General features: G+C 39.1%; 2 protein-coding genes across 4 annotated transcripts in view; both read left to right on the top strand.

Moving 5' to 3' along the window:
* Positions 1 to 2,272: 2,272 nt before the first annotated feature.
* Positions 2,273 to 51,725, top strand: LOC138758719 (small glutamine-rich tetratricopeptide repeat-containing protein alpha-like). 3 transcript variants are annotated; one of them, XM_069928055.1, is made up of 12 exons: positions 2,273 to 2,338; positions 12,265 to 12,390; positions 14,825 to 14,928; positions 23,790 to 23,874; positions 24,667 to 24,766; positions 27,402 to 27,506; positions 33,038 to 33,176; positions 35,805 to 35,867; positions 36,254 to 36,291; positions 36,385 to 36,480; positions 48,633 to 48,754; positions 49,826 to 51,725. In XM_069928055.1, exons 2-11 carry the CDS (start codon positions 12,291 to 12,293, stop codon positions 48,742 to 48,744), a joined length of 942 nt encoding a protein of 313 aa, XP_069784156.1. In that variant the 5' UTR covers positions 2,273 to 2,338; positions 12,265 to 12,290; the 3' UTR covers positions 48,745 to 48,754; positions 49,826 to 51,725. The 3 variants fall into 3 exon arrangements, with proteins under 3 accessions (XP_069784156.1, XP_069784158.1, XP_069784157.1); XM_069928056.1 differs by having other exon boundaries at positions 2,288 to 2,358; XM_069928057.1 differs by lacking the exon at positions 48,633 to 48,754.
* Positions 51,726 to 57,055: 5,330 nt separating this feature from the next.
* The window catches only part of LOC138758718 (zinc transporter ZIP3-like), an 11,464-nt gene continuing 6,675 nt past the window's right edge, over positions 57,056 to 61,844 (top strand). The window contains exons 1-2 of the mRNA XM_069928054.1: positions 57,056 to 57,363; positions 58,873 to 59,263. Coding sequence (XP_069784155.1) covers positions 59,057 to 59,263 — 207 coding nt within the window. The 5' untranslated portion in view covers positions 57,056 to 57,363; positions 58,873 to 59,056. The remainder of the gene's footprint in view (positions 57,364 to 58,872; positions 59,264 to 61,844) is intronic.

Here is a 61,844-nt window from a genome sequence, read left to right as displayed (position 1 = left end):
TGTCAAACAGAAGGCTGAATACAGGGTTGGATACTTAAGAGGGTGGAGGAACAGAGGGTCCTTGGAGTCCAAACCCATACATTTCTCAAGGTTAATAGGATAGTTAAGAAGGCCTATGGGATGCTGGGTTTCATTAGTCAGGGGATTAAGTTCAATAAATCTTCGTCCGCGAAGCCAAGCCAAAGAAGAAGAAGGAGAGGTTGTGTTGCAACAATACAATCCCTGGTGAGACCACACTAAGAGTATTCTGTTCATTTCTGGTCACCTCATTAGAGGAAGGACGTGGAAGCTATTGGAGAGGGTGCAGAGGAGATTTACCAGGTTGTTGTCTGGATTGGAAAATAAGTCTTATGAAGCAAGGTTGAAATGAAGAAAGATGAGAGGTGACTTAATAGAAGTTTACAAGATTATGCAAGGAATTGGTAAGGTGGACAGCCAGCACCACTTTCCCAGGAATAGCAACACCAGAAGAGATCTGTACAAAGTGAAGGGAGGAAAGTTCAGGGAAGACATCAGGGCTAAGTTTTTTTACACAGAGATGTCGGGTACCTGTAATGCCTTACCAGGGGTGATGGTGGAGGCTGAAACATTAAGGACATTTAAGACACACTTAGACAGGCACATGAATAAAAGAAAAATAAAGGGTTATGAGGTAGGAAGGGTCTAATTTTTTTTGGTATGAATATATAGGTTGGCATAACATCAAGGGCCAAAGCCCTGTACTGTGCTGTACTGTTCATGTTCTATGTAGGATGCTGGCCACAGCATCAAAGTACTCACATCAGGTTGTGGACTGCTTGGAAATGGTTGGAGATTGGCTGAAGGTATCAGAACTGGGATGCCAGAGGATGCTGGAGGCTTCATGATAGTGTCAGAGATGTGCATCTGCAGTTCAGGATGCCAATGGTTCAGACTGAAATCTATGTGGCTGGGGAGGCTGCGGGAACGCTGGAGGTGAATCCATGGACACCCAGTGACTCGGTGGGGGTGGGGGGGGGGTGGGAGGGGGGAGAGTTCTCTTTTGTTTCTCTTTCTTTCTGTCTCTAAGGGGTGCTGGGCAATTTCTACTGAGAGTGAATCTTTGTCTGGAGAAACTTTGTGCTGTCACATTTTCTGTTTTATTACATGAAAAATAATCTTGAAGATTTAACCCTTTGTACTCCAGGTTCACCAAAAGATCTGTCTGAACTATTGAAACATTACTTTTATTTTCCACAAACTACAACTGAATATTTATTTATCTATACATAGTAACTCTTCTTCTGCCTAATGCACTATTATGGAACATTTACTTATCCTATTGTTGTTGCTAGGTCTTCTGTATCTGTGAAAGTGTTACTAAGCTAACTTTGGCACTAATTTGTCACCCAAGAGTGGCTAGAATGTGTACTTGCAATATTGCATGCAATCATTTGAGACAAATAACAGTTGGATTTATGAGGAAAAAGATGGAAGTCGAAGGCATGTTGATAATCAGTTGAACTAGTGTGCAAAATATCTCAATGGAACTGCGGACGTCTTGTACTGTAATATCTCTTTTGGAACTGCTCAGGCCATCTCTCAAACAAACCTCCCCTTCATTTATTCATCCTGTTGTCTCAGGAAAGCTGCTAATATATGAAAGGATTCATCCCACTCTCTTCTCCCCCTTCCATCAGGCAGTACATTGAGTTTGACGGGGTGAACCTCAAGATTGAAGGGCAGTTTCTTTACTATTGTTATCAAGCTCTTAAAAGAACCCCTCATTGATGAAAGTTTTTCTCTAACTGTACTTTTCTCTATAGCCTGCACGTTGCCTCTGTCACATTCCATAGCACTTTTTTATTGCACCACCTCCTACTGAAGGATGGATTGGCTTACCGCCTGAGTTATCTTATTTATAGGAGAGCAGCTTTCTGCCTTTCATTAATCACACGGGTGGTCACGAGCAACGCACAAGACTAAAGTTAGAAGGGGAAATAGAGAGAGAGAGAGAAAAATGGCCCTTTCCCAAAACCAGTGTAGGACTGGCACGTGTGCAGCGGCTGAAGCGAAGCAAGCAAGGTGCGCATGCGCCTCTCTGGCAGCCGAACATGAATCCGACGCATGCGCTTCCCTGGCAGCCGAGCGTGAATCCGACGCATGCGCCTCCCTGGCAGCCGAGCGTGAATCCGACGCATGCGCCTCCCTGGCAGCCGAGCGTGAATCCGACGCATGCGCCTCCCTGGCAGCCGAGCGTGAATCCGACGCATGCGCCTCCCTGGCAGCCGAGCGTGAACCCGACGCATGCGCTTGAGAATCTGGACGTGCGGCACTTGCGCAGAGAGGGGCTGTTTCGTTGAGAGAGGTGTCCGTGCTGGTAAGTGTCAGGAAGAAAAGGTGAGTTTAAGGGAGTAGGCTTATAATGGACGCTCGAGTCGAGTTGTGTGCCTCCAGGAAAGGCCCTACCGCATGCTGGTGTTACGGTTTGGATGTTATGAGGAGGGTTGTTTCCCTATGGCCATGTTGGTACTTGCAAGTGAGGAGGCTAAAGAGAGTACTAGGCCGAAACTGGAATGTTCTGCGCTGATGTTGCCTATTCCATACTGTTATAACTGGCACGTACTTTGCTGATGCCTGTGACAGCCGTAACCCTAACGGATCTTCAAAAAGTAGGGGTGAAATTTAATAATTCTGGAGTACATTGGGGTATTGGGTTTCATATTTAGCATCAATCTGTTGAATTATTGGTGTTTTAGTTTCACATCAGCATAAGGACTCTTCATTGGATGTTATAGATTATGCTCACTGGCTTTCCCCACTTATTACCATAGTTCCGTAGGCATGAAATCCAGGGAATTAAGAAAACGTTTCCTTTCAAGTGCATCCAGTTTTAAAAGGATTTTTGACATTTGAAAATAAATAGAAAGTGCTGGAAATATTTGCCACCTTTCAGAATTGAATGAAATGGCGACATGATTGCATATTTAGTTATTTGGCAAAATGAAAATCTTTGAACTTGAGACATGGTATTAAACATTTGCTGACAACTTGCATTACTAGTCTGGTTAACTTGCTAGATTGAGGTGATGTAACATTTTTTTTAAATGTTACATTATACAAGTCTGTTGTATACGAAAAAATTGAAAAGCAAAACCAAATGTTGCCTATTATTAAGAGAAAGCAGAACACTCCGTGGATTAGGCAGCATCTCTGGAGAGAGCAACTGGAAATTAGGAAAAGGTTTTTTTTATTTAAAAAAAAGCTTGATGTTTAGAAAATGTAGGAGGGATGGAGAGAACAAAAGGGACATTTTAAAAAGTCAGGAAATGAAATGAGTTGAATTACAAATGGTGGGAATACCAGCATAGAGCAGATGGTTATTTGCAGCTGATCATTGTGGAGAAAGAAATGAAAACCGGTGGAGGAGGAAGAATAAGAGTGCTGAAATAATGAGAAGACTAAGTGTACTGTTGCCTGAAATGTAAAACAAGATGTAATACTGATAAGACTGGGCATGTTAAGATGCATCTGTGGAGGAAGGAAAATGGAGTTAATGGTAGAGGTTGATCTTTCAACAGATCTGGTCCCTTGTGACACAAACTGGGGAACAAAAATTGAATCTGAAATTGTTAAATTCAGTATTGAGTTTGTGGGCTGCAACTGCTTTATGTAATATATTTGTTCAAAATAATTGTGTTACCAGTTATCTGACTCTTTAATTGTCTTTCTTCTTCCAGTCTGATCACTTGTCTAAGACCTCTTGCACTTTCAATAAAGTCCAATCTGTTCATTGGATAAATTGTGCAAACATTATGCTGCAATATCTTCATGCAGCACAAGAAAACGCTCTTCAGCCAATGAGTCTTTGTTAATCAGCTACCCATCTCTACTAATCTCCTTTTCCAGCATTTGGCCCATAGCCTTCTATGTCCTGACAATTCAATGACTCATCTAATTAGTTAAATATCAAAAGAGTCTGTCTTGACTACCCTGAGAGGCTTTTTTTTTTCCAGACAGCAATCACCCTTCATGTAAAAAAAAATTTCCTCTGATCCCCTTTGAGTCTACCCTGACATGCCAATAACCTTTGGTTCTGGATGCCTCTGCCACAGAGAAAGGTTCCTCATTATCAATCCAAGCTCCTCATAATTTTGTTTACCAGAATCCGGTTCCGCCTCTAGGCTCGAATGAAATAAACCTAGTTTTTCCACATAATTGAAATGCTCCATCCTTCACAATATCCTGGTGAACCTCCTCTGCATTCCCTCCAGTGCAACCACAGTGACAACCAGTACTGCAAACAATAATTTAAGTGGGATGTTACCAGTGTTTTGTAAATTTGGAATACAGTGTCATCATTTTTATATTCTATGCCCCAGTCTAGGAAGAAAAGCATATGCCTTCTTCATTACCCCATTTATCTATATTGCTACTTTTAAGAAATTATGAACCCCCAAAGTCCCACTGTTCATCAACATTTCTTGTTTCACAATCATTTACTGTATATATCCTGTTTGACTTTCTACAATGTATCACCTTGCATTTGTCAGAATTAAATTTCATCTGCCAATGTTTCACCCAACTTATTATTTGATCTATATCCTGCTGTAGCCTTAGACATTCCTCTTGACAACATTACTAACTTTCATGTTATCCACAAATGTACTAATTGTACCTGCTACATGTGCATCCAAGCCATTAACATGTATCACAAACAATAAAAATTCCAGCACTGATCTCCACAATACACACTGGTCCAATCAGAAAAAAAAATCCTTCTAGTGTGCTCCTCTGCCTCCAACTACAAGTCAATTTTGATCCAATTAGCTAGCTCGCCTTGGATCCCATTCGCCTTCACTTTTTGGATCAGCCTTTTCAGACAGGACCTTGCTGAATGCCTCACTAAAATCTATAAAGGCAACATGTACTGCTCTGGCTTCATTGTCTTCTTGGTTATTACTTCAAAAAATTTGTCAAAATTCTATCCTGAGGACTTGCTTCAATAATTTTTTTACCACTGACATTAGACTCAACAACCTGTAGAAGCCTGGCTTATATCTACTTATCCTTAAATAAGGGAACAATGTTAATTATTCTCAACTGGTGTTTCATCTGTGACTAACAAAATTGCAAAATTCTCCATCAGGCACTCACTATTTCCTCCCTTGCTTCCAGTAGCAATTTAGGATTGATCTCAAAGTTCTTTGTCCCTTGGGATTTATCAGCCTGTGACATCAACACCTCCTCAGTACTGACTTGCTCCAGATTATGTATATATCCCTCCCTGAATTAACTAGATTCCAAATCCTTCTCCTTAGTAAATAAAGATTAAAAATATTAATTTGTGACTTTGCCCATATACATGGATCACCATTTTGGCCCAAATGTTTGGGCAATGTTTCCTGACCACTCTTTTGTTTTTGATATACTTCTGAAATGTCTTTGCCTTCTCTTTAATCCTTTTTGCCGAGGACATTAAAATCTTCAGATTTCTTTGCGTACTCTCCTACACACTTTACAATCTTGGACAATCTTGATTCTAATTGCTTTAACTATGATTTCCCTGATTTAAAATCTTCAATATCCTTTGCCATCCATGGTTTCTTCAATGTGGACCTACCTGCAAATGGCTACAACCAGTCAACTTTTGCCAGGCCCTATCTAATGATATTTAAATCCTTATTCTACCAGTTCTCATCAACCTGAAACCACGTTGTTGCCTAGTCTGTCCAGTATTTCCAGAATTCCATTTTATTCCCATTGTTTATCAACAAGTTATGATATCTTGAAATCCTCTATCTCAGAGGAATCTGAATGCCATAATCTTGAATATATTAATGATTTGTTTTTGAAGGTTATTTGAAGGTTGAGATGAGGAAGGACAAAAAAAATCTCCAGATTGAGGATGATCTTATTGAATGCCTTGAGCAGCAGCATGACCTGTTCCTGCTATTCCAAAGATTTTTCTAGACTGTTATGCAACTCAATTTGGATCAGCCATGACCTTTTTGAATGGGGGACAAGCTCAAGAGGAGTTCTGTATTTCCAATAGTCTTATTTGGTAGTTCTATACTTGCATAGTGCATTTGAATACTTTTTGTAGTCACTACAATAATTTGAGCTTTTTATTGAATTTGCATGAACATTTCTTTATAATTCACCATACTTTTAATTGCTTGTCTTTGTTTTGCAAAGGCTCAGTGTATTTTGATTCCTACTTTGTCTAAATCAAAATGTATTGCAGTATTCATAAATATGGGATATCAGGATGGTGACTTATTTTTGTGTCCCTTTGCAATATCCACTTATTTTAATCTGTTTTTACTATTATAAAATTCTGGACATTTTAAGATGAAATGACAATCCCAAACAAATGAGATCATGCAGAATTCCTTTACCAAGAAACAAGTGGACTGAACTTTTTAAAAAAAAACCCAGAAAATGCTGGAAATACCAAACAGTTCAAGCAGCATTTGAGGAGAGCTGATGATATATTATGTCAAATGATTTCCCTGAGTTTCTATTGACCTAGCTCTTCTCAGGCAGCCCAAATAATAGCAGGTAAGGGCCTGTATGGCAGATCAGACCCATCATGATCCACTAAATGGTGTAGAAAACCCCTGATATAGAAATCTCATGTTACAATTATGAGTTTGTTGTCCTGTACTTCCTTGAAGGTAGTATCTCAAAAATAATGTGAGCTGGATCGTCGGGGTCCTCAATAATTCTCTGAGAGCTCTTTAAGTACCACTCCCTATAGATGTGGGGAGATCCCAGTGATCTTCTCAGCAGTTTTAATCACCCTCCGTAGTGACCTCTGATGCTTTGCAGCTACTGTGCCACGTTATGATGTTGCCACCCAGGGCACTCTTTATTGTATTGAGGTAGAATGTTGTTTGGATGATGGCTGGAAACCTTGCTCTCCTCAACGTCCTGAAGAAGTGTGGGTGCTCTGCCCCTTCCTGGCTAAGTGTGGGTGCTGTGAAGTGGATGGTAATGAACTTTGTGCTTCCCATTCTCTCTTTGACAGAGTCATTGATATATATAGTGAGGAGAAGTCCTTTTTCCGCAGTCATCTCGTTAATGTTGTCTATGTTGATACTCGGGGTCTTGCTCTTGTACCACTTTACAAGCCAATCAACTGCCCTGTAAGCTGAATCCACCCACTTGATGGTACTTTCGGAACTGAACCTGGCATTACGGTCATGAGTTAGCAGCATAAACAGTAGCGGGATGTGCAGACAGCCCTGAGGTATACCGGTGACTAGTATGGGAGGGCGAGAGGTTTTGCTGCCAGCCCAGACAGACTATGGTCTTTCAAACAGAAGACTTAGAAATAATTATTCTGTCATCATCATTAAGGTTAAATGGTGTAATATTTTGGATACATACAATATCCCTTTCTGGGGCAGAGTTGCAGATTTAGATATACATACAGCGTGGTAACCGGCCCTTTTGGTCCACAAGTCCGTGCTGTCCAATTAACCTACAACCCTGGCACATTTTGAATAATGGGAGGAAACCGGAGCACCTGGAGGAAACCTACGCAGACACGGGGAGAATGTAAAAGCTCCTTACAGGCAGTACTGGATTTGAACCTCCATTGCTGGCAATGTAATAGCACTGTACTAACCGGTATGCTAACCCTGTCGTCCCTTCTAACTTCATCTCCTGTTTTGCTGGGAACCATAGATCCCATGGATGCATACCTAAATGTATATAAAGCTGTTCCAAAGAAAAGTGCTGTGCTTTTTTGAATATTTTATTTTTGACTTTTTTCAAAAATGTACATAATAAAATTTTTGACTTTTTTCAAAAATGTACATAATAAAATCTTCAATATCACAATGTATTAAAAGTGCTGCGCTTTTTAAATAAAAAGAAATAGGAGTGCTTTGAACTTTAATGGCAAATATAGTATTTATTTCTTTGAAGGATGGGGTATATTTAAAAAAAAAGGGTGTCTTTATGACTGATTCAGAATAAACTTTAATTCATAATTGTACTGATTTGTAATGCGAGTTTGTCATGTACAGATGCACCAAAATTCTCAGTAACTGCAAGCCACACAAGTACATAAGATACACCAGCAAATTAACTAGCACCATTACACAAAAAATGATCAATATAAATGAATAGATAAACACATAATCAGAGTTGCAGTTAATGTTAATTTATTTTTTAAAAAAGTGATGTTTTAATAGTGCAGACTGGGAATAGTTTATGATTAGAATATTTTGGTGGAGGTTCGAGTCTGTTAGCTTGGGGTGGGTGGCGGGGGGGGGGGGGGGGTGAAGAAAGGAAGAAAGACTGCTTTTGAATCCAAAGGTGTTGGAACTCAGGCTTCTGTATCTTTTACCTGAAGGTAAAAGTGAGAAGAGATTGTGACTATGTCGTTATTTGTATCTCAGCTAAACTTTACATTCGGAGTTCAACATGGGAGAAATGTGGAATTCATCATCACAGGGTATTTCTGTATTTGAGGTAAAAGTTATTGATGCAGTTAATAAATTTTGGATAAAACAATAGTTCTGCTGTGATGGTTGGGTTAACAAGGAAGAAGCTGATGGAGCAGAAACATTGGTGTGGACCAGTGTGGGGGAGTTGCCTATTCCTGTGCAGTATATTCTGTGCTGCAGCAAGACACCTTGATTTAAGTTATTTTTAGGATTGTCCAGCACAGAAACAGGGCATTCAGCCCACTTCTGTTATGCAGAATGTTCACCCATCCTTTATTAATCTTTTATTATAGTCCCATTGGATTTTTATTTTTTTTTTAACCTTGGCTGTCAGCAATTCTGCTTTCACCACTCTCCTGGGCAATCCTCTCCAGGTACTCTCCACTCTCTGGGTCAAAATGGACCCTTTGACATCCCTCCATCTCTTGCCTCTCACACCCTAAATTTAGGTCTTTCACTTTTATCTACCTATTTTAGGACTGCAGTTCCTACAGTCTACCTTACCTATACCCATCAGACTTTTATCTCCCTCAATCATGTCCCTTTTGGCATCTGTATAAAATGAAGGGAAGAAAGTTTAGGGAAGACATCCAGGATTTTTTTTTTTTAAAAAGAGTTGTGGGTGCCTGGAATACCTTGCCAGGGATGGTGGTGGAGGCTGAAATATTAGGGGCATTTAAAAGACACTGAATCAGGCACAAGGATTTAAGGCAAATGAGGGTGACAAGATAGGAAGGGTTTTGAACCTTTTTTGGTAGGAATACAGGATGGCACAACATTAAGGTCTGAAGGGCCTTTACTATACTCTTATGTTCTATGTTTATTTTATGTTTAACCTTCTCAAATTGAATTGCTTGCCAAGCAACATCCTGCTGAACTTTCTCTGCATTGCCTCCAGTGTTATTACATTTCTCTTATAGTGTGATGAGGAGACTATTTGATTGTCTCCATTATATTCAATTATTCTCAAACCTAAAATTTAAACCTTCTTGATGATCAGGCTTTGCTTTGTATAAATGGAAGTGATAGAAATACTTGGACAAGGGAACCTAGAACATTATGGCACAGTACAGGTCCTTGACCCTGATGTTGAGCTGAACTATATATATCTACCCAAAAAAATAGCCCTTACTATTTCATAACCCTCTATTTGTCTTTTATCCATGTGCTTTTCTGAGTCTCTTAAATGCCTCTGGCAATGCATTCCACAATTCTGTGTATTTATTTTTTAAAACTTGCCGCTGATGTCTCCCCTAAACTTTCCACCCTTCATTTTGTACAGATGTCCTCTAGAGTTAGCTACTCCTGTCCTGGTGAATAAGGTGCTGGCTGTCTACCTCATAATCTTGTACATACTGTATCTATTAAGTAACCTCTCATCCTTCTTCACTCCAAAGAGAAAAACCCTAGCTCTTCTAACCACTCTCTGCAGCTCAAAATGCGGCAACCCTACCCATAATCACCCACAGCTGGAACTGTTCTGTGAAATACAGTGGTTCCAGCTGCTTGGGAGATTATGGGTAAGGAAGATGACCATTGATCTGCCATGCATTTATGACAGGTCGTGCTACGGCACCAGTTGCCCCACCTCCATCGGATCCAGAGGGCTCTATGAGGCATCGCTCGATATGAATGCAGAACAGGAGCAGCCTTTTAGGGCTGCTCCAAGAAAGATGAGTTTTATGTTTTCCTTCTGTGCTTGTAGCCGGCCTCCACTGGAGGCCTGGCATGAGAGGGCCTCAGGGCTTCCACATCTTTCCTGTAATGAGGTGACCAGAACTGAAGACAATATTCTAAGTCTGATCTCACCAGAGTTTTATAGAGCTGCAATATTGCCTTACGGCTCCTGAACACAATCCCCGATTAATGAAACCAAACATAAAATAAGCCTTCTTAACTATCCTATCAACCTGTGCGGCAACCTTGAGAGATGTATGAATTTGACTCCAAGGTCCCTATCTTCTTCCATACTGTTAAGTATCCAACCAGTAACTATGCACTCTTTCTTTAAGTTTGCCTTTACTAAAATGCATCACCTCACACTTGCCCAGATTGAACTCCATTTACCACTTTTCTGTTCAACTCCACTTCTTGTCTATATCTTGTTTTAACCTACAACAAATTTTAACACTATCCACAACACCCCCAACCTTTCTATCATTCTCAGACTTACTGAGCCATCCCTCTACTTAGTCCAGGTCATTTATAAAAAGCACAAGAGCATAGGCCCCAGAACAGATCCCTGTGGATCTCCACTGACCTTCAGACAGAATACTTTCTGTCCACCTCTACTTTCTGCTTTCTATAAGCAAGCCAATTCTGAATCCACATGGCCATGGTTCTGTAGGTCCCATGCCTCATGACTTTCTGAATGGGTACCTTGTTAAATGCCTTACTAAAATCCATGAACATTGCATCTACTGCCCTTCCTTCATTAATTTTTTTTTTCAGCCTCAAAATTTCATTTAGGCTCATGAGGCACAACCTTCCACTCAAAAAAACCATGCTAACTCTCCCTGAGCAGACTACTTTTCTAAATGCTCATAAATTCTGTCATTAAGAATACTTTCTAATAGTTTGCAACCATTGACGAAAGACTCCCCAGGTAATTCTCCCTATTACCTTTTTTTAAACAAGGGGACCACATTTGGCATTCTCCAATCCTCTGGCAACTCCCTGTGGCCAAGGAGGATGCAAAGATCATTGTCATTGCCTCAGCAATCTCTTCCCACCTTTTACACCCCCCTTTCCCATAGCAACCTTGGGTATATCTCATCTGGTCCTGGGAATTTATTAATCCTAACAGTTTGAAGAATATCCAAAACTTTCTCTTTCTTAATCTCAACATGGTCCAGCACAAAAGACTTGTTCTATTCTTATCTCGCCTTGATGATTGCTAAATGTTTTCTAGCCTAAGATAATAACTGTTTGTCTCAATAGATGCTGCTTTTCTACTGAATATTTATAACATTTTCTGTTTTATTTCAGTTTTTCAGCTTCTGCAATATTTTGTTTAGTACTCTATTCAAAATGGAATTGCTATGGTTTTCAACCAATCAATGGATTTTCTGATGGCAGAAAATAGTTTTTAATGATTGATATTCTTCGATCTAAAATGTCAGCAGGAATAATGGATTTTGTTGCCTGGTCTTTATTTGCTAATTTAGGGTGGAAGATGACAACATCTGGGGGCATTTGACCCATAACTTCCCTATTCTCTGTACATGTGTATCCAATTTATGCATTCAAATAAGTTGGAAATTGCATCTCCAGGGAAATACTCCACCATGAAACCAAACCATGCATAGAAAGTGCCTTGATCTTTCCAATTTCAGACAAAAATGAGGATGATGGATTTGAAGAAAAGGCCGAAAATATATTTCCTGTTATCATACTTGAAACACCTACCTGATGAACTATCTCCAAGTTGCAGAGATATTATAGTTCTGGTATCATCTATCTAATGTGATTCTTGGGAGCCTTCACATTTTTATGTGCAGAACATTAAACAAAGTGTGTGATATTTGGGAGGTATTTGCAAAATGAACAGAATAAAGTGAATTCTTATTGCATAACCTATATTGACTTGTTGAGTTCAGGTCATTCTAGCTTGGTACATTGAATGCTCAGAATAAATCGGAGATCAAAGCTGAAAGTATCCTGCTTAAACTGAAAAATTGCATTGAGTCACATTAAAATACAGAGACTGTGTATATGTAGTTGTAGGTCACACTCTCGGATACTTACGAATCTTGAATGTCATTCTAAGGTACAGCATGTTAGTACTGTATTTGAAACTGTTAATGAAATTTTTGAGTAATTTGACGAATTTTTTTTCTATCAGTGCATTGATCTGAAATCCTCAGCATAATGACGGACAATAAACGCCTTGCCTATTCCATCATTCAGTTTTTGCGTGATCAGCTTCAATCTGGGGATCTGTCTTCTGATGCTCAGGAAAGCTTAGAGGGTAAGTGATTATTTGGATAGACACATTTTTGGGGATAAATTGAGAAATCTCAATGAAACAGAAAGAGTTGATAGATTTTCTAAAGCCATTTGACAAGGTATCACATCAGAACCTGGTGTCTAAAAGCCCATGAAAATGGAGGAAGGTTTGTCTCGTTGGATTGAAAACTGGCTGTGTTGTAGAAAATAAAAAGTTGGAATAAAGGATTATTTTCAGACTAGAAGAGGGTTGCTCAAGAGTACTAAACGGATCCGCTCCTGGCCCACAGTTGTTCGATAATTTAATAATACGGAGCAAGGAATGGGATGCGATGTTTCCAGATTTGTTGATGATGCAAAAATTTGTGGAAGGACAGGTTATGACAAGGATACTATGATTCTGCAACAAAATATAGATCAACTGAACAAAAGATTGCCAAATAGAGTTTAATATGGGGGAATCATAAAGTCATGCACTTAGGTAACAGAAATCAAAAGGAAGATTGTCATCTAAATGGAGAGAGACTGTAAATAAGTGAAGCACAATGAGATCTTGGTGTATTAATCACAAAATGCTAGCAAACGGGTCCAACAGGATGTTAAGAAGGTAACTGGTATTTTGGCCTTTATTGGAGTAGGGTTGGAATGTAAAAGGTTTTGTGCAATTGTTGGTAAGGCTTCACCTAGAATAGTGTGGACAGTTTTGATCCCCTTACCTAAAAACAGATACAGCAACATTGAAAGAAATCTAGAGGAGATCCAGCAGGCTAATTAATGAGATCAGAGGGTTGTCCTACAAAAATTCAACATTTCCAACTGTATTGGGATCTCACCAGCAATCACATCTTCCCTCCCTTTATGCACGGACCACTTTATCCATGACTCCCCACAATGCACATCCTTCCTCATTAATCCTTCCCTATCCTCAGTTTGCGGATCTGCACTCTGCCCTCTTCCCATTAACATAACCAACCTGCCTGCTCTTGGCCTTCTCTGCAAACATAAAGTAGAAGAACAATACCTTGTATTCCACCTGGGTAGGCTGCAATTCAATGAGATAAATTAGTGAATATTTCAATATTAAGTAACCCCACCCCATGTTCCTTTTTCCCCTCATGCATACCCAGTCTGCTGAAATCCACTATCCCTTTTGTTCATCTTTTCCATCCATCCCCACTCCGCATCTGTTACAAGATTAATTCCCATCTCCCATCTTGTTTTATTTGCTTCTGTCCCTCCCATGTCTAATTCTGCCCATCACTTTCCAGGCAATGACTGTGCCTTTCTCCTTGCTTCATCTCACCTGCCTCATTTGCCATTTAAAAAAATTTCTTATCTATTCCGCCAGATCACATGGCTCCATCTGCCCATCATTCCCACCTCACTTGGTTCCACCTATCACCTCCCAGCCCCAATCTCCTTCCTTCCTCTCACCTATAGATTTGCTATCCTCCTCAGCAATCTCAGTCCTGATGCAGGATCCCGATCCAAATGTCACCAACCCTTGACTCCACAGAAGCTGCTTGACTCGCTGTGTTCCTCCAGCATTTCTTTTGGACAATGCTAAATGCCGTATATACTCGTATAATAGTCGAGTATTTGATCGGGTGGCAAATCTGTGTTTGGGGTATCTTGGATCTTGGATGGGAGGGTGGTCAGAACTTAGTAGAGAGTCTGTGGCCAGGGTGTCAGACAGCGGTCAGTGCAACAGGAGCTCGGATGGCAGGCAGATGGGGCATTGAGAGTTTGGATGGGCGGGTGGTTGGGGTGAGGATCTGTGGTCAGGGCGTTAGGACCTCGACTGGGCGGGCAGCTGAGACTAGGATTCACGGTCGGGGCGTCTGGAGATCGGATGGGTGGGAGGCTGAGGCAAATATCCGAGGTGGGGGTGGTCGGGACCCTTTATAGGGGGGTCGACTTTTACAAGGATCATATGGAAAATGTGCGATTTTTGAGCAAAAAAAGGCAGGTTGAATATTACACGAGTACATGGAGTATTAGTTTTGCATGACAGTCTTGAATTCTTGCTTTATCAGCTGAACAGATCTGCATCCAGTGAACTAATTTCATTGTGGTTCCTTGTGGTGAAGCATTTGTTGGTATATCCTTGGGACTGTTTACATGCAGTTCCTCAGTCAGTGGAAGTATTAACTGAAATTCTACATACAACTCCAAGGTGTGAAGGAGATAACAGCTGATGTGTGTTTGAATAGCCAAATAAGTTTTATTCTAAAGCAATTGGTGTGTTCTTATATAAAGTAATACCATTAGTTTTAATTTGATGGACCTGATACATTTGGAAAAATTGTTTTAAAAAGGGCAAATTTAAGAAAGTATGGAAATTGAAACATCAAATTTTTCAATGGAAATATTAAATGAAAGATGATTTGTGATTGAAATGCAAGGTTAATGTATCAAGTAATATCTTAATGATATATCATCGATCTTGACCACAGTTGCAGTTCAGTGTTTGGAGACGGCATTTGGCATCTCGGTGGAAAATGAGGACCTTGCTGTGTCTCGGACACTCCCAGAGATTTTCTCAGCTGCTGTTCTTGAGGTAAGAACTGAATTTAAATTTTTAAAATTTAAATTTAGACATACAGTATGGTAGCAGGCCATTTTGGCCCACGCCCAATTGGTATATTTCGAACAGCGGGAGAAAACTGGAGCCTGTGGGGAAAATCCACGCAGACAAGGGGAGAACAGTCAAACTCCTTACAGACAACCCAGTATTTGAACCTCAGACCGACTGATCACTCACGTTGTAAAGGCGTTGAGCTAACCGCTACACCAATTGGGAAGAAAAAGTAGTTGTTTACATTTAAATATGCAACAGTTTGATTCTGAAATTGGTTTCTTCTGGAAGGATTTAGTTTTTCCAGATCCATCCACGTCATGATTTTATACATCCTTACCTTGTGTAGCCTTCCAAGATCAATTCTGCTCTATTGCGGATTGTCTAAAAATTACCGACTAAAATCAATCACTCGAGTTGCAGATGGTTTTGGATTCAAGCAATTGTTATACATATCATACATACTCGTGTAATAGTTGTTCTTCTGACCCCCCCCTCCCCCTAATTTTTGGTCCAAAAATTGGATGTTTTCAATATGACCCTTGTAAAAGTTGGCCACCCACCCATACAATCTCCTGGCGCGATGCCCTGGCCGCACACTCACCAGGGCTCCTGACATCCCGAGTGCATACCCTTGCGCTAGCCTCCTCCCCAATGGTTCTGGTTATCCAAGCTACAGGTGCCTTGAACGACACAAGTACAAAGATAATATCTGTGTAAAAGTCAATTCCCCCCCCCCCCCAGCAAATTTACCCCAAAAAATCGGTCCCTAAATTCGACTATTACAATAATTTTTCAGATGTTCAGTTAGACCGCATCTTCCTAATTCAATGTGTACTGAAGTGATAACAGTAAGTATTTTCTGGTGGTCCTTAATATGCCTTTGAGCTAAACAGGAACAAAATAATAAATTTCAATTTTAGACATACAAGCCCCTTCGGCCTATGAGCCCAAGCTGCCTAATTACACCCAATTGACCTACAACCCCTGGTACGTTTTGGAGGGTGGGAGGAAACTGGAGCACCCAGAGGAAACCCATGCAGACACTGAGAGAACGAACATACTCGATTGCCAGTCCTAGTCACTGGCGCTGTAACAGTGTTACGCCGACCATGCTGCCTGATTGATAAGTTGATACAGTTGATGTATCAGGAAACCCTTTCACCGAAGATTAACGCATTGGGAACCGTGAAATGTTTGTTGTACGCAGCAACGCTAGATTTTAAGCTATTGGCACCACAATAGGATAAAGAGGGAGACAAGGAAATGTGCGCACTATCAAAGCTATTGAATCAACTTGTTTGATGATCGTGACCCGTTGCAGACCATCTATTTATTTATTTGTTTATTTTGTTTACTGTCAATACATACATGAGATCACATACAACCCTGAGTTTCTCTTTCCTGTGAGCGAGACAGAACCAGTGCATGGTTCTCAGCTGAAAGTACACTGGGTATGAAGAATCCAGAGTGATTGCTTTCCTATTTTCCTTCTCACCAGAAGCAGGAGACACACATGGGCATTTAGCAGACATGGCTGTAATGTCCTGGACTGTGCTCACTACCCTTTGGAGGGCTTTATGCTCAGGGGTATTGGTGTCCCCATACTAGACTGTGATGCAAGTGGTCAGCAAACTTTTCACCATGCATCTATAGAAATTTGCCAGGGTTTCTGATGTCATACCAAACTATTGCAAATTCCCGAGGAGGTAGAGACACTGACATGATTTCTTCGAGATGGCATTATTGTGAGGAACCGTAAGACTGAGGAGCAGAATTGTTCTAATTAGCTCGACAGTGTCATTGTTTTAGTTGCTACTTTGTGTAGCAGTTATCTTAAATAGGACTTTCATTTTAATGTGTTTGCACACATCGCTCAATTTCTCACTTCCAAAATGACCAGGCACAAGTTTTTCTTTGGTTCCTTTATCATTTTTCTTTGTTGTACTGATCTCATTAGCATGGTAGTTAGCGCAATGCTATTAATGTACCAGTGACCCTGGATTCAAATTTAGTGCTGTCTCTAAGGAGTTTGTACCTTCTTCCCGTGTCTGTGTGTATGTTTCTCCAGATTCCTCCCACCCTTCAAAAACATACAGGGTTAATTGGTGTGGCACAAGCTTGTGGCCAGAAGGGTTTTAAAAAATCAACTGATCACTGGAGTCACGCAATGGAGTAGTGGCCGGTCAGGGAATTCCAGCCCTCTCCGGAAAAGTTGAAAAAAAACGCATAAAACTCAAAGGTACAAGAGTAAAAATTAAAACAAAGTAAAAATAAAGGTGAGAAGAAAATGGCAGCGAAGAGAGAAAAGTCGAAAACAACGGGAAGAAGAGAAGATGAAAGAACGTCGGAAGAAGAAGGTGAAGGCCTTACCTGTCCAAGGAGGCCCGCCGCAGAGAGAGAAGCCCGCTCCCTCAGGTCAGTGGAAGTCCCGCGCTCGAGACTACATAAATGGCTCGCAGAGCCGAGTAAAAGTGCGCAACCGCGCATGCGCTATGCGCATGAAAAAAAACACACTGACGGGAGGGGGGAGCAGCTGCGGAGTCGATCTCCACAGCCGAGAGAGACACCTGCAACACAGCAACAGATGCAGAACAGAGAAAATAACGACAACAAGAAAGAAGAGGGTAAAAAGAAAACAAGGAAACAACAGATGGTCAACCCAGAAGAAGAAGAAGAACAGAAAGAAATGGAAGAAGAGAAAGGCAAGACAATGGATATATCTTTTTTTAAAGAATATATGGAATCAGTGAAAGAATGGCAATTACAAGAATTTAATGAGATAAAAAGAAGAATTAAGAATGCAGAAGAAAAAATAAATAAAATAGAAATAGTCATATCAGAGATAGGAAAAAGAGTGGAAAATATGGAAGAACGAGAAATAATCGTAGAAATGGAAGTAGAGGACTTAAAAGAGAAATTAGAAGAATCTAATAAAAAAAGTTAAAGAGGCACATGAGCTGTTAGCTCAGAAGATAGATATAATGGAAAACTATAATAGAAGAAATAATATAAAGATAGTGGGCCTTAAGGAAGATGAAGAAGGCAAGAATATGAGAGAATTTATAAAAGATTGGATCCCCAGGGTCCTAGGAAGACCAGAATTGCAGGAAGAAATAGAAATAGAGAGGGCACATAGAACATTAGCCCCGAAACCACAACCGCAGCAAAAACCAAGATCCATTCTAGTAAAATTTTTAAGATATACAACAAGAGAAAATATATTGGAGAAAGCAATGAAGAAAATAAGAGAAGACAAAAAGCCACTGGAATACAAAGGTCAAAAAATTTTTTTCGATTCAGACATAAGTTTTGAACTCCTGAAGAAAAGGAAGGAGTTCAATACAGCAAAAACGATCTTATGGAAAAAAGGATATAAATTTATGTTAAAGTGCCCAGCGGTACTTAAAATAGTTATTCCAGGGCAACAAAACAGACTATTCTCGGATCCAGAGGAAGCACAAAAATTTGCAGAACAACTACAAAACAAGCAGAGAGATGAAGACAAGTAATGAAAAAATGACCACGAACTATATGTATGTGTGTATATGGGTATATATATATATATATATTCTTCTTTGGCTTGGCTTCGCGGACGAAGATTTATGGAGGGGGTAAAAAGTCCACGTCAGCTGCAGGCTCGTTTGTGGCTGACCAGTCCGATGCGGGACAGGCAGACACGATTGCAGCGGTTGCAAGGGAAAATTGGTTGGTTGGGGTTGGGTGTTGGGTTTTTCCTCCTTTGCCTTTTGTCAGTGAGGTGGGCTCTGCGGTCTTCTTCAAAGGAGGCTGCTGCCCGCCAAACTGTGAGGCGTTATCAGCCCACTGGCGGTGGTCAATGTGGCAGGCACCAAGAGATTTCTTTAGGCAGTCCTTGTACCTTTTCTTTGGTGCACCTCTGTCACGGTGGCCAGTGGAGAGCTCGCCATATAATACGATCTTGGGAAGGCGATGGTCCTCCATTCTGGAGACGTGACCCATCCAGCGCAGCTGGATCTTCAGCAGCGTGGATATATATATAGGTGTGTAGGTATATATGTGTATACATGAGTGTATCCGTATTTAGAGGAAAATATATAGAGTATAGATAAGAATTAATAAGGGAATGAAAGGGAAAAGAGGGGATAAGGAGGGAATTAAAAGAGTGACCTTTGTTATATATGAAAATTGAAATCTTTTCCGGGGGGGGGGGCTGGGTGGGGAGGAGTTACGGTCACTGCAAAATCAGTTGACGCTTGTGAGTGAATTCACAAATCCAAATGAAAAGTGGAGATGTGGTTGCCCGGCAAGGGATAAAGGGCAACTCAGGAGGGGGAGGGGAGAATGGGGTTAAAGAAGTTTTAAGTAGGAAAATAAGGAAAATGTTTGATGTTTTAGAAATGTTGTCTTATAAAGTGTTCAAAACAAGAAAACAGAAATGGATAAGAAGGAAAGGTGATGATGGAGAAACGGAAAGGGAAGATAAACAAAGTATGAAATGGCTACGTTGAACTATATGACTTTAAATATTAATGGAATACATAACCAAATCAAAAGGAAGAAACTGCTAAATTTACTGAAAAAAGAAAAAATTGATATAGCATTTGTGCAAGAAACACATTTAACTGAATTGGAGCACAAGAAATTAAAGAGAGATTGGGTAGGACATGTAACAGCAGCGTCGTATAATTCAAAAGCAAGAGGAGTAGCTATATTAATCAGTAAAAATATACCAATTAAAATAGAAGAAGAAATAATAGATCCAGCAGGGAGATATGTAATGAGAAAATGTAAGATATATTCTGAGTTTTGGAATCTACTCAATATATATTCACCTAACGAAGAAGATCAAAAGTTTATGCAAGATATATTTTTGAAAATAGCAGACATGCAAGGGAACGTATTAATAGGAGGGGATTTCAATCTTAATTTGGATTCAAATATGGACAAAACTGGGGAAAAAATTTACAGAAAGAACAAAGTAACCAAATTTATAATTAAATCGATGCAAGAAATGCAACTTTTAGATATATGGAGGAAACAACACCCAAAGGAAAAGGAATATTCATATTATTTGGGTAGACATAAAACATACTCAAGAATAGGCCTATTTCTGTTATCAGCTCGTATGCAAGATAGAGTAAGAAAAACAGAATATAAAGCTAGAATATTATCGGACCATTCACCCTTGATATTGACAATAGAGTTAGAGGACATCCCTCTAAGAATGTACAGATGGAGATTAAACTCCATGCTACTTAAAAGGCAGGATTTTAGAGAATTCATTGAAAGACAAATTAAAATGTACTTTGAAATAAATACAGAATCAGTGAAAGATAAGTTTATATTATGGGATGCAATGAAAGCATTCATTAGAGGGCAAATAATAAGTTATGTAACCAAGATGAAGAAGGACTACAATCAGGAAACAGAGCAGTTGGAAAGGGAAATAGTAAATATATAAAAAGAATTAGCAATGAAGGAAGATGCAACTAAAAGAAGAGAATTGGCAGATAAAAAAATAAAATATGAAACACTACAAACATATAAGGTGGAGAAGAACATAATGAAGACAAAACAGAAATATTATGAACTAGGGGAAAAAACGCATAAAATTCTAGCATGGCAGCTTAAGACAGAACAAGCTAAGAAAATGGTATTGGCATCAAGGAAAAAAGACAAACAAATCACATATAATCCAACGGAGATTAATGAAAACTTTAGAGAATTCTATGAACAATTATACCAAACTGAAAACGAAGGGAAAGAAGGCAAAATAGATGAATTTTTAACTAAAATTGAACTACCAAAATTACAAATAGAGGAACAAAATAAATTAACAGAACCATTTGAAATAGTAGAAATACAAGAGATAATAAAAAAACTACCAACTAATAAAACACCAGGAGAGGATGGATTCCCAATAGAATTCTATAAAACATTTAAAGATTTATTAATTCCTCCCCTCCTGGAAGTAATCAACCAGATTGACAAAACACAAAGCTTACCAGATTCATGTAAAACAGCAATAGTTACAGTAATACCAAAGCAAGGGAAAGATCCACTCGCACCAGCGTCTTATAGACCAATATCATTACTTAACACAGATTATAAGATAATAGCTAAACTATTAGCAAACAGATTAGCAGATTATATACCTAAAATGGTAAATCTAGGCCAAACTGGATTTATTAAAAAAAGACGGACAACAGACAATATTTGTAAATTTATTAACTTAATTCATGCAGTAGAAGGGAGTAAAGCGCCAACAGTAGCAGTTGCTTTAGACGCAGAGAAGGCCTTTGACAGAGTAGAATGGAATTATTTATTCAAAGTATTGCAAAAATTCAGTTTACCAGAGAAGTATATTAATTGGATTAAAGCATTATATAAGGGGCCATTGGCGAAAGTGACAGTAAATGGATATATATCAAAGCAATTTAATTTAAGCAGATCAACAAGGCAGGGATGTCCACTATCACCCTTATTGTTCGCGTTAGCTATAGAACCACTAACAGAATTGATAAGAACAGAAAATAATATAAAAGGGATAAAAATAAAAGATAAGGAATGTAAAATCAGTCTATTTGTGGACGATGTTATAGTATACTTAACAGAACCAGAACTATCAATAAAAGAATTATATAAGAAATTGAAGGAATATGGAGAAGTGTTGGGTTACAAAGTTAACGTAAATAAAAGTGAAGCAATGCCAATGAATAATGCGGATTTTTCAAAATTTAAGAAGGAATCACCATTCAGATGGCAAATGCAAGCAATAAGATACCTAGGTATACAAACAAATAAAAATCTCGGCCATCTATATAAACTCAATTATTATCCACTAATGAAAAAATTACAGGGCGATTTAGAGCATTGGAAAGATTTACCACTAACACTAATAGGAAGGATAAACTGTATTAAAATGAACATTTTTCCAAGGATACTATACCTATTTCAGGCATTGCCAATACACTTGACAGAGAAATTCTTCAAGGAGTTAAAGAAAATAATAAGGAAATTTTTATGGAAAGGGGGGAAACCGAGGATAGCACTAGATAAATTAACAGAATGGTATAAACAAGGAGGCTTACAATTGCCAAACTTTAAAAATTATTATAGAGCCGCACAATTAAGATACCTATCAGATTTTTATCAAACAAGGGAAAAGCCAGATTGGACTAGATTAGAACTAGATAAAATAGGGGAAAAGATACCTGAATACATATTATATAAATGGGATGAAAAATTGGTACAACGTAGGAGTTCTCCAGTATTACATCATCTGCTCAATATTTGGAAGAAGATTCATGTAGAAAGGAATAAAACAAATTACCAATTACCAAAACTAATAATGACGCAAAATCAGTTACTCCCTTTTACAATAGATAACCTTTCCTTTAGAGAATGGGAGAAAAAAGGGATCAAAAGAATAGAAAATTGTTTTTTAGGAAATAGATTATTATCCTTTGAACAAATGAAGGATAAACTCCTTGTGGAGTTTAAACTAATGTGGATAACTCAAGATACAGTGTTGGCATATTACCAATTGAGATCCTACTTGAAGGACAAATTAGGAAGTAGTCTGAGGTTACCAGAGGGAAGTAACTTTGAATATGTGATTACAGATACAATGACAATCAAAAGATTTATAACAAATATGTATATTAAACTGCAAGAAAAGGAGAATGAGGAAACAAATGGTAAAACTAAACAAAAATGGGAACAAGATTTAAATATAAAGATAAAGAAGAAACATGGGAGAAGTTATGTTCTGGAACGATGAGAAATACAATAAATACGAGGTTACGTATGATACAATATAACTGGATACACAGGCTATACATTACACCTCAAAAGTTAAATAAATGGGACCCAACAGTATCTGACAGATGTTTTCGATGTAAAAATGAAATGGGAACAACAATTCATGCAATCTGGACATGTGAGAAGGTAGAAAAATTTTGGGAAGATCTAAACCAGATATTAAATAAAATTACAGAAAACAATATACCAAAAAACCGAGAAATCTTCCTCCTAAGAAACATAAAAAATAAAGAATTTGGACTTGATTTGGATGGTGCACAAAAAAGATTTGATAAGATAGCTCTAGCCGTAGCAAAAAAATGTATTATGTCAACCTGGAAATTGGAAGATAATTTGAGAATACAACAATGGTATGTAGAAAGGAATAAAGGTATTCCATTAGAAAAAAATAACATATAATTTAAGAAATAATATTGAAATATTTGAACAAATATGGGAGCCATACATGAAACACAATAGAGAAAACCTACAGGGGACATCTACCACCTAAATTAACGAAAGGAGAAGGAAATAAAAAGAATTGACTCAGTGGAACTTCTTGTTTATTTTTATTGAATGACAACATTGTTTAATGTGTCTTAGATTTTGTACTTTAAATGAATGGGGGGGAGGTAGGGAGGGTGGGATGGGAGGAGGGAGGGGGGGAGAAATTGACACTATATATTTGAAAAGGAAAATGTATGTATCTTGGTCAGTGTGGTTTATGGTGTGAAAAATAAAAAAAATTTAAAAAAAAATCAACTGATCAAATGCTTCATTACAATGAAGGGTGCTTGAAACCAAATGAAATCCATGTTCTCCATTTATTTCCTAGCTACATGCATCTCAGTTCAACTGTTCCATGTTAAGTGTTGTGCATAAATGAATCTTGGCTGACCTTCAGATTTTAAAGCTAAGTTACATTACATTCTGTTATTTGTGGGAGGTTTTTTGTCTCATAACCCTTTTTTTTAAAAAAAAAATGTTTGATTACTGACATTGAAAGTAAAATCATGGTGCAATTTTTTCTAAGAAACTTTAACTATGCTTAATTTCAGGAGGTACCTAATGTGGTTGTGGACTCTGATCTTCACTCTCCAACTGTTGAAGATCTCTCAAAAGCTGAACTGTTGAAAACTGAAGGTACAAATAATCATTTGCAATATGTTGTATCACCTTATTAACTTGCAGAATTAAACAATGGTTCTTTTGCCAAGCATTTTTGCAAAATTGTCACTCAAATTGGATTCCACCTTTTGGTGTCTGTGAATGAATATCCTAAATTAACAGGCTAAAATTGTCACTTTCTATCTCACAGTGCTATTAGTAGTAGAATTGTTCCTTAACATCAAATACTGTGAGCTTTTTTTGATTAACAAGTATTTTTGCAGATAGTTCAATGTGCTTTAAGGAGGAAATTTTAAAGTTTTGAGGAAAAGATAGGGCAGCGGGTCGAATTGGACAGTCCACATTGATGGCGCAAAGGCCAAGTGATTCTATAATGAGGCTTCTGCTTTTAATTAAATTAGTCTTGAAAGCACATTGGTGCCACACTACTAGGCCCTTTGTCGGAATCAATTGCACAGATTTATTTTCTTTGTCAGATGCAGTCAACTCTGTCCTGAATTTAAGTGTTTTGTTTACTTTTAATTGTTGTCTTCTAACTATCTTAAACTCAATTTTCAATCTTTAATCTGAATGTGGCCACAGACCCCCATATAAGTCTTGTCCCATTCTCTAACATGCAAAATATTCTAATGTTTTATTTACTGAAGTTGAGAATTGTATTGGGGGGTGTGGGGGGAGGAGACAGCAGAGCTGAACATAGACTGGATGAGAAAATCTTAGAATCTACACATTTTAAGTTGGTCATAAAGGAAACTATGTTTTCTTTGTCTGTATGAGGCTGATTCTTGTGACCTTTTCCTCATTCAGGAAATGAACAGATGAAAATAGAAAATTATCAAAGTGCTGTGGATTACTATACAAAAGCTATTGAATTGAATCCGAACAATGCAGTTTATTTTTGCAACAGGTATGGAAACCAGTTTTTTAACTTTATAATGCAAATGCATCTTAGTCAAACTTTTGGATGCAGCATGTTCACCTATGTTCCTATGTTCACTTTTTCAATCTCCCACTATACTGACTCAGTGGAAACCTAAGGTTCTGAGCATTATTTTGAAGGGACGTCAAGTTCTCATACTGTTTGCTTGCGGATATTTATCACTGAACTAAGAGCATTAAAATGGGTTATATTTTTTAAATGTAGACATACAGCACGGTAACAGGCACTTTTGGCCCACCAGCCCATGCCGCCCAATTACATCCAATTGGCCTACAATCTCTGGTACATATTAAAAGGTGGGAGGAAACTCACGCAGACGTGGGGGAAACGTATAAACTCTGCTTGGCATGGGATTCGAACCCAGTTCTGATTGCTGGCACTGCAACAGCATTGCGCTAACCGCTAAACTAGCCGTGCTGCCCATTTTTTTTATTTAAAGGAATATAATCTTAATTGTTTTGAGAGCTTGCAGTCTGAAAAGTAGCTACTGGGGATTTTCAACATTTAAAAGTCAATACCCTTCAGAGAACACCTTATTAGCTGCAGTGTACTTTGGATATCCAGACACTGTGAAAGGCATGTTAAATTTAAAGTTTCCTTTTTTGCATAGCATAATATTCCAGCATCTGTAATCATGGTAGTACAAAATAGAGAAGAGCTGAGAAACTAATTTTGAAAGAAATCAAAACATTAGGCCCTTTCAAACTCCCGTGTGAAATGGGGTTAACTGGGTAATTTGCCCCCCAGTTACACAGTAGTTTGAAAGGGTCCAACTGTGTTAATTCCATCGGAACCTGGCTGAGTATTAAAAATATGTGCTGACCAACTTACCAAGGAATTCTTGGATATCTTCAATATCCAATGGGCTTGGTACCCACCTGTTTCAAACAGGCGTTATTCATATTGGTGCCCAAGAAGAGTGTAGTAACCTCCTTAATGATTATCAACCAGTTGCACTTGCATCAAGTGTTTTGAAAGGCTGGTGATGAAGCAGATCAGCTCCTCTCTGAGTGGTGACATGGATCCATTCCAGTTCACCTATCGCAGTAACAGGTCTATGGCAGATGCCATCTCACTGGCTCTACACAAAGGTGCATACATCAGGATGCTCTTTATTAACTACAGTTCGGCATTTAACACCCTTATCATCCCCTTAAAACTGATCAGCAAACTCCAAGACCTGGGAGTTAACACCCCTCTGTGTCATTGGATTTCCTCACCTCCAGACCACAATTAGTAAAGATTGGTAAGAATATCTCCTACACAATCTCCTTCAGTACAGGAGCACCACAGGGCTATGTTGTTAGCCTCCTGCTCTACTCACTTTAGATCTACGACTGTGTGGTTCGGTACAACAATAACACCATCTACAAATTTGCAGATGATACCATGGTACTGGATTGTATAAAGGGAGGGGATGAGTCAGCTTACAGGATGAAGATTGAATACTTTACTGAATGGTGCACCAACAACAACCTTGCACACAATATCACCAAAACTAAGGAACTGACTGTTGACTTCAGGAAAGGTAAATCAGAGATATACACTCCAGTAATTATTGGGGGATCGAGAAGGAAGTACGTCAGCACTTTGACTTCCTCAGGAGTTTGTGGCAGTTTGGTATGACATCAGAAACCTTGGCAAGTTTCTAGAGATGTGGTTGAAAGTGTGCTAACCAACTGCATCATGGTCTGATATGAGAACACCAATGCCCCTGGGGGTAAAGCCCTCCAAAAGGTAGTGGACACAGCCCAGGACATCACAGGCAAAACTCCCCACTATTGAGTACATCTACAAGGAATGGTGCCATTCCTTAATGATTATCAACCAGTTGCACTTGCAACTGAGAGCAGCAGCAATCATCCAAGACCCACACCACACAGCACATGCTCTGTTCTCACTGCTGCCGGGAAAGAGGTATCAGTGACACAAGACTTGTACCACCAGGTTCAGGAACAGCTGCTCCCCCTCCACCATCAGACTCCTCAACATCAAACTCAATCAGGGTCTCATTTAAGGAGTCTTACTTGTGCACTTTATTGATTTTCTTTTTTTGTTCTCTCTGTATTGTACAGTCAGTTTGTTTACATTTGTTATCTGTTTACATTTCTTTGTTTGCATGTGTATGTTGTGTACAGTTTATTTTTTGCACTACCAATTAGTCATAATTCATGCACACCTGCAGGAAAAAGGAATCTCATGGTTGTATGTGGTGTCATATATGTACTCTGACAATAAATCTAAATTTGAATCTGAATCAAATCTTGCATTTGAGTTGATATGTACAAAGACTGCATCATTGAAACTGATGATATTCCAGCATGGTGGTACAAAAGAGATTACAGAGAAGAGCTGAGAAACTAATTCTGCTGTTACTGAACTGAATTTTGAAAGAAAGTAAGACATTGATATTGAAAAGATGACCATGGTTTCTCCTGGAGTAAGAGATGTACAAACTCAAGCCTTATGACTTCAGTTTTTCATCCTTATTTTGCATGGAACAGGTACCTCTAATCTGCTTTGTTGCAACAGGACCCAGATCATTGTTCCAAGTTGATTTCTGGAAGATTTTCACCTGATGTGAGTTTCTGTTCCTTTGCAGGGCCGCAGCTTACAGTAAACTGGGAAACTACTCTGGAGCAGTTCAAGACTGTGAAAAGGCAATAGCATTTGACCCATGCTACAGCAAAGCCTACGGCAGAATGGGGTAACTTTTAAAAAAATTTTGATTCCTTCCTCTGCTTCCTGAAGATGACAGTTGTGTTTTTTAATGCCTGGCACGGTTTTGATGATCATTCTAAATATTGAATGCTAATAGACTATTCAAGTATGATAACGTATTGTTGCTCATCCTTGCAAGATACCTCCAGCATATTTACTGACAAGAAAACTAGCAAGAATCCTACATGATGTTCTCCTGACTAGTGCAACGTGCTGTGGACAAATTGTGACTCATCTGTCATGCTAATATTAGAAAAAACTGTCACTTTACAGCGATCATACCCGGTTATGAATTTGTTATATACTGCTTGAACCATGTGACAACATATTGAAGGTTGTGTGTTGGAAGTGACACACTTTTGAAGTTCATTAATGCACAAATTTAATCAGTGTTGAAACTAGACAATTTTACATTGATTCTTTCTCTTGTTATTTTAGTCACAAGACTTGTTAAGGATTTTGCATTGTCATTAATCAATTTGAGTCTTCTTCTGTATTTGTGCTCAGAAGTTTTCCATGGGAATAATAACTAGTCAATCTTCTGGTGACAGCAACAAATGTCAGTGACCATTTTTCTGGACATAGATGGTCAGATTTATTTTCTGTTGAATGTTGTTTACACATTTGTGGCTTTGCCTTTTTTTGGGGGGGTGAAGGGGTCCTCTCTAGTGAAACACTTCTTCTTTGGCTTGGCTTCCCGGACGAAGATTTATGGAGGGGGTAATGTCCACGTCAGCTGCAGGCTCGTCGGTGGCTGACAAGTCCGATGCGGGACAGGCAGACATGGTTGCAGGGGAAAATTGTTGGGTTGGGGTTGGGTGTTGGGTTTTTCCTCCTTTGTCTTTTGACAGTGAGGTGGGCTCTGCAGTCTTCTTCAAAGGAGGTTGCTGCCCGCCGAACTGTGAGGCGCCAAGATGCACGGTTGGAGGTGAGATCAGCCCATTGGCGGTGGTCAATGTGGCAGGCACCAAGAGCTTTCTTTAGGCAGCCCTTGTACCTCTTCTTTGGTAGTGAAACACTAGAGTGCTATCTAAACTCCAAAATTACTTCCCACACAGAGGTATCTGTAAGGATTTTAAAATTTAACTAGAAAAAAAAAGTCTCAGGTAAAGGAAGGTTGGGCTCTGAGGTAATTGCTGCATGTTACCACCAAACCTTTTAAATGATCCACCATCTCCCACCAATTTTAGCAATTGGAATGACAATGGCCTTGCTGTTTCAATGCTACAGCATATTGTAAACCAGTAATTGTTTCTAATGATTGGATACCTTGCTCATGTCTGATTGGAGGCTTCTCTCTGCAGATCTGCACTGAGGCGCTGCTCAAACAGACTTGATACTTGCATTCTGTTTGCAGTAAGTCGTATGGTAGCCAAGGGTCAGAGGTCAGAATAATTCAGAGAGATGATCTTGAATCATACCATGGATTTTCTTTATATAGTTAACTCATGTCAGTAGTTTGTTATAAAAATCCATTTTATTTTTTACTGGCATTGCCAATCCTTTAATATTCATGTTTTATGAATTTTTTTTTTTAAAACTGATCTGGTTATGAATGAGCTATTAACTTCTTCCAACTGTATGATGGGAAAGTTAAAGTCATCATCCTTAATCCTTCTAACTTCCTCAAATGGGTTAAAACAGGTAATGTATATCTCAAATGTTTGACTGAGACCCATTTCTCAGACAGTTGACCTTCACCACCATCGCGTAGCTTTCTTTCAGCCTGTGCATAACGGAAGTTATTTATGCCTTTGACAGCTCAAGACAAGATTTTTTTCTGGTGAAACAGAAATTCTCACAATTTTCAGCAAATCACAGCTTGTTTGAGGGGACAGAGACTTAACGTTGAAGGTTATTGAACCAAAGCAGCAAACAGTTTAAATGAAAGTTTTTATTTGTATTTATTGGTCTCAAGCACCTGTAGCATTTTGCTTTTTCATTACTCTTGTGTTCTTTTGGCCAGTCCCCTTCTTTCACTTTCGCTACATGTCAGCTCATCAAAATCCCTTGCTGTATGTATCCTTTCTTGTCTGTTCTCATATACCCTGCACCTCCAATTGAAAATTTGTATTTGTTTACATTTTTTTGCTGCCATCCTTTTACTCGAACTTTCGAAGCCATTCTTCTCCCTTGTCTCTAATTCTCCATTACCACATTAGATTTTATTTTTATATGTTTGGACTCTACATCATGAAATTAAACCCCATCCCATTAATCATTTTCATAACCCCCATCTTTTCAAATAAGGTTTGAGTTGATTGGGTAAATAGAACATTAAGGGGGATGATTTTATGTTAAAGATGCTTCTCCTCCTTTATTCACTCATTTGAACAAAGAAATGTGTCCTTTTTTTCTCCCGGATGACTCCAATGGTGAACTAGGTCAAAATCTAATTTCTGCTTCATGAACCTATTTAAAGATATAACCTCAGAATCAAGAAGGACGTGGCATTATAGAGATTTTAAGTAGCTTCTTTATTGTGAGCCCTGCACATTCATACTAAGCAAGGCATTAACAAGTGGACGGTATTTATTAGCAGGAAAATCCTGGTTTTAATCCCAATAACTGCTGGCAGTTGCTCTCCGGCTTCCTCTTAAGGTACCTATTTCAGTAAAGATTTGCATAGATGTTGTGAAGCACGGAAAAAGATCTCTTTAGAGAAAAGAAAAAAATGACAAATACTGAAAGCATTTGTAAAGTCAGGCATTGTCAGTATGGAGAAAAATAGGATTAATGTTTTGTTCCTTCATCGAAGCTGGTAAGGTGGAAAAAAGGGCTTAATGTTTTAGCAAGGAGTGTACTCCATAGATATTGGTAGGTTTAAAATCAAAATAGTCTTAATAGTAATGGTTACAGATGGAGATGGAAAATAAAATTAAATTGAAAGGGGAAAGTGCAACTCTGTGTTAACAATAAGCAATGTCAACAGGAATTGTCAGATCTAAAGTGAACTCCAGAGGCTTGTGAAATACCCATTTGAAAGATGAGGTGCTTTTCCTCAGGCTTGCATTGGACATCATTGGAGCATGTAAGAAGCTGAGGTCTGAGTGGAGAGTGGGAATGAGATGGTGTTTAAAATGGCAAGAGGCTGGAAGATCATGGTGGCCATTGCAGATTGACTAAAGATGTTCTGTGAAGCAAAAACACTCCAAAATCTCGGAAGAACTCAGCTGGTCTTTTCAGTGTCCATTGGAGACTGATATATTGCCGATGTTTTGGGCCTGAATCCTTGTTCAAGGAATAACTCAGAACAGGAAATCTCAAAGTCTCAGAATTCATACAATGCTGGCTGGGTGAGGAATCTAGATCAACAAAAGGTGTTATTTGGATTTGATAAGAGACCAGGTAAGAATTTATCATGTTTGTCCGAAAGGAGACAAATGGAGAGACAGAGATAGGGAAAAGCATTGGTGGGGGCGGTGGGAGGGTAGGGAGAGAAGTGGGGGGACTTTTACGAAACCCAGAGAAGTTGATATTAATGCTATCCGGTTGGAGAGTTCCCAGTTGGAAGATGTGTTGTTCCTCCAATTTTCATGTGGTCTCAGTCTGGCAGTGCATGATGCCGTGGACAGACATGTCAGCAATGGAGAGGGATGAGGTATTAAAATAGGAGATCCACCACCATTGCGGAGGACAGAGTTGAGGTGCTCAACAAAACGATCTCCCAGTCTGTGTCCAGTCTCTCCGATGTAGAGGGGGGCCACAGCGGAAGCACCGGATTCAGTAGCTGGCCCCTGCAGATTCACAAGTGAAATGTTGCTTCATTTAAAAAGACTGTTTGGGGCCCCGAATGGTGGTGAGGGAGGAGGTGTGGTTGCAAGTGGAGCATCTCCTGAAGTCACAGGTAGGTACCAAGGAGATGTTTAATTTGAATTAGGTTTGTTCAATGTGGAAAAGGCTGTATGCAATACAGTCAACTGGAAAATTCTTAAATTTAGACTATTTCTACTTCAATTCTTATTCTCACCAGAGCTGCAGCAGTATCCCAAAGCTGAATCACAAATAATTTCAGATGGGAGCCTGTGAAGGGTGGAGGTATATTAGAAACCTGCAGCATATTTAAATATACTGCTTGCCACTGAAGTCTCTCAGCTACAAAAAGTACTTGAAATACAGGTGTCATCTTGGCTCTTACTGTATTACACTCTGCTCTTAAGTCAGAAATTTTGTTCAAAACCTAGCATTTAATTTTAAGGCTTAATCTAGATTAGTGTTTCATTTGCAGAACCCACCATAATATGTTCCTTAAACCTAGATCCAAGAGGCTGTTAGGGTGAAGCAAAATAGATTTGGTGCATCTTGGATACTCAGTATTTTTTTGCAGCTGAGAGACTTCAGTGGCAAGCAGTATATTTAAATATGCTGCAGGTTTCTAATATACTTCCACCCTTCACAGGCTCCCATCTGAAATTATTTGTGATTCAGCTTTGGGATACTGCAGCTCTGGTGAGAATAAGAATTGAAGTAGAAATAGACAATTTTATTGTCATGAACAAGTCACAAAATTCAATGTTTTGTGACAGCATCATCGTGCCATATAACCACTTTTACAAAAATAATTTTTTGTAAAAATAATTTACAAAAATAGTGGTGCCTGGCCACCTAGTCATGGGTGTATAATGAGTAGAGCAGTGGGCTAAGCATGCATCCTTGAGGTGCGCCTGTGTTGATAATCAGTAAGGAGGTGACATTGTTTCCAATTTGTACTGACTGCAGAAGTCAAGGATCCAGTTGCAGAGGAGAGCGCAGAGGCCCAGAGTTTGTAGCTTCTTCACCAGCCCCAAGGGAAAAATTGAAGGCCGAGCTGTAGTTACTAAAGAGCAGCCGTATGTATGAGTTGCTGTTTTTTGAGGTGATCCAGAGCTGAGTGGAGAGCCAGTGATATTGTGTCTGCTGTGGAGCAATTGTGACGATAGGCAAATTGCAGTGGATCCTGACCTTTATTAGATGCATATTAATTCTGACCATGAACAGCCTCTAAAAGCATTTCATCACAGTAGATGTTAGTGCTACTAGTCTAGATGATGGTCGTTGAGGCAGCTCATACTGTTCTTCTTGGGCGTCAGGATGATTGATGCCCTTTTGAAGCGGGTGGGAGCTTCTGACTGCAGCAATGAGAGGTTGAAAATGTCCATGAATACTCTGTCTAGTTGGTTGGTGCAGATTTTCATACCCTGCCACGTAAACAGTCAATGCCTGACACCTTGCGAGGGTTCACCCTCTCGAATGATGTTCTGACGTCATCCTCAGGGTAACAAACAAAACATCAGGTTATTAATCTCACTTAAAACTTATATTGATATGCTAATCGATGATTTGCATGTTGCAAGTGAAATGCTCAAGTTGGAAGCGCCATGCAAATTTAAGTGTTCTTTAACTTTGTGATATTAGATTTCCCAAAATGTAATTTTTACATTTTATTTTTCTATAAAGATCTTCAGAGATTGCATCTAATTTAAAGGATGCCAAATGTGTTTCTGAATTGAAACAATTGATTGATTTGGTTCATTTCAGGTTGGCCCTGGCTAGTCTAAATAAATACAGTGAGGCAGTTGATTACTATAAAAAGGCCCTGGAGCTGGATCCTGACAATGAATCGTACAAAGCAAACCTTGGTGTAGCAGAACAGAAGATTAAGGATGCGCCGAGTCCAGTGAGTGCTGAATTAAGTGTTTGCATGATTTACAGTTTCATTCTAGAAGCATGCAAGATTTTGTAAATTTCACATAAAAGCAATATTTTCTAAAATAGTTTTCAAATCTTATTTCTCACAATGTTGTACAAAAAAATATTCAGCAATTCTTTAAAATGAGAGGAAAAATTGAAGTGTGATTTCAGGTATTCCTCTACCAGGTTGCTGAGGTGGAGATGGTAGAGAGTTTTAACTCCTTGGGTGTAAATATCACCAACAAGCTGACCTCGTTGACAATACAGCTGAGAACCCGCACCAAGACTTTTATTCCCGTAGAAGTTTAAAGAAACACAGCACACCCCCCCAATGTTCTTTTACCAATTTTTAGAGCTGCAGGATAGAGAGCGTCACAGTTTGGTATAGGAACTGTGCTGCCAAGAAAGCAAGAAATTGCAAAATTGGAATGCAGCACAGGTCATAACTTGAACCACTCTCCCCTCCATCAACTCTGTCTACACTTCATGCTGTCTTGGGAAAGCACCTAACGTATCCCATCCCACCCCAGTCACATTCTTCACACTTCCATTGAGTAAAAGATGCACGAGCCATGGAACACCAGATTCAAGGGCTGTTTCTTCCCTGCCTTTCTCAGACAATTGAATAGATCTTTCATTAGTAAAATAATGTTTTTTTTTCCTCTCTGTAAACTACATGGTCCTTTTGTATTATTTTCCATTGCCTGTTGTACTTAAATATGACTTGCCTGGACACAATACAAAGCCTTTCACTAGATCTCAGTACATGTAAAACAATAAGCAATACTCTAAAACTATTTCTATTTAAGAATATTATCCACTTTTTAAAGAACAACTTTTCTCCAAAGAGATCACTCAGAGTTTGCATCCATACTGCTAGCGAATAATTTTTATCATGAGTTAAGAAGTCCAAAAGCATTTGGTTGTCATTGTAATTTTATTTGGCCATGGAATTTTTCCACCTAACAGACAAGAGGCCGCAAATACGTGATGACCAATTGTAACTCAATTAATAACTTTCTTTTAAAATTTTAAAATTGATTTTAATAAAGAACTTGTACAAAAATAGGTGCAGTTCAATAAGATGCTATAAATAGTTACACAAACTTAATAAGGCATTCAGTATGACAAAAGGATACATGATTTGTAAATCATATCCAGAATTCGTAACTTTCAAGAGAAATCTCGTACTCTAACGGAACAAATTATTCTTATCTGGAATCATTAAGGCACTTAGATTTGTGATTTTATGTAAAAACTTGGACAGTGAAAAACAAATGAATATGGATTGATAGAAAATACTTCAGAAGCTCAGCAGGTCAAGCAGCATCTAGGAGATAGATTTAACATGCAAGATTAAGATGAATGAATGTTCACCCAAAAGATCATAGACATGAAATGTTGATCAGTTCCCCCCAGCATTTTCTGTTTTTCATTTCCGACTTCCAGCACATACAGTTTTTTTGTTTATAGATGCAATGAGAGGAGGTTGGGAGGAGGCTTTATAAGTTTAAACATTAGCACTGGTGAAATGGACCAAATGATCCATCCTTTTTTTAAAACACCTAACTGTATATAACTAAGCTGCATTCAGCAAGTATTGTGTAGCATAGTCTTTGCATTATTATTTCACTGTCATGGCTGTCATTTGGATTAACTAACTCTGTGGAGACAAAATTATTTAAACAAAATTATTTTTGCCATATATTTGGCAGAGCTTTTAAACACGGAAACAAATTTCAGCCTCAGTCTTTTTATGCTTCCTCCACCTCCAAATCCATAAATCTATAATTGGGCACAGAATGGGCCATATAGTCCATCAAACCTGCTCTGCCCTTCACTAAGTTTCCACTCTAACCCCAAATTCTTGCATTCCTTAATGCACAAAGATCTTTATTTCCATTGTCAAATAGATTCAGTAGTTGATTATCATCTGGAGGGGAAAATTCCAAAAAGACATAACCCTCTGATGGAAGAAATTCTGTGGTCACCTTTTCAATCTATTGTCTCTTCTTCATCTCCAGTTCCAGTGGAAATCCCTAAATATTCAATAATGATATTTGTTTTTCAAATTTTTGTCACATTATAGCTTATTTTAGGACTTGATGCTGCTAAACACAAAAACAATAGTCCTCCTTTAGGAAATGTCTAAAATACTTCTATTACTTCCATAAGATTGCACCAGGTTTATTTTACATTGACACAAATTGCATCTTTTTTTTCTATAATCCCAGTGAGAGATGTGAATGCAGTACCTTTATTTGACTGCATCATTTCTTTTAGATAAAAGGCAAAATTTGCAAACTTTGTTTTTATATTCTGGAGTTGGGAAACCTGAAAATATTTAAAGGGATGAGATATAATTCAACTACATTGGAGATCCTTGAATTGGATTTTGCCGTTCTTTCTGTCCAGGATAGGGTGGTGTTACGATGAGCAGAGAATAAATCAATCTCGTACATAAAGCTCAGTGAATGACCAACTATTGAAATGGGAATCACTCACCACATGATGGAGCGGAATTGGTTTCTTAGAGGTGCATGTGCTCTTCTTGATGACAGCCCTGCAGCAAAAAAAAACCTTTTGCTCATAGGATTTGTTCTTTATCCCCTAGACAGGAGGCAGCGGAGGATTTGATCTGGCAGGTTTACTGAATAATCCAGGCTTCATGAATATGGTAACATTATATAGTCCATTTTATTTTTTGTTGTTTTTTTGTAATTAGTTCTATGTCAATGTTTAAAGCAGTCTTCTCATTGCTGTTCTGTGACAGCGATGCCGTTATTTTTCACTTAATTGAGATGGACACTTTCTGCAGTCCCTTGCTTTGTAGCTGAATCACTGAGGGTTCTCTCCAATGACTATTTGAAAATCTCCTTCCATATTTAAGACTATTGTGCTTCTCAATGCCTTTCACCCCTTTAGCAATATTTTTATGCATATTGTAATAAATAATATTTAGTAATTATTTAACAGATATTTAAAAGAAATTTCAAGAAGTACAGAATTGTGTGTAACAAAACACATTCTAAGAGACAATTTTTCACTGATTTCCTCTTTTAGGCATCTAATCTAATGCAGAATTCACAAGTACAGCAACTGTAAGTAGCAATATTTCATTAATGGTTTTCTTTCGTTTTAATTCCAAAGTTTCTACATTAAGTTAATGATTTGTTTCTTTTTCTGCTGAGTAGCGTGTCTGGAATGATGTCTGGATCCTATGGTCCAGTTGGAGGAACTGCAGGAGGACCTGGGACAGGAGCCAATGACATTGCAGGCCTCATCCAAGCGTAAGCACTCTCTATATAATGTCCCTCATCAGTGGAATAATTTTTGTTCTCTTCTGTATCTTACTCAATATTTTGATGTTTTTCCTAAGTGTTCTTTGGTAAATTCTGGAGCTGAAAGTAAACAAAAATAAATTCTGTGTCATTTGAGTAACTTATCAAAAACAGTAATGCATATCACCTTCTCTCAGACACTTCAATGCCAAACTGAGCAAATTCTGGGCCAAAATACAATTTGCCTGCTCTACACCACCTCGGCTGAGTATGATGTCATTGGAAATGATTTAGTATCTCTCCAAAGTGAAGATTTGTATGAACCTTGCCAATAAAATTTCATTTATTCCTCTTTTGGGAAACTTTGCAAATATTTGCAACATAATTTCTGCTTGTTTTTAGCATTAGCCACTATTCACAGAAGGAAAGAAAGGAAACCTTTTACATTTGTATTATATCCTTGAAATCTTTAGACATGCCCAAAGTACATCATATTTAATGACGTTTTTTCTGTGCAATTTTTAAAATGCATAATTGTAGAATAAATACTGTCAACTGGCCGACAAGTTGGGACCCCATTTTCAGCATCATTTTAATGGTTTTATCATAAATTGAGTGTATAAGTTGTCCTGAAAAAATTGCAATGATTGAGCTGTTGGGTGTTGGCTGAGGGTGGTTTATTACCATGGAGGCTCCGGCAAAATGACACAAATATGAACTGCATTGTTAAGTTAAAAATAATAGAAGTGGTCAAGAAATCCAGCAACTGCTGCTGCAAGATGGAGCAAGAAAAGGTAACGATTCATGTATTTTATAGTCTAAATATAGTATTACATTACCCCTCCATAAATCTTCGTCCGCGAAGCCAAGCCAAAGAGAAAGAGATAGTATTACATGAAATTCTTGTCTTCTGTAAGATAGACAGAGTTTCCACTTTGTCCAGCACCCCTCACAGAAACCTAGAGCATCTGGTATTCCTAGGTGATCTTCCCTCCAAGTTCTGACCAGTCCTGAGCCTGCTTAGCTTCTGAAATCAGACGATTTCAGGCCATTAGGCACTAAAAAGAGACTTTAAGAAAAATACCAAAAAGGCAATCTTCGATGAGAGTTGGAAAATCACGCTGCAACATAGCTATGTGAACAGAGGCAAGATTACTACATGGTCACCTGAAATACAATAAGAGCATTTACACTGAAGTGGGCAAAATTGCCCCCAGAACGCATTATACTGTAACCAATTATACTGTATCATGCCTAACCTTGTGTTTCATAGTTCCAGAGCATAACGTTTCCCATATTTCATTTTTTATCTTTATATTTAAATCTTTTTCCCACTTTTGTTTGGGTTTAGCGTATTTCATCATTTTCCTTCTCTTGCAGCTTGATGTACTTATTCGTTATAAATCTTTTAATTATCATTGTGTCTGTAATCACATATTCAAAGATGCTTCCTTCTGGTAATCTCAGTCTCTTTCCCAAATTATCCTTTAAGTAGGTTTTCAGGTGGTGGTATACAAATATTGTACTATGAGTTATTCCGTATTTGTACTTAATTTGTTCAAATGTTAATAAATTATTTCCCAAAAAACAATTTTCTATTCTTTTAATTCCTTTTCTCTCCCATTCTCTAAAGGAAAGGTTATCTATTGTAAAAGGGATTAGTTGATTTTGCGTCAATAATAATTTTGGTATTTGGTCATTTGTTTTTTCCTTTTTAAATGAATCTGTTTCCATATATTGAGTAAATGATGCAATACTGGTGAGCTTTTATATCATACCAGCTTTTCATCCCACTTATAAAGTTATCTAGCTCTATCTTAGTCCAATCTGGTTTTTCCCTTGTCTGATAAAAATATGATAAATACCTTAATTGTGCTGCTCTATAATAATTTTTAAAGTTTGGTTACTGCAAACCACCTTGGTTGTACCTCTCTGTTAATTTATCTAACACTATCCTCGGTTCCACCCCCCCCCCCCCCCCCCATCCATAAAAATGTCCTTAAAGTTCATTAAAGAATTTCTCTGTTAAGGGAATTGGTAACGATTGAAATAAGTAATGAATCCTTGGGAAGACATTCATTTTAATGCAATTTACCCTTCCTATCAACGTTAGTGGTAATTCTTTCCAATGTTCTAAGTCTTCCTGCAACTTCTTTATTAGTGGCCGATAATTTAATTTGTACAAGTGTCTTAAATTATTATCTAACCTAATACCTAGGTATCGGATTGCTTGTGTTTGCCATTTAAATGGTGATTCTTTTTTAAATTCTGTATAATCCGCATTACTCTTCACTTTTATTTGCATTGATCTTGAACCCCGATATTTTTCCATATTCCTTCAATTTCTTATGTAGTTCTTTTATTGATATTTCTGGTTCTGTTAAGTATATTATGATGTCATCTGCAAATAAACTGATTTTATACTCTTTTATTTTTATCCCTTTTATTTTATTTTCTGTTCTTATCAGTTCTGCCAATGGTTCTATTGCTAAAGTGAACAGTGAGGGAGATAGTGCACATCCCCGCCTAGTTGACCTACTTAATTTAAGTTGGTTCGATACATATCCATTTACTGTTATCTTTGCCAATGGTCCATTATATAATGCTTTAATCCAATTAATATATTTTTCTGGTAGATTGAACCTCTGTAATACTTTGAATAAATAATTCCATTCTACCCTATCAAAGGCTTTTTCTGCATGTAAAGCTACAGCCACTGTTGGCTTCTTATTTCCTTGAACTGGATGGATTAAATTAATAAATTTACAGACATTATCCACTGTTCGTCTTTTCTTAATAAATCCAGTTTGATCTTGTTTTACTATTTTTGGTACACAGTCGGCCAATCTGTTTGCTAATAATTTTGCTATTATCTTATAATCTGAATTAAGTGGAGACATTGGTCTATATGATGCTGGTGTTAGTGTATCCTTCTCTGTCTTTGGTTTTACTGTAATTATTGCCATCTTACATGAATCTGGCAAGTTTTGTGTTTCTTCTATATGGTTCATTACTTCCAGGAGAGGAAGAATTAATAACTCTTTAAATGTTTTATAGAATTATATTGAGAATCCATCTTCTCCAGGCGTTTTATTGTTAGGCAGCTTTTTTAATATATCCTGAACTTCCTCTATTTCAAATGGTTTTATCAGTTTGTTTTGCTCCTCTTCTTGCAATTTCAGCAGTTCAATTTTAGCTAAAAATTATCATCTTTCCCCTCGTTCTCAGTTTGGTATAATTGTTCATAAAATTCCTTAAAGTTATCATTAATCTCCATTGGATTATATGTAATTTGTTTGTCCTTTTTCCTTGATGCCAATACAGTTATAAGTTGCCAGGCTAATATTTTGTGTGTTTTTTCTCCAAGCTCATAACACATTTTTGCTTTATTTTCATTATGTTCTTCTCCACCTTATAAGTTTGTAATGTTTCGTATTTTATTTTTTGTCCGCCAATTCTCTTTTTGCTATATCATCCCTTGTTGCTAGTTCTTTTTCGGTACTTACTATCTCCCTTTCGAACTGTTCTATTTCCCGATTGTAGTCCTTCTTCATCTTAGTTACATAACTTATTATCTGCCCTCTAATGAAAGCTTTCATTGCATCCCATAATATAAATTTCTCTTTCACTGATTACGTTTTTTTTTTCAAAATACATTTTCATTTGGCGTTCAATAAATTCTCTAAATTCCTGCCTTTTAAGTAGCATGGAGTTTAACCTCCATCTGTATATTCTTTTTTTTTAAATTTTTTATTTTTCACACCATAAATCACATTAGCCATGATATACACTATTTCTTTTTCACACATATACAGTGACTTTTTCTCCCCCCCCCTTTCCTCCCAAACCACCCCCCCACCCCCCCCTCTCATCCATTTTAGATATACAATCTAGGTTGCATTAAGCCAGTCAGACAATGTTGTCATTCAACAAAATTACACCAGAAATTCTACTGAGTCCATTCTTTTCTTTCCTTCTCCTTCCATCAACTTAGGTAATGTTTGTCCCTGGTAGGTTTTCGCTATTGTATTTAATGTAAGGCTCCTACACTTGTTCGAATATTTCAATATTATTTATTTCTTAACCTATATGTTATTTTTTCTAATGGAATACATTTATTCATTTAAATTTAGTAGAGACACAAGAACTACTAGCTCAAAAAATAGATACAATGGAAAACCATAACAGAAGAAATAACATAAAGATAGTGGGCCTTAAGGAAGATGAAGAAGGCAAGAATATGAGGGAGTTTATAAAAGAGTGGATCCCTAAGACCCTAGGATGTCCAGAACTACAGCAAGAATTGGAAATAGAAAGGGCACATAGAGTATTGGCCTCTAAACCACAACCACAACAAAAACCAAGATCTATTGTAGTAAAATTCCTAAGATATACTACAAGAGAAAAGGTACTGGAGAAGACAATGGAAAAAGTAAGAGAGGGCAACAAACCACTGGAGTATAAAGGGCAAAAAATCTTCATTTATCCAGATATAAGTTTTGAACTCCTAAAGAAGAGAAAAGAGTTCAATACAGCAAAGGCGATTTTATGGAAGAAAGGGTATAAATTTATACTAAAGCATCCAGCGGTATTGAAAATATTTATTCCAGGACAACAAAACAGACTATTCTCGGATCCAGAAGAAGCACGAAAATTTGCAGAACAATTACAAAAATAGACTGAGGGAGGAAGACGGGTAATGAGAGTTAAAATGATCACGATTGATATGTATGTGGGTAAAGACAAAAATAGACTGAGGGATGAAGACGGGTAATGAGAGTAAAAATGATCACGATTGATATGTATGCGGGTAAAGAGGTATAAGAGTGAATAGAGACAATGAGCATACATGAATGTATCTGTACTTAGAGGAAAATATAGATAGTATAGACAAGAATTAATAAGGGAAGGTAATGGAATAGAGAGAATAAGGAGGGAATTAAAAGAGTGACCTTTGTGACATATGAAAAGTGAAATCTTTTCTGGGGGAGGCGGGGTGGGGGGAAATAGCGGTCACTGCAAAATCAGTTGACGCTTGCGAGTGGATTCGCAAATCCAAATGGAGAGGGGAGATGTGGTTGTCCGACAAGGGATAAAGGACAACTCAGGAGGTGAAGGGGAGATTGGGGATAAATAAGATAGAAATAGGAGAATAAGGAAAATGTTGGATGTTGTAGGAATGTTGTCTTATAAAGAGTTGAAAATAAGAAAACAGAAATGGAAAAGGAGGAAAGGTAATGATGGAAAAACGGAAAGAGAAGATAAACAAAATATAAAAGGGCTACGCTGAACTATATGTCTTTAAATATTAATGGAATACATAACCAAATTAAAAGGAAGAAACTACCAAATTTAAATGAATAAATGTATTCCATTAGAAAAAATAACATATTGGTTAAGAAATAATATTGAAATATTCGAACAAGTATAGGAGCCTTACATTAAATACAATAGCGAAAACCTACCGGGGACAAACATTACCTAAGTTGATGGAAGGAGAAGGAAAGAAAAGAATGGACTCAGTAGAATTTCTGGTGTAATTTTGTTGAATGACAACATTGTCTGACTGGCTTAATGCAACCTAGATTGTATACCTAAAATGGATGAGAGGGGGGGGTGGGGGGGTGGTTTGGGAGGAAAGGGGGGGGGCGAGAAAAAGTCACTGTATATGTGTGAAAAAGAAATAGTGTATATCATGGCTTTGTTGGGACCAAGGTAAACTGCCTCAGGATCTTCGTGATGCCACCATCATCACCCTGTACAAAAACAAAGGCGAGAAATCAGACTGCTCAAACTACAGGGGAATCACGTTGCTCTCCATTGCAGGCAAAATCTTCGCTAGGATTCTACTAAATAGAATAATACCTAGTGTCGCTGAGAATATTCTCCCAGAATCACAGTGCGGCTTTCGCGCTAACAGAGGAACCACTGACATGGTCTTTGCCCTCAGACAGCTCCAAGAAAAGTGTAGAGAACAAAACAAAGGACTCTACATCACCTTTGTTGACCTCACCAAAGCCTTCGACACCGTGAGCAGGAAAGGGCTTTGGCAAATACTAGAGCGCATCGGATGTCCCCCAAAGTTCCTCAACATGATTATCCAACTGCACGAAAACCAACAAGGTCGGGTCAGATACAGCAATGAGCTCTCTGAACCCTTCTCCATTAACAATGGCGTGAAGCAAGGCTGTGTTCTCGCACCAACCCTCTTTTCAATCTTCTTCAGCATGATGCTGAACCAAGCCATGAAAGACCCCAACAATGAAGACGCTGTTTACATCCGGTACCGCACGGATGGCAGTCTCTTCAATCTGAGGCGCCTGCAAGCTCACACCAAGACACAAGAGAAACTTGTCCGTGAACTACTCTTTGCAGATGATGCCGCTTTAGTTGCCCATTCAGAGCCAGCTCTTCAGCGCTTGACGTCCTGCTTTGCGGAAACTGCCAAAATGTTTGGCCTGGAAGTCAGCCTGAAGAAAACTGAGGTCCTCCATCAGCCAGCTCCCCACCATGACTACCAGCCCCCCCACATCTCCATCGGGCACACAAAACTCAAAACGGTCAACCAGTTTACCTATCTCGGCTGCACCATTTCATCAGATGCAAGGATCGACAATGAGATAGACAACAGACTCGCCAAGGCAAATAGCGCCTTTGGAAGACTACACAAAAGAGTCTGGAAAAACAACCAACTGAAAAACCTCACAAAGATAAGCGTATACAGAGCCGTTGTCATACCCACACTCCTGTTGGGCTCCGAATCATGGGTCCTCTACCGGCACCACCTACGGCTCCTAGAACGCTTCCACCAGCGTTGTCTCCGCTCCATCCTCAACATCCATTGGAGCGCTCACACCCCTAACGTCGAGGTACTCGAGATGGCAGAGGTCGACAGCATCGAGTCCACGCTGCTGAAGATCCAGCTGCGCTGGATGGGTCACGTCTCCAGAATGGAGGACCATCGCCTTCCCAAGATCGTATTATATGGCGAGCTCTCCACTGGCCACCGTGACAGAGGTGCACCAAAGAAAAGGTACAAGGACTGCCTAAAGAAATCTCTTGGTGCCTGCCACATTGACCACCGCCAGTGGGCTGATAACGCCTCAAACCGTGCATCTTGGCGCCTCACAGTTTGGCGGGCAGCAGCCTCCTTTGAAGAAGACCGCAGAGCCCACCTCACTGACAAAAGGCAAAGGAGGAAAAACCCAACACCCAACCCCAACCAACCAATTTTCCCTTGCAACCGCTGCAATCGTGTCTGCCTGTCCCGCATCGGACTGGTCAGCCACAAACGAGCCTGCAGCTGTCGTGGACTTTTTACCCCCTCCATAAATCTTCGTCCGCGAAGCCAAGCCAAAGAGATATCATGGCTAATGTGATTTATGGTGTGAAAAATAAAAAATTTTTAAAAAAAAGAATATGGGCCGACAACAAAAACATATCAATCCTTGAGTACGTTTTATGCCTACTCAAATAATATGAGTATTCCTTCTCCCTTGGGTGTTTCCTCCTCCATATAGCCAAAAGTTTCATTTCCTGCATTGATTTATCCATAAATTTGGCCACTTTATTCTTTTTGCTAGTGTTTTGTCCAGTTTTATCCAACATTTGATCCAAATTAAGGTTAAAATCCCCTCCTATCAATATATTCCTTTGCATATCTACAATCTTCAAAAAAATATCTTGCATAAACTTTTGATCCTCTTCATTAGGTGGATATATTATTGAGCAAATTCTGAAACACTTTATCATTACATACCTCCCTGCTCTATTTCCTCCTCCTCTATTTTGATTGGTACATTTTTATTAATTAATATAGCTACACTTCTAGCTTTTGAATTATATGATGCTGCCGCGACATGCCCTACCCAGTCTCTCTTTAATTTATTATGTTCTACTTCAGTTAAAGATGTGTTTCCTGCACAAATGCGATATCTATTTTTTTCTTTTTCAGGAAATTTAATAGCCTCTTTCGTTTAATTTGGTTATGTATTCCATTAATATTTATAGTCATATAGTTCAACATGGCCATCTCCTATCCTGTTTACACCTCATTTTCGCTTCCTAACCACCACCATCCCCCTTTTCCCCATTTTCATCTCTCAGTTTTCCCTTTTTAAACTCGATGTATGTCAACACATTTTAAACATAAAATACTTCAACAACTCCCATATCTAATACTCCCTTAGCCCCAAATGTCCCCCCCCCTCCTCTGAGCTGCCCTTTATCCCTTGCAACCACAACTCCCCTTGCAACCACAACTCCCCTCTCCATTTGGATTGCGAACCCGCTCGCAAGCATCAACTGATTTCGCAATGACAGTTATTCTCTCCCACCCAACCCCCTCGAGAAAAGACTTTTTTTCTTCACATATAACAAAGCTTACCCTCTTTTTTTTCCCCTTACTTCCTTTCTTCCCTTTTTTTCCCTTTTTTAGTTCTTACATATACATTTTTACATCTTTATATGTATTTTATCACCGTTCTTCATTCTTGTTACATCTCTTCATCTCTCCTTCTGTCCTTCAGGCATTCTGCAAATTCTCATGCTTCCTCCGGATCCGAGAACAGCCTGTTTTGCTCCCCAGGGATAAATATTTTAAGCATAGCCTGATGTCTTAACAAAAATTTATAACCTTTTTTCCATAGGATCGATTTTGCTGTATTAAACTCCTTCCTCTTCTTTAAGAGTTCAAAACTTGTGTCTAGATAAACAAATATTTTTTGACCCTGGTATTCCAATGGTTTTTTGTCTTCTCTAATTTTATTCCTTGCCCGCTTCAGTATATTTTCTCTTGTCGTATATCTCAAAAATTTTACTAAAACGGATCTTGGTTTTTGATGTGTCTGTGGTTTCGGAGCTAGTGATCTGTGTGCCCTTTCTATTTCCATTCCCTCCTGTATTTCTGTCATTCCCAGGACCTTTGGGATCCATTCTTTTATAAATTCTTTCACATCTGTGCCTTCTTCATCTTCCTTTAGGCCCATAGTTTTCCATCATATCAATTTTCTGAGCTAACAACTCTTGTGTCTCTAACTTTTTTGTCACTTTCTTCCAATTTTCTTTCATTTACTTCCATTTCTACAGCCGTTTCTCGTTCTTCCACATTTTCTAATCTTTTCCCTATTTTTCTTCTGTACTTTTTTTCATTTCACTAAATTCTCATGTCACCATTCTTTTAATGCTTTCATTTGTTCTTGAAAATTTTTTAATCTATATTCTGTCCATCTATTTTACGTTCTATTTCTCTGCACAGATCTTGGTCGTCTTCTGTGTCTGCACCTGTGTTTGTCTTCTTCTCTTCCTTGTATCTGTGTCTCTTCTGACTTTCCTGATGAGTTGCTTGCCTCACTTTGCTGGGCTTCTTCTTGCTTGGCTTCTTGCTGTTGGTCCTTTTCTTCTGGGCTATTCATCTGTTGGGCCTCCTGCAGCTGCTCTTATTTCCTTTCACTCCTTTTCCCGTCGCTTTCCTCTTCTTCCAGCTGAGAGCCCTGATGTCGGGCATCCCTCAGCTGGCCGTGTTGTGTTTGCCCGCTCCTCAGCTGGGCCCCCCTCCCGTCGGTGTTCTCCTTTTCCTTAGTAAGCACACTGCACACTTTTGCTCAGAGCCATTTTTGCAGTCCAGCGGTTGGGGGGAGTTTGCGACTCTGCGGGGTCGTCACCAACCTTGGAGAACGGGCTCTCTTTTCCACGACGGCTCCCTGTTTCTTCATGCAGGTAAGGCCTTCTCCTTTCTCTTCCGGCATCTTTTCTTTTTTTCCCACTGTTTTTGCTTTTTCCTCCTTGGATGCCATTTTCTTTCTTTTCTCTACAACTTTATCTTTTATTTGTTATGTTTTGTATTTCTTGAACTTTGTATTTTATTCATTTTATTTCTTCTTTTCTGGAGAGGGCTGGTTTTCCTCTGCCGGCCACTACTCCATCACAGTAAAGATTTTTGAAGCTACAGTCGGCCGGTGCAAGTGTTTCATGAACAAGAAAAATCTGGTATTATGACCAAAAACAAAAATTGCTCAGAAACTACCAAAAGATCTTGATCATAAAGTTGTAAGTTTTCACCAGTTTATTATACGTAACTGGTAGAAACACCAGGTTGCATTGGCAAATATTGGAAAGATGGACAAAACCCCCATGAATTTCGACATGATAGGCAATGTAACAGTGGAATGTAAAGATGTGAAAACTGTGGAAAGCAGAAGTACAGGCCATGAAAGGACCAGGTTTACGGCGGTGGTATCATGCATGACCCGTGGTCATCTTCAAATGCAAAATTAAACCTAAAATAAAATTCCAGCAAGGATTTTTGGACATTTCCATGAAAAATGATGGATGGGTAAAAATGGTGTAAAACTATGGATAGACAATGTGTGGAACAGGCCGCTTACACAAGTTGCTGATATGGGATATGTTTCGAGGCCACTTAACTGAGAAGACTAAAAGTAGATTAGCACTGCATTAATACTTGGTGTTTGACGCCTCTATTGCAACCTCTCAATGTCTGCTTGAACAAGCCATTCAAAGACCACGTGAGTGAAGAATGGAATACACGGATGACGAGTGCAGAAAAACGTTCACAAAAGGCGAGGCAATGCATGCTGCATCACTTGATGAGCAATGTGACTGTGCTCAAAGCATGGGATAAAGAGAAAGTAGAGACTAGAATAAAATCATTTAAAAAGTGCGGCATCTTTTGTGCGATCGATGGCACAGAGGAAGATTTCTTGTGGGACATTGATGTCGAAGCTGAAACCACCTCCTGAGATACAGACTGGGCCTCGTAATGATGACTGTTTCAGCAGTGAGACTATGGGGTGCACTTGCTGCCATCTTTGTTAGTGATTTTGAAGGATTCTAAATATTTTTTCAATTAAAAATTTTGTAATAATATACTGGTAGCATGAAAATTTATTGTCGTCGGGATTTTTGTTTTTCGAGTACCGTCTTCTATGCCAAATAGTCAAGGGTTGACTTCTTACGCAGAATTGGTGTTGAGCAGTTTTTTGACTTGAATTTAAGGTCTCAAAAGTATATCTGGTGTATAAGTTTTTTTTTTGAAAGAACTTTTGAGGGTTTCAAGATTCTATTTGTATTACTATAATATTTAAAAGGAGTTTAACACCACAATCCTGCTTCACCATTAGTAAGATCATGGCTGATGTGACCAAAATCTGTCTATCTTTGGTATCCTTTCACCCCTTTTAAGTATTTTTCTGCATTGCACTTGAAAATATTCAAAGACTGATTTCGCCACCAGCTATCGAGAAAGGAAGTTCTACAAACAAAATAACCTCTTCCTTTCTTAAATTGATGACTCCTTGTTTTTAAACAGTGACCTTGATTTTAGTTTTCCCCAGGTGAGGAAATGCCTTCTCCACATCTATTCTGTAAAGTCAGCGCAGGATCTTGTACGTTTCAATCAAATCTCTTCAGAGCTTTTGATTTATGGCATTCATTCTTGGGCTTTTTTGAGTCTGTTAGCACATTCAGATGCCTTGGGCTGTTATGACTTGTACTTGATCAACTTGTGTCAAGTAGTTTAAGTTCAGATGTTGGGTATTTTTTACCATTTGTGAGATATTCATCTTGAAATTGCAATTATTGGGTGAACAATTGATTGGGAAATTGCTATGAAATTTTTGGTTAGAGAATCAGAATTTATTGTCATGAGGGTCACAAAATTTGTTGTTTTGCGGTAGCTTTAGAGTGCAAATGATATAAATTGCATTTCAAAATAAATGGTGCAAGGTCATGTCTGTGGTTCATTGTCCATTCAGAAATCTGATGGCAGCAAAGAAGCTGTTCTTCAGGCTCCTGTACTTTTTCCTGACGGTCGCATTATGAAAAGGGCAGAGCCTTGGTGGTGGGGGACCGTGAGGATAGAGGCTGCTTTCTTAAGACACTGCCTCTTGTAGGTGTTCTCGATGGAGTGGAGACTGATACCTGTGATGTCACAGGCAGAGTTAATTACTCTCTAGAGGTTTTCCCTCTCCTGAGCCTTGGCACCTCTATTCTAGATAGTGATGCAACCACCCAGAATGCTCTCCAGGGTACAGCTGGAGAAATTTTTTGAGAGTCTTTTGCACTGGGGCCAGGGTTGTCTTGATTGGCAAAAAATTCCACGATTCAGATCTTGTGTCCTGTTTTATTTCTGTTTAACACAGAGGGCAGCAGTTTGCACAGCAGATGCAGCAGCAAAACCCAGAGCTAATTGAACAATTACGGAGCCAAATCAGGAGCCGAACCCCCAGTGCCAGCAATGAGGAACAGTCCTAACAGCAAACCAGTAAGTGTTGTTTTGACAGCTAACTGGAGATTATTGCGCGTATGGTGAGATAACATTTTTGTTCAGGGAGCTTGGTAGTGATTTTTCTTACATCACTGTTCTCAGTTTATTGTTTTTGAAAACTCTGGAGCAGGTTTGTGCTGTTGCAGTCACTGCGTGGACTTCAGGAAGTAAAATGAACTTGGAGATTGGTGGGGGGGCTTTCTAGAAGAACCTCTCTTAAAATTAGACAACTGTGGCATGGTTAGCATAGCGCTCATACAGTGCCAATGACCCAGGTTCAAATCTGGCACTATCTATAAGGAGTTTGTACATTCTCCCAGTATTTGCATTGGTTTCCTCCATGCGCTCTGCTTTCCACCCAGCCTTCAAAAACAAAGGTTAATTGGGGTATTTGGGCGACAAGGCTCGTGGGCCAGAAGGGCCTGTTACCATGCTGTATGTCCAAATTCTTCTTCTTTGGCTTGGCTTCGCGGACGAAGATTTATGGAGGGGTAATGTCCCACGTCAGCTGCAGGCTCGTTTGTGGCTGACAAGTCCGACGCGAGACAGGCAGACACGGTTGCAGCGGTTGCAAGGGAAAATTGGTTGGTTGGGGTTGGGTGTTGGGTTTACAGTCTGAAACTAAACTCTTCTTCCATTTCTTCTGGCAGCAACACCACAATTTACAAAATGTTTGAAAAATCCATAGGATTTGCAAATTGAGAATTTCAAAGCTTTCAGATGCTCTGATCCTGTGCCTTTCCAATCATTTTTTTTAGACTGTATATTCCAGTTTTGCTTCCCACATCTGTCTGACTTAGCTAGTTGTGGTCAGGGTGGCAGTAAAGATCTGTCCTGATCCTGATTGCTGTCCAGTCCCTCTCACTGTAAATAGCCTTCCAACTCCTCCTCCCAGCCTAAAAAATGCAGAAATAAATCTGGTGTCATTATTACACCTTCCATAGTGATAGAGCTGCTAATCTTTTATGATTCATACAAGAGTCCGTCACGAGCTGCAAAAGTTTCTTTTAAACCAATTTTTTTTGTTTATGTTGGTCATATTGTACTTTTGAATTTTTAATTTTGCAGGAGACAGTCCAACCCATAATACTACTTCTACTACCACAAGTTCTGCAAGTTGAGGTTGTCTTTGCCATGAAGAACTTAAAAGTCATCACTCGCATGTTCAGGCGGATACTCAGGGCGAAGAGCCAACAACTTGTAAATAAGAAATTAAAACAATACTGGGCTTTCAGACTTGCAAAAACATCTCATCGACTCTTTGTGGAATTTGTGTATTGAGCTCTCTGTGATTTTCAAGTTTTTTTAATCAAATTTGTCACAGAGGAACGCCGAGTTGCACTTTCACTTCAAATCATCTGTCAATCTGCAAGATTATTTTGGGAAAAAATATCTACAGAATGTACAACAGTGATTTTTATACCTCACCTTCTTGCAATAGTGCATTTTTATTGATAACTCGATACTGTTTAGCTTGCAAAGCTTAAGATCTTTTTGTTGCCTAAAATATTTTTTCAGCGTTTCAGAACAATGGACCAGCAGAAATAGTGTTTAAATTAATGTAGAATATGGGATGATTAACATCTTATTTTTCATTTGTGTGTTTTCCATGATGGTCGAGAAGATTGTCTGAAAATGTCATGTGCATTGCAATCAGCTTTTTTCAACCAAGAAATGAATATGAACCTTAAGTTGGTTCTGTGACAATTGTTTGAAAAATTATTAACATCGCCATCTGAACAGAACAGATCAATTTTCATTGTGTCGTTGATAAATTTGGTAACTATTTTACAGTGTGGCCCTCTGTGCATGTAACTAAAAGACACGCTATTAATTGAAATATAATTGTCTATGGTTATTTTGGCTGTGGTGTGGGGATTGTATTGGAGGAATGAGAACAAGCAATGGGTTGAAGCCCCAGTTTGGCAACCTCAACTACTTCTCAGTCTACAGCTGTTGTTTTTTGACTAATCAAACTTCTTATTTTAAGCAATGTCATGTGCACTCTTCTGGTAGTAGGAATAAAAGATCTTCATTGGTAGCTATTGCTTTACAACTGGTTGTAAAAAAAAAAAAGGATAAAATGTAATGAAGGTTCTGTTCTGCTTTTGAACTATTTCCCTTAATTCCTTAACAACTCCCTCATGGAATAATTTATTTCTAAATCTATAATCACTTTTCACATTTGTGCTCATTTATTCAGCCTTTGCAATGTCGATAAGAGAAGTTTTCCATTTTTGTGGACTGAATCCAGCCCAAAAAGCTGGTGACGGTTCCTGTAAGAATTGCTTTATTCAGACACTAATATATGCTGAATTTGCTGGATCACAGAAGCCAATCCTGAAAATTCTGACTTTTTTAAAAAAAAAACAACAGAAGATTGAAATTAACTTGATCAATTGCCATAACTTGATTTGTCAAGTTCCCTCTTATTTGGAGGTCAATAATTGTTCCATGCCAAAGTACACCAACAAAGGAGAAATAAAATGTATGTCACTATTAACTCAAATTGAGTTTTAATCGTTAGGGCATCCCATTTGATGTGCAGTGTTCAATGTGTGAAGAAACAATTGCAAAGTTGTATGCTTTCTTAACAAAAAAAAATTGGCAATGTATTGCAAATGATTCCATATTAACTTGCCATACTTGGTGTGATGAACAGTTATTATTAGTCATTCTAAAGTGGATATTTAAAAAAAGTTTCACCCCAGATAGATGGTAGTCTTCCTGTTTATAATAATTAAGATTAGTACTTTGCCAGTAATATACTACTGCCCCAGAATAATTTGCTAATTTAACATTTTTAATACATTTGAATTGCAGGATCTTTGTACATTGTATTATTTAAATAAAAAGTTCAGAGGGGCATTGTTAATTTAAACCATACAAGAATCCAGTCCTACTGAACTGTCAGCATTCAGGTTCTTGTTATATACAACAATAACATAAAGTTCTATACAGAAGTTCAGTCTGTGTGTTGTGGTGTTTGTGTTTGGAACTTGGTTCCCTTTTGCATGTATCTTTAAATCCTAATCCAACATGACTCATGAACAGCCTCATTTTCCCTATAATTTCATCACCTTTTAAAATATGTTACGAATCAATTTTGCAACAAACATCGCCAAGTTGAGAGTAAGAATCTTGGCTGATTTTTTTTTTTAATCTATACTTCCAGAATAAATTGAGATGAGATTTTAAGTGCAAGTAATATCAAGCCTCATTAGGAATCCTCTGTTTAATTTTTATTAGAAATTATGTATTATGCAAGCCTGATGGAATATATGATAAATGAAATTAATGTAGAAAACTAAATTGTTACAGATTAGTGGAAAGATTATAGACAAGATAAACAAGAATATTGGAGCAGAGTGCAGAGATCCGTGCCATTCACTATCCCCCACCAATCACCCCACCCCTCCAGCCTCCAAATACATCAGAATTTTTGAATCTTACATAGGCTGCATCAGCCACATCAGGATCTACTTGATTGTAATGGAGGCAATTCATCCTTGAGCCTCAATATTTGCCAACCAAGAGGACCAACTCTACTGTCCTTGGGAATCAACCTAAACTTTTGCACTCAAGTAAATTAAGTGGGATTTACTAACTTAGGCAAGACTGCTGCAAACTAAACTACAACTGACAGTTGTTGCTTCAGGCAAGTTGGACTCGTAATACAGCAACTACTATCCCAACTGTTCCCTTGCAAACGCTTCTATTGTCACAGAACTGAAACCTGTGCAAATTAAGAGATAAACATGGATCGAATCAATGTGAAGCTGCTGATATGGCGCATAATGTTCAGTCCATAAAATCAATTGGAAGGACGCAAACACAATGAAGCTTTTGAGACCAAGCACAGATCTAGTCAATGCATCCCATCATCCTGATGCTGACCAAGGTGATGATGTTGCACACTGATGATCGCAGCAAGTTGATGTGAAAGGTAAATGGAAATTAAATTTAGACGTACAGCACGGTAACCTCTTGGCTTGTGAGCCCACGTCGCCCAATTCACCATAACCCCTGCTACGTTTTGAATGATGGGAGGAAACTGGAGCACCTGGAGGAAGCCCTCACAGATGCAGAGAATGTACAAACTCCTTACAGTATTATTTTCATTTTTAAATTGGGTGATGATAAGGGAATTATTCTTTTGCACTACATTTGTCATGGAATTCTGATCGCCTTCACCGGTGCAAGTTTGTTAAACTATGTGCTTTTATTCAGTTTATTAAATTGTATTACAGTTTTACTGGTGGAAATCAAAACATTTTCCTATTTTGCCTTGGATATAGTTTCACCCAACACAAACAACTGCTTCTCCCTGTTTAGCATCTGCAACATGGTACCTGTAAAATGTTCCCATGAGATTTAGGGGGATGATAAACAACCTGAAAATGCCATCACAGCAACAGAGGTGTGAGTTTTACAGAGAAGAATGGTGAAGAGGTGTTTAGGACTTTTTAAGTTCAGGCATGAGAACTGAAGGCAAGGCCAGCTAAGGAGATGATGCACAGAGTTATTGGAGAAGGGCCAGGGAATGTGATTGAGATAGGAAGATGCAGTGCAACAAAGTATTGAAAATTCTAAACCCATCTATCATGATCTTTACAAATGAAGGCTGGTCTGTCGTTGAGCTACAGACCCTGTGCTTTTAATTTCCTCCTGTACATTCACATCAGAATTAGAATTTAATGTCATGAACAAGTCACGAAATTCGGTGTTTTGCAGCAACATCAAAGTGTAAACAATCATATTATAAACCATCTAACAATAATATTTTTTAAATAGTGCATGAAAAATAAGGCAGTCGCTTTTGTTCATTGATTATTCAGGAATCTGTTGGCAGATGGCAGAGGGGAAGTAGCTGTCCTTGTGCCGCTGAGTGCTTGACTATAGGCTCCTGTATAATTTTCCGGATGGTAGCAGAATGAAGAAGGCATGGCCTGGGTGGTGGAGGTCTTTGAGGATAGAGGCTGCTATTTTAAGACACCGCCTCATGTTTTTCCTTGTCCTTAGATTTGGTGCCTCCATACCAGACACTGATGCAACTGGACAGAATGCTCTCCACGGAACACCTGTTTTCGAGAGTCTTCAGTGACGTACTGAATCTCACAAAGGATAGTCACTGGCGGGGCTTCTTTGTGATTGCATTGACATGGAGGCTCCAGGACCGATCCCTGGAGATGTTGACACCCAGGAACTTGAACCTCTCCACCACTCGATTGGCACTGCATCGTGTTCCCTGAATCCCTCCTGAAGTCCACAATCATTTGCCTGGTTTTGCTAATGCTGAGGGCAAGGTTATTGTTGCGACACCACTCAAAGAGCTGCTCTCTCTCCCTCATTGCCGTTTGTGATTTTGACAACAACTGTGATGTCATCAGTAAACTTGTAGATAGCATTGGAATTGTGCCTGGCCACACAAACATGGGTGTATAATGAGTAAAGCAGTGGGCTAAGCACCTCAATCTAAACCTAACGTTGAAAACACATGAGAAACAAAAAAAGCTGCAGATGCCGGAATTTTGAGCGAACAATCACTGGGTGAATTCAACAGATTAGCATTCAAGGGAAGGAATGGTCTGTCAATGTTGTGGGCATGGACTCTAATCAATGCAAGTCTTTGAAACCACATGCTGTAATTTGTAACCACAGGGTGGTGCTATTTGTTGGCTGCCTTCAACTTGGAGGGAAATGGCTGAAGGCAGATTTAGTGCATTGCAAATGTTATGTTTAGTTATTCTGTTTTTAACTGAAATTATACAATTTTAGTTATAATATTGAAATGCCATAGAAGACTTGAAGGTTTGGATGAGCTATCAACTACGAGTTAATGGGACTCTGCCCTTCTTTCAAAATCAGAAGAGCATTCTATTTATTTCTCTACATTTTCCCTTTAAACGTCTCCTATCGTCAACCACTTTCCAAAGGAGAAAGTTCCACATATTCACATTCTGAGAAACAACGTTTCTTCTGAATTTCCATTTGGATTTATTTGATTTTACCCACAAGTGGAAATATTTCTGCAACTACTGCCAACAAAAGTATTCATAATAGTGAAGTCCTTGGTCAGATCACTCATCACCCTTCATTAAAGTGTGCTAAATCATTTAAGTTTAACTTACACAAGCTGTGGACTAAGAACACCCACCTCCAACTTCATTATATTCAGGAATAGTTTTGAGATTGTTGACTAACGTGTACCCTTTAACTCATGAGGTCTCCATCCTGAAACATTAATTGTATTTCTCTATCTACAGATGCTGCCTAGCTTGCTGAGCATTTACAACATTGTTCTTTTAATATTGTTTTCTCTTCATTGACACAACTGTTATACAGTTGTAGACTGAACCCCCCACTCCAGAAGCTTGAGTACCTACATCTTAGCTTGAAATATTATTGCAAAACAGACAAATTTTATTTTTGAATGTTACTCCTATTGATACTTAATTCATTTTTAATTTACTTTTATTTAGATGTTGCTGAATAGCATTATATATCTTTTGATGAACTAGCTTTAAATGCAGGAAACATGAGAAATTATGTGTGATAAATAGTTCCAGTAAATGTAAAGGATCTCTGATGAGATTAAAGGCAGTGGAGGAAGCAGTTCAATGAGAATATAGCTATGGAATTTTGATGAATTGATAAGAAGGGCTGAAAACACGGGCCTGTAAATTTCAAGTGAGTGTGGGAAAGATCACCTGATGAATTAAGTGCTTAACTATTAGAATTTCCAAACAAGTGAATAGAGTAGCAAACATATCCGAGAGTGTTGACAGGACATTCACCAAACAAATATGAGGAAATTTGTCACCAGGTTTGGACAAATTGATAGATTTTGATGTCTTAAATATAGAAAAGGAACTAGGAGGAAGCAGAAGAAAATCCTGAGTAAAGAATAGCAGGTGAAGACACCACTGTAATAGTTGAGCAATTAATTTTGAGGATGCTAATGAGGCCAGAAATGAAGAAGCATAGATATCTCTGGAGAAGATTACAGGGATAAACACAGAAGGGAGCTTGAAGGAATTTTAAAACTATAAATGTTTTTTACAACTAGGAAAGATTGGTCTATTTAGATAATCACAATGTTTATCTTAATATTAAAATATGAGGTGAAAATCTCATGATATTTCACTTTTTTTGAGAATTATGTAAGACAATATATAATTGATATCTGACTCATATTCTGCATTGTATTTATATAAAAGCTATATCATTAATATTTAAACAATATATACATGTAATATTTCTCTTTTAAATTAGTAAAATTATTTTAATAAGAAAAAAAACTACAAATGTTAAAATATTAAAATATAGGATGTCTAGCCAGTGTTGTCATCTCAAACTAATGTTATTTTTTATTTGTGTATGCTATAAAGATTTAACATTGGTGAGATGGTACCCAAAGTACTCAGTGTGGTAGAGCCACTGTTAACACGTATGGCTGGCCCGCCTCTTGCTGATTGTACCTGTGGCTCTGTGGTGATACGACCACCAGCCTAATGCAGGGGACAATCTCTGTACCTGCAGAAAGACCACCTGGAGGCTGTCAATCATCCGACCCGAATATAGATCTGGCCGTCACATAGTAGCCACCAAAGCATGAATTGGTGTTCAGACTTTTACCTGAATAAAGCCTGTTGTACAGTCTTTTGAGTTTTGTGCTTACTTGCTGCTACCTCAGTGCACCACAGGCTTCCCCCCAAACACCTTGATTCCCCTAATAAAGGTGGTAACCTTGCTCCCCCAGAACAAGCTTGGGTCAGCAATGCAAGGCGTGCCTTCTGTTTATGGTAATAAAAGCCTATCAGTCAGGTAACCTCTAGTCTTTGGAGTTATTGATAGGGCACCACTCTGCACAATATCAGTCTTAATTAAATAGTTCCAATTAAAATATGGAATGAGTTGGTGCCGCAAGGTCAGGCATATCTGGTATCTGCGGATGGTTTGATCAAAGATCCCAAGGGGATTTGAAGCAGCAGTGGAGACGATGTTTCCTCTTGCTCCAGAATCTGGAACTAGAGGTTGTTCTTGAATAAGTTAACAAACTATTTCCCATTGAAGATAGATGAGGCATTTTGACCTGCAAGTCAAATCATTGCTCCACCCCTCCCTTATGGGAGTTTTAAGAGAAGGGAGCCTGTTTAAGTTTGGTGGGGGGGGGGGGCATTGCTTTATAGAAGAGCACCCGAGGCAAGGGAAGTAAGAAGTAATTTGAGTCGACACACACTTCCCCAGAGCTGATTTGTGGGGGAAAGATTTTGCCCTCGGAACCATTCTCTGTCCCCACTGCTTCACAGCCGGACATCAATCACTGTCACCTCCGCAAGCAAGGCGGATGAAAAATCGGAATACACTCGACCTTTAACCGTGTTCGTGACTGGAACTTCAATGCTCCTTGTTGTGAAAGTGAAGTCTCGACCAAACGTTAATCTATGTGTGGATTTGAGGAGCGTCGCCCGAAAATTAGACGAGTAGGCGGGCTGCATCGATGACTGACGGGGCGAGTTAGCCAATCGTGTTCTCGGTTGGGCCCGCCGGTGCCCAATCACGGCGCAGGTGCTCGCCTGGACTGTCATCGGAGAAGGGGGCAGGTCAGTGGGAGCGGGGCCTGAGGGAAGGGGCTCGGTGGTCAACCGGGGTGGGGGGGGGAGGGGGTTGGCTGGAGAGGAGCGGCCCGGAGCTGTTTTGATTTTTTTTGTGGGGGGGGGCTTTTTGAGGGCAAGATACAAATGTGGATGCATCACTCTTACGGGGAGTTTCCTGAGTGCTGGGGGAAGGAATCTGTTTAACTTTGGGTGGCAGTACTTTGGAGGGGGGGGGGGCGGTGAGGAGGAGGGGGAAGAGAGGAGAGGAGGGGGGAGGTGGAAGAAGAGGGTTGGAGGTGGTGGAAGGGGAGGAGGAGGGAAGAGGAGAGATAGGGGGAGAGGGGAGGGAGGAGAGGAGGGGGAGTTGCAAGGGGAGGAGGAGGGGGAGTTGCAAGGGGAGGAGGAGGGGGAGTTGCAAGGGGAGGAGGAGGGGGAGTTGCAAGGGGAGGAGGAGGAGGGGGAGTTGCAAGGGGGGGAGGAGGAGGGGGAGTTGCAAGGGGGGGAGGAGGAGGGGGAGTTGCAAGGGGGGGAGGAGGAGGGGGAGTTGCAAGGGGGGGAGGAGGAGGGGGAGTTGCAAGGGGGGGAGGAGGAGGGGGAGTTGCAAGGGGGGGAGGAGGAGGGGGAGTTGCAAGGGGGGGAGGAGGAGGGGGAGTTGCAAGGGGGGGAGGAGGAGGGGGAGTTGCAAGGGGGGGAGGAGGAGGGGGAGTTGCAAGGGGGGGAGGAGGAGGGGGAGTTGCAAGGGGGGGAGGAGGAGGGGGAGTTGCAAGGGGGGGAGGAGGAGGGGGAGTTGCAAGGGGGGAGGAGGAGGGGGAGGAGGAGGGGGAGTTGCAAGTGGGGGAGGAGGAGGGGGGAGGAGGAGGGGGAGTTGCAAGGGGGGGAGGAGGAGGGGGAGTTGCAAGGGGGGAGGAGGAGGGGGAGTTGCAAGGGGGGGAGGAGGAGGGGGAGTTGCAAGGGGAGGAGGAGGGGGAGTTGCAAGGGGAGGAGGAGGGGGAGTTGCAAGGGGAGGAGGAGGGGGAGTTGCAAGGGGAGGAGGAGGGAGAAGGAGAGGAGAGGAGGGGGAGTTGGAAGGGAAGGTGGAGGAGGTGTTGGAGGGGAGGGGCACCCGAGGCAGGGGAGTTAGAACCTGCTCTTGAGGCTCTGCTGGAGATGGTGGTTTTATGAGAAGCTTTTATCCAGCAAAAAAGAAATGGAGCAATGTCCTGTGCTGAGGAACTTGTATATCTTGTACAATTTTATTCTGTGTTGATTTGATGGTTAATAAATAAAACGTAGCTTGGGTATGTTACTTTTTTTGTGTGTTGTCTTTTCATTTTTCTTTATTGCAACCTTGCCCATCAAGAATTATATTTCCAGTTTTTCCAGTGTTACTGTCCTCCTCCAGCCCCACCCACTAAGATCTGATTGAGGAATGTACCATCAGTGACCTGCAAAGGAAAGAATCTTGTTTCTCTACCAGCATAAATTAAAGAGGACAAAATTATTTTTCTGACATAACTTTCTTTTTATTTTCCCTAGTTGGGATGAAATTGGAAGCATTGTCACACCATCACAGAGCAGCTTCAATACAATCATTCTGTCCTTGTGCTGAAAATGATGGCAGCAGGCAACAACATAATTAACTAAAAAAAAAATCGGCCATCTTCATCGTGTTGCTGAACCCAGTCCCTCTGAGCTAAGACCTTGCTGCATATGCTTGAAGATGAATATTGTGATGATTAAGATTCTCTTCATGGCTGTGGTTTTTATCCTGATGATGTTGGGGTCCCTGATGCCTGTTCGGATCATCCAAGCCGACTATGAGAAAATGCACAAATCTAAAAAATTGCTGTCCATCTGCAGTTCTTTTGGTGGTGGAATATTTCTGGCTACCTGCTTCAACGCTTTGTTGCCAGTTGTAAGGGAGAAGGTGAGACCATTTACCTTTTTAATTGTCATAGATAGAGCAATGTTATGAGATTAAGTACCTTGGCGTTGAGGAAAAGACAAAGTTTTTTAAAATAAAGAGAATGACAATGGGCTCAGATCCAAAACATTGGTTACCCTTTACTTCCTCTAAATGCTGCGTGACCTGCTGAGTTCTCCAGCACTTCTGGGCATTGCATTACTGGGTTGAGAAGTGATTCAGCAACTGTGAACTGGAAACACCTACAAAGGTAGTTTGATGTCTCTAATGGGAGGTGCTTGAGTGTTCAGAAATAAATATGCCAACAAAGGAAAAGGAGATTTCCAAATCTAGACGATTAAGTGTATGCAGTGAAAGGTAAACAAAATAGAAGCTCAGGAGAAGCATGGATAAAGTGAATGCTCAGTCTTTTTCCCAGGATAGAGAATAGTTGTAGGGTTAAGATGAAATAGGAGAAATTTAAAAGGAACCTGAGGGGCAACTTTTTCACCCAGAGGGTCATCTGTATCTTGAATGAACTGCCAGAAGAAAATAGAAACAGGCACTATTTTGGATGTTCAGAATACATTTTGACTGATACATAGATAGGAATTGTTTAGAAGGATATGGAGCAAAAACAATAAAAGTCCAAAAATCTGGATGCCAGAAATCCAGACCACTTAAGAATCCGAACCCTCAAACCTCCTAAATTGACAAGCTTTTGTGTGTGAGCATGTGTAAGTGCCACAGATGCACAGTGGCAACAAGTGACCATACTGTATTTTTTCTTTTACAATGTTCATTTTTAAACATAATTTCAGGCATTGCACACTTTTTTGTGGTGAAAACATTTTGTTTACATTTTTGTCAGGTTAACTTTTTTTTAAAAACTGCTCATTTTGATAAATGAAGTGTTGTTGTATTTGCTAATGAATAAACTATCAAAATTTACCTGTTCATCTCTTCTGCATTCCTCCTTAAATTTGTATTTTCAAAGAACCTCCTGAGAATCTGGAAAATCCATAAATTCGGACAGATCCAATCCCCAAGCAGTCCGACTTTTACCGTACAGGCAATTTGGGAGTAACCGATAATACCAACTTGATCAGCATGGAAAAGTTAGGCCAAAGAGCCAGTTCCAAGCTCTACAACTCTGTCAATTAGTGAGTGCTTAAGGTAACAGTCTGTATGTAGAAGCTGTGACTGAAATTAATGTAATTGAGGATATAAAACAAATACCTGCAAGCAAGATGAAAGAAAATCCAAAAGTACATAGAGGATCACTAATGAACTAGTGAAGCCTAATTGGATAAACAATGTTAGGAGGCAAGGTTATTGAATATTTTGCAGCCAACTCACAAAAACAGAAGAAGGATGATGCCTATGTAACTGTTGGAGAAGAAGAAAGGATAAACATTGTAAAAGAAGAAGTATAAAGGAGTTGGCTTATTTGAGAGTGGTTGAATCACTCAGCCACAATGAAATTTATTCCAGGCTATTAAAGGATGCAAGGATGGAAATCGTTATTAGCATTTTCAAACCAGTATTCAAACTACAGGATTGGTGCCAGAGGACGTTGTTTAAAAAGGGGTGTGTAAACCAAGTAATTACAGCCCACTTTGTTTAACTTGAGCAGTGGGAAATTATTGGAATTAACTCTGAGGGACAGAATAAACCTTCATTTAGAGCAATGCAAATGGATAAAGGACAGGCAGCATGGCTGACTAACTTGCACTTATTTAAGAAGGTAGCAAGGAGGGTGATGAACGATGTGAGTTTGATGTGTACATTGAATTTCGGAAGACATTTGACGAGGTTGATCAAAAACTAAAATCCCATGGGATCTACGTGAAAACTTGATCCAGAACAGTCTGCGATGGGAAGCAAAGAGAAATGGTTTGTGTCTGCAAGGCTATTATCAGTAGAATTCTGCAGAGCTTGATATTCATCCTTTTGCTTTTGAGTAATGGTTTGGACTTGATCACACCTCCAATATTTATATTCACAGATAATACAAAATTCATGTATTGTCAATGAGGCTGGTCAGTTGAGCAGAAAATTGGTGAGTGCAAGTTGATGCTTTTGCAGAGGTGCAAGACAGCAAATTATACATGTTTGGGTGAAATTGAGAGGTGTGAAGGAATAGAGGGACCTGAGATCTGATGTACATGGGTTGTGGACCAGATCAATAAGGTGGCTAGAAAGTGTAATGGATCTTTTACAAAAAAATTGGAAGATCATCTAGTTTATGCCAGAATTTTGTGCAGTCCTGCTTTTCTTTAACAACTTGAGAACTATATCTATTTTTGATTAACACATTACTGTAAAGATAATGATTACATTGGTGTTGGGGGCAAAAGAAATTTTAAAAGGACATTGCCAGGACTGGTGTATTATAGCTTTGAGGAAAAATTGAATAGGTTGCAATTGTTTTCTTTGGAGCAGAGGAGTCTGAGGAAAGACTTATCGTATATTTTAGCGTATAAGTCAAGTCATGAGACCCTAAAAAATTCTCGGGGGGGGGGGGGTTGACTCATCAAAAGCACCTCCCCACCACTAGCGCTGCCGCTCCCTGACACCTCCATACCACTGGGCACCACTGTAA

Source organism: Narcine bancroftii, chromosome 3 (assembly GCF_036971445.1).
Source record: "Narcine bancroftii isolate sNarBan1 chromosome 3, sNarBan1.hap1, whole genome shotgun sequence".
Taxonomy (NCBI): domain Eukaryota; kingdom Metazoa; phylum Chordata; class Chondrichthyes; order Torpediniformes; family Narcinidae; genus Narcine; species Narcine bancroftii.
Note: the sequence above shows the minus strand (reverse complement) of the source record. Positions and strands in the feature narration are given on the sequence as shown.

What these genes read in the sequence shown, in the direction of transcription:
- LOC138758719 (XM_069928055.1), top strand. Translation starts at nt 12,291, where the DNA reads ATGACGGACAATAAACGCCTTGCCTATTCCATCATTCAGTTTTTGCGT. An exon ending in GCAGTTTATTTTTGCAACAG is followed by an intron (nt 24,767 to 27,401) that starts GTATGGAAACCA and finishes GTTCCTTTGCAG; the next exon opens with GGCCGCAGCTTACAGTAAAC. An exon ending in AAAGCCTACGGCAGAATGGG is followed by an intron (nt 27,507 to 33,037) that starts GTAACTTTTAAA and finishes GGTTCATTTCAG; the next exon opens with GTTGGCCCTGGCTAGTCTAA.